General features: G+C 49.5%; 1 protein-coding gene across 1 annotated transcript; it reads right to left on the bottom strand.

Annotated features, from left to right (window-relative positions):
* Positions 1-23945: 23945 nt before the first annotated feature.
* On the bottom strand, positions 23946-71634 carry DYNC2I1 (dynein 2 intermediate chain 1). The gene is made up of 25 exons (XM_055591405.1): positions 71343-71634; positions 68816-68869; positions 67319-67721; positions 65018-65109; positions 63221-63529; positions 59649-59704; positions 58300-58354; positions 53781-53846; positions 52903-52980; positions 52148-52367; positions 51050-51152; positions 49934-50063; positions 47336-47447; positions 38935-39023; positions 38129-38258; positions 36371-36543; positions 35479-35641; positions 32704-32817; positions 32549-32610; positions 32133-32184; positions 30184-30244; positions 28750-28849; positions 28457-28588; positions 26164-26387; positions 23946-24426 (listed from the first exon to the last, which is right to left on the bottom strand). The coding sequence occupies exons 1-25, from the start codon at positions 71355-71357 to the stop codon at positions 24252-24254; spliced, it is 3168 nt and encodes a 1055-aa protein (XP_055447380.1). The 5' UTR covers positions 71358-71634; the 3' UTR covers positions 23946-24251.
* Between the last annotated feature and the right edge of the window lie 455 nt (positions 71635-72089).

The following is a 72089-nucleotide window of genomic DNA, read 5'->3' as shown; positions in this document are numbered from 1 at the left end:
AGGACTTGCTGCTCTCAAACACGATCCATCAGTAAACCAGATCAGATCAGTGTTTGGGGACGGGAATCCCACAGATCATGCCAAGGGTTAGGAGTTGGTCAGTCAGCGTTACGGTCCAGAGGACTTCATCAGCCGGTAAGGGGAGGAGGCTGGCAGGACGCAGGGTGTCAGAGCAGGAAGAAGCCCTGTTCGAAGGCCCAAACGGGAGGCCAGGGTGCTGGGTAGAGGTGCTCAGGGTGCTGGGGAAGAAGCTCCGGGACAGGGCGGAAAACAGCCGCTCTGTGTCCTGGTCACTGGGCAGCGGCCACAGCGCGTCACTGAGGAGGGGGTCTGGTTCCCAGGTCTCGTCGTCGGCCGTCAGGCCCTGTGCGTTCTGGCTGGTTTGTCCCCGTGGCGCCAAGTCAGTACCACAGACGCCACCTTCTCTTTCAGGAACAGAAGGCAAAGGGTAGTTTAGAACCAGGGTGACTGAAGGCAGGGGCATGAGGAAGCCAGCCTTCAATCAGGGCTGAAGCTTCTTGAGTTTCTTTTGTCCAAATACTAGGTTAGGTCTGATCAGCCTTCAGGAGGGAGTACAGAGCTGGGCCATGGCAGAAAAATCTGGGTCCAGTCTCCACAGAACCCTGGCCATCCTGAGAGCCTCTCAGTTGGCTCTTTGCTTTGGGGTGAGGAAATGTTAGGAGACCCTCAGTTTTATGTGGATCCAATAGCAGCCATGTTCAGTAATTAACTGGCCTGAACATCTGATTTTAGGTTTACAAAACTGGAGTTTTTCTCTTTGACACTTCATGTCCCCTTTCTGCAAGTTCTCAGAGAAAATGGAGGCTACCCTCCAAGAGTGCTTCTGCCAAAGGAGGGTGGGGAATATTGTCCACATGCTGCAAAGGGGAAGAATTTGGAGGGAAGGTGACTTCGATCTTAAAATTCTGCTTAAAAACACTGGGCTTTCAGTGTAGCCCCGAGGCATACCAGTCCATGTGAACTGTTGATTTTCCACATGCAGGCAAACACATTTTGACTCTCAGGCCAGCAGGGGTGCTGAAGAAAACACTACAGAGTCGACCACAGTAAAGGGTGGGCCCTCAGGGCTGTGGCTCAAAGAGGGGAGGGGCATTCGGCCCAATTGGTGTCAGGGTGCAGTGATGTTGCTAAATGCTCTTAAGTCTTGGACAGACGTCCAACTTCTTCCAAGTGGTTTCCAAAGAGGGAGCATGGAGTACTGCAGGGGCCTTTCCGCGGAACAATCAACCACATTTAACACGTTCTTCAGTTACACGCTAGATTGCTTCAACAGCCTCTGCTTTCAGTGGATACCAATGAACGCTTGGCAGAGGTTTTCTTTTACCCAGCTGAATCTTCATGCGTGGCACAGAGTGACTCATAGACCAAGGTTTATCAGGGATGGTGTCTAAAAGACGGTTAGGCTCGACCGTGGAGGGTTAGGGTCAAAAAAGTAGAATGGCAATAGATGAGTCTCCTGGAGAATCTTGAGGCTTAGGGTCTCCTTGGAGACATAAAAATATTTCCACCTTTGGAGAGAAGGAAAGATGGATTTTATAAGCTTCTAGGAAATCTCTCCCTAATGGGTGGCTAGGGCAGAAGGAAGTGGATGAGTGTCTTGAATCAGTCATAATAAAAAGGGACTGGAAGAGATTGGATGGATGGTGGATGGATGGATGGAAAGAAAGATAGGTGGATGGTGGATGAATGGATGATGGATGGATGGTGGATAAAATAATCCTCCTGTTCCTTTCCTCTATGAAAGTCAACTAATTATATCTCTAAGCTGCCTTTTATACCAAAGGCAGCTTTCCCCAATCACTATCCAAATAATTTCTCAAAGTATTACTAGCAGTCAAACAGTTTTGACCTGCCTTCTTCTATGTTTATACTTAGTTGAACCACTTAACAAAGACCATTGCTCAAGTACAATTATATTTCTTCTTGAGAAATGATGCCACTAAACTCAATAGATATTTGTTGAATAAATATCAAGATGTACTTTCTGAAACAGCTGAAGCCATTGAGTGGCAAATTAAAAAATGTTAAATGTGGCCCTAAACTCTGAATAACCTGCTTTACATCTCTCGGAGGGAAAGCTGATTGTACCAGAGCATGAAATTTTGAGCAGTGGGTCCCCAAATGCTTTAAGAACTTTTCTAATTGCACGTTCATTATGAACACAGTTAAATTCACAGCATTCATGTTTAACAAGGGAGCACGTGGAGATTGCAGCTGCCTGGGAATCCATGTGGACTTACGCCCTGAGTCGTTCAAGCCCAGAGACTGCTTCAGAGGACATGCAGTCCAAGCGCTGCCATGATGCACGGGGCACAGGACGTCCTGGGAGGGGGGCTGCCAGCAGGGAAGTGAGGAGGCCCACCTCCTACCCGGGACCCGGGAGCCGCTCCAGGTGAGGCCGGCCCTCCCCACTTTTCTGCACAAGCCTGTCTTCTGTCTGGGGCCAAACACTGTGTGTTCACAGTTTCTAGCTCCAGCGTCAGCACCTTGGTGAGACAGAGTTAAAAGTGTTCTAAGAGCTGCCACACAGGGGAAGATACAGCAAAGAAGACGCTGGGCAGTGAGCCTCTTCCTGGGCTCGGGGGCTCTGGGGTGTGGAGACCATGTTAGCAAATCTGGACACTGTGTATTTTTCCTCCCCCTGGATCGGTGGGAAGACCTGGCCATCTGACCCCTACAGTTGAATGGGCTTGGATCAGTCATGTGTCCCGGGGCACAGAAGCTGGTGTGACAAGCTTGAGAGAGGAAGCCAGCTCCCTCCAGGGGTGCCAGCCTCTGGGGCCCCTTCTCAGCCCGTGATTCCAGGAGGGTGATGTGACAATTCAGGGATTGAGGCAGAGGAGTTGCAACGGGAGGGGCACTGGCCGCTGCCCCGCACCCCCCCATGTCGGTCCCTTTTATCTTTGCAGCTTCAGGCTTTGGGTATTCAACACGATTCTCCATGCAGAGACATCGCCATCATCTGTGGTACATACTGAGCATCTCTCCAGATGTGTCAGTAAACAGACAAACGAAAAGACCCTCATCCTTGAAGAGTCTACAGGGTAGGTCACAGTGCCTGCCTCGTGTGCCCCAGGAGGATCCCAGGAGAATTTATTTTACTCAGTCCTTAGTATGCGGACTCTCAGATTCTTCACAGCTTTCCATTATTGTAAACAAGAAAGCCATCAGTATCCTGGTGTGGAACTTTGGGAGCAGAAAGTAGCCTAATCTAGGGCAGCTGCACAGCTGTTGGCTTGCCCCTTGGGCTCATCAGCTTCCCACTTTGATGCCCTTTCTCTTAGAAGCACGATCAGGACTCTGGAAGGAAGGTCCTGGCCAAATACTCCCCCTCATGGTTTCCATTTGAACTTGCAAACACTTCTGGCGTCATCCTTGGATGATATCCAAATGAGCATGTAAGAGGTAATTGGAAGTAAACACAATTGTTCTTTCTGGTGTTTGGCATCCAGCAGCCCTTCCAGAAAAATTCTGCACAGTGTGATCTGAGACCCCCGAGTTGGTCCTGGGGGCTGAGGTGGGGGGCGGGGGTTGCTGTGTAGGGAAGGCCCCCACAGGGCCCTGGGAAAAGCACTTCCTTCGCTCCCCACGCTGTGGGACGCAGGGCAGGGGGCCAGGCCTCAGCGCACTGGAACCTGGTCTTCCCGTGCACCTGGGGTGGCCTGCCCTTCTGGCTGCCCTCCAGCCTCGTCAGCCCTTTGTCCTGAGAGCGAAGCCACATGCTGACCCTTTGCCAGTGGGTCCTAATTCTTCACTGAACGGCCGCCACTTCGATGAAATTCATTTGTCTTTATCGCTGTGGGGTTCTCCTGATAATCTCCCAGATTATCAACTAGACCATGCTGTGTTGCCATCCATGGCACTATCCTGCCCTCGCCTGGGGTCGGCCCTTCACAACGTGCTTTGGTATGTTCAAGGGTCCCCACGATGCATGCACGTGCTTCTCCATGGTGCTGCTTGGCCCCAAAAGCACTGAAACCAGTTTTACAGTCTTCTGTTATAAATGCTGTGTCGTTGTAAAAGATGAATTCAGGTTAATGAACCTCAAAGTGTTGGTTAAGCCATCAAGGGGGGACAGGCTTTACCCTTGCTGTGACCATACCAGAAACAGCAGCATCTGGTTATTTAGTGCCCAGAACCAGAGAGACACATTGAACCATAAAAATAAGACTTCAGGCATGTGTAACGTACTCCTGCAACTCAACAACCAAATTCAAAAATGTGCACTGTGCACTTCGTCACTCAGTCGTGTCCGACTTTTTGTGACCCCGTGGACTGGGGCCCACCAGGTTCCTCTGTCCATAGGATTCTCCAGGCAAGAATTCTGGAGTGGGTTGCCATGTCCTTCTCCAGGAGATGTTCCCAACCCAGGAGTCAAACCAGGGTCTCCTGCATTGCAGGCAGATTCATTACCATCTAAGCTACAATTCAAAAACAGCAAAGGACTTGAGTAGACATTTCTCCAAGTAAGGTAAGCAGACAGCCAATGGCCCATGGAGAGTCTCAGCACTGGTCACTAGAGCAACACAAATCTAAACCACAATGAGACACCACCTCACACTCATTAGGGCGACCCTTGTCCAGGGAAAGACAGAAAACAACAAGTGTTGGGAAGGATGTGAAAAGGCTGCAACCCTGGTGCACTGCTGTGGGATTGTAAAATGGTGCAGCCCTGCTACAGGACATGGTATGCTGGTTTCTCCAAAATTAAATGTTAAGTTACCCAGATACTAAAAGCAGGGTCTCAAAGAGATATTGATACACTCCTGTTCATAGCAGCATCATGCATCATTCATCGCAGCTAAAACATAAGAAGCACTGCAAATGTCCACAACAGATGACGGGTCAGCAAAACATGACCTTGACACGTGGCGGAATATCATCTGGCCTGCAAGGGGGAGCAGATCCTGACACCCGCTACAACACAGATGAAGCTTGAGGACGTTGTGCTCACTGAGATAAGCCAGACTCAAAGAGACAGACCCTGTGTGCTTCTGTTCATGTGAGGTCCCTAGAGGAGCCAGACAGAGACAGGAGGCTGGGGGAGGGGAGGGAGCTAGTGTTGGATGGGGACAGAGTTTCTGTTTGGGCCGGTGAGAGAGTTCTGGAGAGAAGGTGTAAAGGGTTGCCCACCAATGTGCTGAATGCCACTGAGCTGTGCCTTTGAAACTGGTTAAGGTGGTGATTTTTTGTTGTGCATATGACGGGCTCAGGACCACAATGTCACCCGGTTTGGGGCAGGCAGGAAGGAGCGGGGTCAGGGAAGCAGATCCAGCCCTGGACCGGATAGCAGCAGCGGGTGCCGCCTGGAGTCCACGTGTCAGTGAGAGAGCCACGCCCTGAGACCCCTCCTCTCCACCGGCTCAGTGAGGGAGCCACGCCCTGGGACCCCGGTCCCTCCTCGGTCTCCATCTCTCACTCCAGAGTCAGGGGGTTTGGAGGGGCCAGGGTCGGGGCATCAGGAGGCCCTGGCCTGGGAGGAGTGAGGGGTTGGCATGGAGCTTCCGCATCCGTGGGGTTCTGGGGCATCTTCTCAGTTCGGCCACAGGAGCCCCCATCTGCCTTGAGCCCTCTGGCCCTGAACCAGTTAGTTAAAAAGACATAATTTAACTGAGCATCCTAAGAAAAGATGTAGAACACTCCCAGCTGAGCAGACTCTACAATTTAAAGATGTCAACTGGAACCTAATAAATCCAAGAGCGTGATTCCAAACAAAAAGCCGGACAGGTGCCCCCCTTGCCGGGGCTGAACGAAGCAAATCTGAGCCTCACCTGCCAGAACAATGGCATGAAAGACACAGATGCTGCTCCAGTTTGAAGACAAAGGAGGTGGAAAATCAAAGGGAGGCACTTAAGTTCACAGCGGTACTGCTCGAATGAAAGAAAAAAAGCTCCGTAGAGAAGCCTGGTTATATAATAAATGCTTTTCTTGCTGAGAGAGTCCGGTGTTGATGCTGAGTCCCCACGCTCCCCACACCGCGCATCAGACTTCAGTCAACCTCCCCAGCAGTCAGAGCCCCAGCCACCCCTCTCGGACCCGGGTCAGGCCCAGAACCCCAGGCTCCAGCCCCCCAGGCCTGCACCTCAAGCCTCCAGGCTCTGACCCACTTCCATGTCAGGCCCTTCCACGTTCCTTCCACCAGCACCTGTCAAGAGCCCACAGCATCCACGATATTTACAAATATGTCATTCTATAGAAAACAAAGAACTCTCTCACCCAAAGAAAAGAATGAACGTTAAGGTTGATTACACCCAGCTGCCAGCCAGTCCCAGACTCTGGCCGATCTCCGGAATTCCTTGCACCAGTCATTTAAAAGATAACTACTCCGAACAACCTTGGAGAAGAACAGGCCCCCTTAAGACAATAGCTTTCCACATATATGCCTGTATATACTTACTCTTTCCTTGGGTCAATGCGGCAGCTCACTAATCTGACTGCTGCCGCTTCTCGCCTCATTAAAAGTGATATGTTCCTGTAAAGCACCAGTCTTGTTCTTTCTCCAAACCTTGCTTTCTCTAATTCCCTTACCCTACCATCTCTACAGCACTTTACAAGGAACTTCTCTAAACTTTCAGTGACTTGCAGGCAGCCTGGAAAGCACACAGGTGCCAACACACCCATGTCCCTGGGCCTCAAGCCTGGCTGGCCCCTCCCTCCAGCCCCCCAGGGGTAGCCCAGGGTTTGGCCAGGTCAGGGGAGTGTGTGTTTGGGGGACCCTCTGCCCCCACCTCCAGCCGGCCCGCTGGGAGCCCACCCACTAAGTAAAGTGGCCTGTTTGCATCTAAGCAAAGTGCCAGGGACAGCGCTGTGCACGGCAGCCGCTGTTTCAGGAAAGGGCCTTCGGGAAAAGGCTGTTTCCAATAAGCCCATCCTGCTGCCACCCACCTTCGCCTTGGCTGACTCAGCCCTGTGACTCTGACGGGGACCCGGGGACACAGCCTGCTGCACACGATGCAAGCCGCTTCAGTGATGGGATCGCAGTTCAGAACTCACAGGAGAACAGCCATCGTCGCCCTTAAATGTGAACAAGATGATGCCCCGTGGCTGAGGGACATGACCACCCTCTGGGGGACTTTCAAGCCACCACGGGACCCACCTGCGTCTGCTCGGGACGCCGGTGAGAGATCACTGTGAGGCTGGAGGCTGGAAGGCCCGGCAGGCTCCGTGTCCAGGGGGAGCTCTTTCTGGATCACACACGTGGCCTCACGGAGGAGTTGGGGGGCCAGGGGCAGGGGCTCTCTGAGTCTTTACAGGGGAGCACTGACCTCACCCTGGGGGGGTCCACCCTCCCGACCCCATCACCTCCAGAGGGCCCACCTCCAGACACCATCCCCCGAGGTTTGGTTTCAGCAGGTGAATCTGGGGGACACAGGCCTTCAGCCCACGGCATGCAGAGCTGTGTGTAGAGCTGCTGACATCCAGAGCTGCCCTGTAGGGAGAGGGAAACAGAGCTCTGCTGTCGTGTGAAGACAGGTCAGTACACATGATCATAAAAGGTTGTGGCTGCGAGCCGTGAACTACGCTGGGATTCGTGGCCCCCAGGGGAGAGGAATTCGATCCAGGACCAGAGAGGAGGCTTGATCACTAGGAGGTTTGCGTGGCAGAATTTTATTAAAGTGCAAAAGAGATAGAGAAAGCTTCTGACAGAGACATCAGAAGGGGACAGAAAGCGTGCCCCCTTGCTAGTTTTTAGCAAGGTGTTTTATACCTGTTGGCAAGCTGCTAATCAGATAAAAGAAACACCTCAAGACAGAGAGTTGCACCAGGCACCTCTCCCACAACATGCATTTAGAGATAGAATGGCAGAAGGGTAGTCATCTCCGGCCAGAAAACACTTGTCATGAGTATTGAAGAAAGGCAGGTTTCCAAGCAAATACATAGTTTCATTGACATAGCTTAAGAAAATATTTCCATAAGAAAAGCACATTGGTTAGCTCAAGGTTTGAGATAAAGATAAGTTCCGGTGGAACCAGGTGTCGTCATGACAACACAGGATTAAAGCTGGCTCCTTTAATTTTGTGCAGTGAAGTAAAAAAAAGTCTGCGCCCTGGAATTTATTTCCTCCTGCCTCTTGAGGACCTCTGGCCTCCCTACCGAGCCTGTTAACCTTCTCAGCCGACCTGAGACGGTGAGAGTAGCTGTGCTGGACACAGCCAGACACCCCACCCGGCTGTGAACCCGCCGCCTTCAGGCCCCATCTCCCGAGGCCTCTACTCTTTGCTCTGCCATCCTAAACCTTCTGCATTTATGAGCATGAATTACTTTTATAACAGAAAACGGTAAACCATTTTTAAAATAAGTTACAATAGTCAAGAAAAAATCAGCTTCATAAAGTCTAGTTGTATAATCAAATGGTAGGTTTCTTGCCAAAAAAAGTCAGTTGGGGTTTTGTGCAAGAGATTCCCTTTCCAATGTTAATATTCTGAAATCCAAAAATACTTGATTTCCCATAATCAGAAGACTCCACGATCCTTACCAAACACTACTGTGCAAATTAGGATGATCATTTCTGGGCCATGGAAAAATTAACTGGGGACATCATTTTTTAACATTTGTTGTTGATCTGGGATATAAATGCCTTTAATTTGGGATTTCTCTTCCAGCAGCTAATTTTAGGTTAGCTGTTAGAGTGAACGCTTCCACATGGAGAGAGCTTATGTTTATACCAGCTGACAGGAAGCTTCATCTCAGAGCCAGGAGGGGCCAGAGCTAATGTAAACGTTTGGAGCCATTTTTCATACAGGAGTTTCTATTATTCTTAATAGAAAGGAGCATACTTCAAATAGTAAGAACAAAATCACCAGCATGAACATTTTCTCTTCGAGATTTGTGGCGTTTGTCTTGGCCTCTAAAGAAGGCCCTGACTTCCTCTTTCAAATTCCATTTCATTTCCCGCCTTTCCCCCCCACACTATTATGTTTTCAGAGTAAACTCTCAGACGTTTCTGGCCATGCAAGTGAAGAAACCAGCGTAACGGACTGGTCGTCCTTGAGAAATGTGTAGACCCAGCTTCCTGAACTGAGTCCCCAAATGCTGCATCTCTGAGATGTCCAAGGTAACATGAGGGGCAGTGACGGGGGTGGGCCTGTTAGGGAAGCACGCTGACTGAGACCACCCAGCCTGGCCAGGCACGACAGTAACCATTCGCAAGAGCTGTTTTAAGACAGGAACACGGAACTAATAAGCCACCACCCACCGGAAGAGTGCGGGAAAGGTCAAAAGGAGACACCACATGTCTGACCACCTCCCAGAATCCTCTCGGGCATCCATCTTGGCTGAACAGGGCGTGCACCACCAGGAAGGACTCTGAGTCAGAATGATTGGCTAAAGACAACTGGAAACTACTCCCATCACCATGAAACAGAGCAGTTCTGCTGGGCTCCCTTGCCCTCCTGCTCTCCCCCTGGGCACCCTTCCCAATAAAGCCTCTGACTTTGTCAGCACATGTTCTCCTTGGGCAATTCATTTCTGAGTGTCAGACAAGAGTCCAGTTTCGAGCCCTGGAAAGGATCCCCCTTCCTGCAACAGGGAGGGGTGGGGCAGGTCCTGTGGTTCAAGGACTTTTTCCTTGTTTCTTATTAACGGACCCTTCACACATGTGTCCCACATGCTGGTGTACGTACAGCTACGTGTTGCTTCATTATTTATTCCTTGACTCCCTGCTGGAGACTCACCCTCCACAGTCCCTCTCGGGAAGTCCACAGTCAACAAGCACTTTGTTTTTAGCCCAGTTTTTTCAAATGCACTGTATTCTGTTGACTCTAAGTAGCCATTGATTGAAAACATAATATGTTTGTGTACTAAGGAGGTAAAAGAGAAGTAAGTACTGTTAAGTAAACTACACCACCATGGCTCTGCGTTATAAGACACTGTTGCTGTTGTTGTGTTGTTCAGGCACCAAGTTGTGTCCGGTTCTTTACCACCCTATAGCCTTCAGCAGCCCAGGCCTCCCCGTCCTTCACCATCTCCCAGAGTTTGCTCAAATCCCTTGTGACTCAGCTGGTAAAGAATCCGCCCACAATGCGGGAGACCTGGGTTCAATCCCCGGGTTGGGAAGATACCCTGGAGAGGGGAAAGGCTACCTATTCCAGTATTCTGGCCTAGAGAATTCCAGGGACTATACAGTCCATGGGGTCACAAAGAGTCGGACACGACTCAGCGACTTTCACTGTCTCATGTCCGGGAGACATTGTGACTCTAAAAATGTTATGATGCTCTAATGACCGTATAAGGGTCTGGTAATCTGTTCCCTCTCCAGGCACATCGCTTACTTGCTGCCACCAGGCACACCCCCAAAAGTCAGTGGTGTGAACGGTCCTCTTTATTTGCTCAGACTCTGTAGCCTGCATTGTGGGCCGGGGTGGAGGGGGTTCCCTCGCCCACGCCAGGGCCCTTCTCTCAGCCACCAACACAGGCGGCCCATGAAGACCGTGCTCCCTCGTGCGTCGGCTGGGCTGCCTGGGGGAGGTGCACTCAGGGCCCTTCCCTGTGGTCTCAGGGCTCCAAGCCGTCAGATGATGGAGGCCTGGCCGTGCTGTGAGAGCCAGAATGAAAGGCACCACGTCTGAAGGATGTCCAGGGCCACTAGAGGTCAGGGCCCTGGAGGGAGAGCAGCTTGAGGAGTCCCCAGACCTGAGTCCAGCTCCTCAGCCCCTTGGTGACCCCTGAACTGCACTGAACTCCCCTGGAGGAGTCCAAGGGCAGGGGAGGAGGGATCCTGGAGACTGAAGGGCTGAGTGGACGGCCTCTGCCCTGGACCCTGGAGCGTAGTGCCTGAGTCTGTCCAGGCTCAAGGCTGGGCGCTGACTCCCCACTGAGATACTGGCAGAAACATGACTCACAGCCAAGAGCCAAGGGGAAACTGAAACAGATCCGTCCTAACCGGCAGTGGAGCCAGCCCCCACCAGCTCCAGACCCTCCAGCACACAGCCCAGCGCTTCTGAGGGCGCTGGGGAAGCCAGCTCCAGGAGGTGTCCGTCACAAGGCCAGGGACACAAGCAGAAACAGGAACACTGACTCACAGCTAAAGGTCAGTTGATAGGAGGAGACCCACCAATGAGTCAGAGCCTAACCAGTAAAGGGCGTTAGAATAGCTATGAAATACGTGTTAAAGAGTCTGCAGGTAAAGGATATACACAAGGAGCAGGAACTTTCAGAAGAGATTTAGAAACTTTTCTAGAAAGATATTCTAGACATGAAAAATATAGTATTTAAAGTAAAAAAAGTCATTGATTGAGATCAACATTAGATTAAACACATCAAACTAAAATATTTGTGAATTTGAAAACAGGTTAATAAAAAAAAAAAAAAAAGATTTATTAAAAAGTGAAGAAAACCCAAATGACCTATGGACAGGATCACATGGTTTACAGATGTGCAGTTAGAGTCCCAGAAAGAGACACAGCAAGAGGAGGGTGGTACATAAAATGTACTTAAAACAAGTGGTGAAAAAAAGGATGTTTAATGAAACTTGCTAACGATGGTGAGGGTCTGCCCAGAGGAGCGCAAAAGGACCCTCTTCAACGGACAGCTGCCCCTGCCCAGGAGGCCAGCAAGGAGCCTTTAAAGGGCATCTTTATCTTAGACTCCCCCATTTCTGGGCCTCTCTTGGCTACTCTGCTGCTGTGACAACAGCCGAACTCTGGATCCTTCTGCCTAACGAGCAGATCCCTCGTGCACAGCCCGAGTCAGGACACCGTGTATCCCCTCTTCCATTTTCCCACAGTAAGTCACTGTGCTTGGCCATCACTCACCTTCTGTCTAATGAGCAGCTCCCTCGTGCACAGCCCGAGTCAGGACACACAGTGCATCCCCTCTTCCATTTTCCCACAGTAAGTCACTGTGCTTGGCCATCACTCACCTTCTGTCTAATGAGCAGCTCCCTCGTGCACAGCCCGAGTCAGGACACACAGTGCATCCCCTCGTCCATTTTCCCACAGTAAGTCACTGTGCTTGGCCATCACTCACCTGTGTCACTCACCTGTCACTCAGCCATGCACACAGCTGTCCTTCAGAACTGACTCGGAACAAGGCTCACATGTATTCAGCTCTTACCCTGTGCCAGGAACTGTGCTGAATGCTCCACATGGAAGGTGAATGAATTCATTAAACCTGCCGGCCTTCCATGCACGGGTGTCATCACGGCCTCTGTGCCAAGGGGAAGGAGCCCAACCAGGCCAGGAGGGGCCCCTGGTCTAAACACCGTCTAAATCCATCCTTCCTGCAACATCCAAGTGCTGGAGCAAGACAGAAAACAGGCCAAAGCAACCGTGCCCCTAACTCCCCCAGGCCTGCTTCCCTTTAGGAAGGCGACAGGAGCGAGCTGTATGTCCATTGGCGTCAGAAAGACAGAAACATGGGACGGGGTCAGGGGCCACTGCACGAGGTGTTCTGTGGGGAGTCATGTGAGACGCCCCATCACAGAGGCACAACTGTGCACCCCGACCAGCAGCTGACCTTGGAGAAGACGCTTGAGGAGCCCCTCAGGGCCTTCTAGGAACCTGCTCCCCTGGCTTCCTGTCTCTTTTCCATTCCTTCTGTGTTTCAGGCTGTTTCTAAAACTCAAACAAATAAACAAAACTTCCAGGGTCTGAGAGTGTGAGGAAGGGCTCTGTGCCCACCCTTCCTGTGGTGAGCAGACCTGGGAGACGCCTCCCCTGGGGGACAAAGAGCACCCCGTGGAAAGCAGTGAAGGGTCAGTGGCTGAAATCAGGAGGAAAGGTGGCTTCAGAGACCAACACGCCAGAGAGGCCACGGGGGGACGAGCTCGGGGCAAGTTGGTTCCAATAAACCCTCCCTCCTCCCCCCGCCCCCAGCTGCCACCTCCAAGCTCTTCCTCCCACATCCTGGTTTCTGCAGGCAACTGCTCCACCCACGCCCCACTGGAGCCTCACAGGAACCTCTCTGTGAGATGGTTGCTTCTCCATCCTTTACATAATAGGAGGGGCTGGATTAAAAGTAAAATAATCGCCCCTTACAGGGCTGAAGAAGGATTTGACATCCCAAACAACAAGTGTAAAGGAAGTTTGGAATAATATCCACTCATAAATCCCAGATTATTTACATATAAATAAATGCACAATTAATTCAGAAGAAAAGAGGTTCTAATATTGATAGATAAAGAAAACTTCAGTCATCCAATTATTTATAACAGAACAGACAAGGTAGAAGGCCCTTTCAGAAGACATGGAAGCCGAGCCTGTGATGAGCCTGTGATGAGAGGAGGTTGTCCTATAACACTAAGAACGAAAATGAGGAAGACCGGCTTCTGATAAACAGTCGTTAATAGAGCCGAGTGACCTCAGAGATCACTCTCCCAGAGAAACTCACTGTCACCCAGACTTTGGGGAATTCCCAGGACGGCCCCCTAAGAGCCCATGGAGCAGAGACCAGCGCCTCTATAAATCCTGCAAGGGACAGAGAATGCACTCCCACACTCGTTACTGCAAAACAGCGGGAAGAGGCGGCTGCCTAAGCGGAAAGAGGGCTGCAGGGACGCCCTTGAGCCTGACTCCCACGGTCAGCGGGAAAGGAGGAGTTTTCCCTCCCTGCGCCCCCTTCCCACCCTCAGAAGTGCTGGGCGGGAGGGTGAGGTCATCACAGATCCGACACTGAGAACCCTGCAGTCAGTTTGGGACTGCTTTGCACCTAAATTGAGGCAATCTGGGCACAGAAGTCTCCACCTGGCCTGAGGGGCTGGTGAATGGGATTTGGGGAAAAAGCCTGCTGGTCAGGTTAGGGCGCCCTCCTCTAACTTTTGCTTTTCCTCTGATGCCCTCTTCAGGGTGTTTGTGAAAAGTGCCCCAAATCTAAGGCCTCTGGGTTAGCCGTGCTCAATCTCTGGGCTATTTACACAAAGCTGGGGCAGCTGCCAGACCTGGGGTGACGGGGGAGATGTGCACTGGCCGCCTCAGCCGGCCCAGAGCTGGGTCTTGGGGAACCATGGCCACCCCAGGGGACAGACAGGTCCTAGTGGGAGCCTGAGTCACCTGTGTGGTTTGCCTCCGTGGGGCACCACTGTGGATGAGCTTGCCGGAGCCCCTCCTTTAGGTTACGGGAAGGAAAGAGGCACCGTGTGTGTGCAGGTCCAGTGAGAGGCCCCTTGTGAGACCCAGGGCTCTGTGCTCATACCAGGAGAGGCCTGGCTCCCCGCCTGGCGGGACTGGTCAGTCACTGAGGGGCCCCCGGCCTCTGCCCAGGGCGGCCTGTGGTCCTGCGTGGGGAAGCCTGGCTGGACTTCCCTCGGGGGAAAGGGTTGAGCTCACCTTTCAGCAAGTCTCCCTCAAATCTCCGAGTGTCACACAGCACTCTGCTTGTCCTGGACCCACAGGACGCTGGTCTTGTGAGTCATCTAGACAGTCACCAACACAGGCTTTCAGAGTCAGAAGGAAGCTCGGCTCCCCTGCACTGCGTTCAGTGCCTCAGATTTCATACAGGGACAGTCGCTGAAGGCCAGGCCCACAGGATTCAGCAGGAAAGTCTCCGATGACCAGAACCAGCCCAGAGGAAGCGGGAGTAGTCCTCAGTGTGGCAAGAGTTGCCACACTTTACACACTTAATGTGTAAATGTTTGTATGCTTACACATTTTATGGGTAAACATGTGTATGTTTGCACATTTTATGGGTAAACGTTTTCACAAGAGGCAAGGGGACCTGTGGGGCTGGAAGTGGTTACTGAACAGGTTTTGGGGGCTGGGATTTGGATATGTACATGTCACCCAGCCCAGATTATCCTGCGCTTTCTGGGAAGGTTGGCCAAGGAGCTGATGGGAGCAGACAAGCCACATGGCTGTGTCTGAGCAACACGGTGCTCTGAGTGGGTGTCCTGGCCTTGCTCCCCGGACACCAGCAGCCACTGGAGGCAGTAGCCAGACTCTGACTGGGGGTCCTGGAGCCCCGGTGAGCAGGGAAGAACGGCTGTCTCTGGGTCTCCAGTTGGCAAGGGGTGAGGTGATGCCACTGAGTTCTCAGATGACAGGCACAGACGTGCCCCTGAGCCGCGGTGCTTGCTGTGCGGTGCTGTTTCTGGAATCAAGGTGCATCTCAGAACCAACACCAGAGGAAATTAAGCAGACATGTGCTCACACTCCTGGCCCAGCCCTGTGGCCTGGTGGGCTACAGCTCCCTGCCTCTGTCATACCACACACCACGAAACCATAACTTCAGTTTCAGTCCCTAATTATGACTTCAGATAGTTTCAAAACCTCTTCAGTCTGAAGCATTAAAATAAAAAGTTAGCGGGCATACCACTGACTGTGAGCTGACGGCCAAATAGCAGGGAAACCCAGAGCCCAGGTCTTCCCAGCCCACCATTCCCCTTCCCACCCCCTCATCTGCTCTGTGTACAAAGGCTAAGGAAGAAGATGGGACGTGTGCTTCTCTTGATGCCGAGAGCCTGATACTGGCTGGGCTGACGGTCCCAGGTAGGGCCGTGCCTCCCTGCACAGGGACAGGCCATCCCTGACCTGCAGCGGGCACACTTCTGGCTTGCTCATGGGCACAGCACACTTCTGAACGTAAGTGGATTGTAGGGCATGCCCTACGAGTACAGATTCACTTAGTTCTGTGAGAACTAAGGGAATATTGCCCTGCATCTGGACAGATTAGCCAGTTGTTAGTGGTTCTGTTTCTTGGCTGCAGACTGAAATCTTAGCAAAGGGCCAGCTGGCCTCCAAAGCACAGGATGGATCAGGGCAAACAGATTTGTGCAACCCACCAGAGCTTCTGAAAAACAGCTCAAAGGGCAGATAGTGCAGAGAACAGGCCAGGGGTTTCTTTTGTACATGATAGGGTTGAGCATTATGGGATGGGTCATATTCTTGTTTTTATTTAAGAATAATTATGCTTCATTAAGCCTTAAAGCTACCTCTAGATTATCTGATGCTCTATTTCTAATGAAAATAAGAGAACTGCAATTTCAATATTCCCCTTATGTGACTCATTTAAAAACCCAGACATTTGGAAACATCTTCAAATTTTACTTTGCATCCTCAAAGTTACCTCCTAAAATCACCCCCAAAAAAACACACCAAGAAGAACTCAGTGTCCACTAGAATGGAGCCCTTGGTGCAGAATGTCCCACGAGAATGGAGCCTTTGGGTAGAATATCCCACTAGAATGGAGCCCTTGGGATAGAATGTCCCACTAGAGTGGACCCTTGGAGTGAATGTCCCACTAGAATGGAGTCCTTGGAGCAGAATGTCCCACTACAATGGAGCCCATGTGTAGAATTTCCCCTAGAATGGAGCCCCTGGGTTAGAATGTCCCATTAGAATGGAGCTCTTGGTATAAAATGTCTCACTAGAATGGAGCCCTTGTGGTAGAATATCCCACAACAATGGATCCCTTGTGTAGAATGTCCCATTAGAATGGAGCTCTTGGGTAAGATGTCCCACTAGAATGGAGCCCTTGTTGTGGAATGTCCCACTAGAATGGAGCCCTTGGAGAAGAATTTCCTACTAGAATGCAGTCCTTGGAGTAGAATATCCCCATGAATGGAGCCCTAGGAGCAGAATGTCCCACTAGAATGGAGCTCTTGGGTAAAATGTCCCAATAGAGAGATCCCTTGGGGTAGAATATCCCACTAGATTGGAGCCCTTCTGGTTGAATGTCCCACTAGAATGGAGCCCTTGGAGAAGAATTTCCTACTAGAATGCAGTCCTTGGAGTAGAATATCCCCATGAATGGAGCCCTAGGAGCAGAATGTCCCACTAGAATGGAGCTCTTGGGTAAAATGTCCCAATAGAGAGATCCCTTGGGGGTAGAATATTACACTAGAATGGAGTCCTTGGGTAGAATTTCCCACTAGAATGGAGTCCTTGGGTAGAATGTCCCATTAGAATGGAGTCCTTGGGTAGAATTTCCCACTAGAATGGAGTCCTTGGGTAGAATTTCCCACTAGAATGGAGTCCTTGGGTAGAATGTCCCATTAGAATGGAGCCCTTGGGTAGAATTTCCCACTAGAATGGAGCCCTTGGGTAGAATGTCCCATTAGAATGGAGCCCTTGGGTAGAATTTCCCACTAGAATGGAGTCCTTGGGTAGAATGTCCCACTAGAATGGAACCCTTGGGTTAGAATATCCCACTAGATTGGCGCCCTTGGAGTAGAATGTCCCACTAGAATGGAGCTCTTGGGGTAGAATATCCCACAACAGTGGATCCTTGTGTAAAATGTCCCACTAGATGGAGCCCTTGGGGTAAAATGTCACACTATAATGGAGCCCTTGGGATAGAATGTCCCACTAGAATGGAGCTCTTGAAGTAGAATGTCCCATTAGAATGGAGTCCTTGGAGTAGAATGTCCCACTAGGATGGAGCCCTGGGAGCAGAATGTCCCACTAGAATGGAGCCCTTGTAGTAGAGTGTCCCACTAGAATGGAGCCTTTGAGGTAGAATGTCCGACTAGAATAGAGCCCTTGACTTAGAATGTCCCACTAGAATGGAGCCATTGGGTTAGACTGTCCCACTGGAATGGAGCCATTGGGTTAGAATGTCCCACTAGAATGGAGCCATTGGGTTAGAATGTCCCAAAAAATGGAGCCCTTCGAGAGAATGTCTCACTAGACATGGAGCCCTTGGAGTAGAATGTCCACTAGAATGGTGATCTTGGAACAGAATATTCAGGTAGAATGGAGCCCTTGGTTAGAATGTCCCACTAGAAGGAAGCCCTTTGGGTTAGACTGTCACACTAGAATGGAGCCCTTAGGTTAGAATATCCCACTAGAATGGAGCCCTTTGGGTAGAATGTCCCACTCGAATGGAAACTTTGCATTAGAATGCCTCACTAAAATGAAGCTCTTGGAGTAGAATGTCACATTAGAATGAAGCCCTTGGGGTAGAATATGCCCCTAGATGGAGCCCTTGGGGTTGAAAGTCCCACTAGAATGGAGTCTTTGGGTATGATGTCCCACTAGAATGGAGCCCTTGGATTAGAATGTCCCACTAGAAGGAAGCCCTTGGGGTAGAATATCCCACTAGAATGGAGCCCTTGGATCAGAATGTCCCACTAGACTGGAGCCCTTGGGTAGAATGTTCCACTAGAATGGAGCCCTTGGGTTAGAATATCCCACTAGAATGGAGTCTTTGGGGTAGAACGTCCCACTAGAATGAAGCCCTTGGGGTAGAATGTCACACTAGAATGGAGCCCTTAGAGTAGAATGTCCCACTAGAATTAAGCTCTTGGAGTGGAATGTTCCACTAGAATGGAGCCCTTGGGTTAGAATGTCCCACTAGATGGAGCCCTTGGGGTAGAATGTCCCACTAAAATGGAGCCCTTGGAGCAGAATATCCCACTAGAATGGTTCCCTTGGCGCAGGATGTCCAAGTAGAATGGAGCCCTTGGGTAGAATTTCCCACTAGAATGGGGCTCCTGGGTTAGAATGTCCCACTAGAATAGAGCCCTTGGGGTAGAATGTCCCACTAGAATGGAGCCCTTGGGTAGAATGTCCCACTAGAATGAGCTTTTGGGGTAGAATGTCACAGTAGAATGAGCTTTGGGGGTAGAATGTCACACTAGAATGGAGCCCTTGGGTAGAATGTCACACTGGAATGAGCTTTTGGGGTAGAATGTCCCACTAGAATGGAGCCCTTGGGTAGAATGTCCCACTAGAATGGAGCCCTTGGGTAGAATGTCCCACTAGAATGGAGCCCTTGGAGTAGAATATCCCACTAGAATGGAGCCCTTGGGTAGAATGTCCCACTAGAATGAGCTTTTGGGGTAGAATGTCACAGTAGAATGAGCTTTGGGGGTAGAATGTCACACTAGAATGGAGCCCTTGGAGTAGAGTGTCCCACTAGAATGGAGCCCTTGGAGTAGAATATCCCACTAAAATGGAGCCCTTGGGTAGAATGTCACACTGGAATGAGCTTTTGGGGTAGAATGTCCCACTAGAATGGAGCCCTTGGGTAGAATGTCCCACTAGAATGGAGGCCTTTGTGCAGCAACACAGAGCTAGTAACCTAGTTGTTAGTTCTTGCAGAGCAGGGTGTGGGCCTAAAACGTGGCAGGAAGGCAGGCACTGTCTCTGGGTCTTGCAGGAAAGGTTGGCCAGGCTCAGCGCTACTGAGGAGGCTGACCCTCTCCATGGATAGACCAAACATGTCTTTAGGACAACAAGGAAGCGTAGCAAGGGGCAGAATGTTCATCCTGACTGAGTATAAATATCTCATAAAAAAGACAATGGTATAGTCACATGCAAAAGAATGATATTGGGAACCTATCTACTTCACACTATGTACAAAAATTAATGTAGAATGTGAGAGGGTAACAGGCAGGAAGGCCAGGGGTCTCCAAATGGAGAAAATAGCCTGCAAGTGTCAGACATTTTTCTCTCTCTTAAGCGGCAGGAGGAAACAAACTAGCAATATTTTTTTCCTTCTCTATACAGATTTAAAGAGAGGTTTCTCTTAAAATACTGTGTTGCCATAACGACACCTGGTTTCACCTGAAGTTAGCTATTCTTGAGCCTAGAGATAACCAATGCCTTTTTCTTATGGAAATGTTTGTCTTAAGCTATGCTAATGTGCTACGCCTTTACCCCAAACTCGGTCTCCAAGTCGGTTCCGCCTCTTGGCCCAAAACCTACTTGACAAACCAGTATGTTATACTCAGATATTGTTCCCCTAATCTATGTAAATGAAACTATTTGTATGGTGGTCTGCCCTTCTTTAAGATTCAAGTTAATTATTTTATGGCCCAAGATAAACCATTTGGTGCCAAGATTATCCCAAAATGCATCTTATGGGTGAGGGGCCTGGTGCTATTCTGAATTATAAGACATTCCTTTCTTTCATTAACAGACTGCTAGTGACTATATAACATCCAGCTGAAGACTAGCAGGGGGGTACTCTTTCTGCCCCCTTCTGATGCCTATGTCAGAAGCTTTCTCTATCTTCTTTATACTTTAATAAAACTTTATTACACAAAAGCTCTGAGCGATCAAGCCTCATCTCTGGCCCCGGATTGAATTCTTCTCCTCCGGGGGCCAAGAATCCCGGTGTATTCGCGTGATTCAACAACAACCTTTCAGAATGGATCAAAGAACTAAATCTAAGAGCTAAAACTAGAATATGCTTAAAAAGCATACAGTAAGTCTTTGCAATTTCTTGTTAGGCAAAGCCTCTTAGACATAACACCAAAAGCAGAAGCAACAAAAGGAAAAAAAAATTGGATATCATCAAGATTAGAAAATTGTGTTACAAAGTAAACCATCAAGAAAGTGAAAAGACAACCAACAAAATTAGAGGAAATATTTGTAAATCATATATTTGATAAGAGACATACCTAAAAATATGAAAAACACTAGTCAACAATTTCAAAGATAAATTGCCCAATTTAAAAATGGTGAAACAATCTGCATAAACTTTTCTGTAAAGGGCCAATATGTATGAATGGCTGATAAGCACATGAGAAAATGCTCAACATCACTGGTCTTTCAGTTCGGTTCAGTCACTCAGTCATGTCCGACTCTTTGTGACCCCATGAACTGCAACACGCCAGGCCTCCCTGTCCATCACCAACTTCCACACTGAGACATCAATGCACACACGGGTTATAATCAGAACGTCAGATGGTGAGTGTTGGCAAGGATTCCACTCCAAGATGTGTACCCAAGTAAGATGAAAACACACAAAAACTAGTACACAAATACTCCCAGTAGCCAACAGCCCCAAACTGGAAACAATTCGAATGTCCAGATGATGAATAAATAAAATGTGGTAGATCCATACAATTGAATAAAAAGAAATGGAGTACTGATACATGGAAGAATCTTGTGAACATCATTATGTAAGTGAAAGAATCCAGTCATAAAAGGCCACATATTATATGTGATTCCACTTGTCTGAAATATCCAGAATGGACAAATCTACAGAGACATGAAGTAGTTCAGTGTCCATCCTGGGCTGGTGGGACTAGGGACCATGGGGAGAGACTGCTATTGGACAACTGGGCACGAGATTTCTTTCTGCAGATACAGAAATGTCCTAAAGCTGGGTTTACAGCACACTCGCCCTGTGCTGTGTTGGGCCTGTGGCACAGGGGCTCTTCACTGTGCTGCACGGACTCTCTACTTGTGGAGGGCGGCCTCAGGAGCTCTGCGGCATGTGGGGTCTCAGTTCTCAGGTGGGGGATGGTACCCTCCTCCCCTGCACTGGAAGGTGGAGTTTTAACACTAGACCACCAGGCAAGTCCCAATCCTGTGGTTTTAATACCAAAGCCATTGAACTGCACACTGTAAATGGGTGAATTGTATGTGGATTGCATCTCAGTAAAGTTGCTTAAAAAGTGAGGGAAAAAAAGACACAGGAAAGAAATCCAGTAATATTGAAGATATTTGCCTCTGGATGGTCCAAATACAATTATCTTTTTCTTACTTATTTAGTTTATTTCTAAATCTTTATTATTTTTTTAACTACAGAACAGTGTGAGATTATTTATTTGTTGAAAAACTGGATATATATCTCCAGCTCTTGGTGAGTCCTTGATGTGTGATAGTTTATATCTTCATCCAAGTAAAACTGTGAGCAAGAACCAGTAATACTCTACTGTGTTGAGTCCAAGCTCACTCTGTTCACTGCACGACAGGCCCATGAATCCAAGAGACGAAGTGTTGAGGCAGGGAAGAGACTTTAGTCGGGGAGTTGGTAGACCAACAGGATAGCAGGCTAGAGCCTCAAAATAACCATCTTATTGGGGTCTGGATGCCAGGTTCTTTTATAGATCAGAGAGAAAAGAGCAATGAGAAACTAAAGTCAAAAGGCAGAATAGAGAGGGAGATGCAGTGGGGAAGTAAAGTAAAAGGGTCTTTCAGTTCAGTTCAGTTGCTCAGTCGTGTCCGACTCTTTGTGACCATAGACTGCAGCATGCCAGGCCTCCCTGTCCATCACCAGCTCCAGGAGTTTGCTCAAACTCATGTCCATTGAGTCGATGATGCCATCCAACCATCTCATCCTCTGTCATCCCCTTCTCTTCCTGCCTTCAATCTTTCCCAGCATCAGGGTTTTTTCAAATGAGTCAGTTCTTCGCATCAGGTGGCCAAAGGGTCTTTAGTCTTGCAAAATGTCTCCAAGGGAATGTCCAGCCTTTGGAAGGGGTCTGTTAACCTCTTCTATTCACAAGTGGGCAGGGATGAACTATCTCTCCTTGAGCTCAACAAGGCACTTTAGTTTACAGTCGAACAGGGGGGCAGGGTCCTGCAGGCAAGCCATTGAGTATGATTGTAATAATATAAACAAGCCAAATAAACAGTTTCCAACATGGAGTCAGAACTGGCTTCCTCCTTGCAACAACCATGACACCACCATATTTAAGAGAATTCTTCTCTTCTAACCACTGTAAACAAATGAAAGAATCCTGACAGATTTACAGCTTCAGCTCGGCCCTGCTCACACAGCCCTGAGGACCTGGCTCTGCTGGGAGGTGGCTGCTGACCCAGCGGGTGGAGCCACTCCAGGGCTTACGGAGGTGCAAGGGGCGGTTCCACAAACATTTGCAAATGTTGGGTGTAGGGTGAGGGGTAGACACAGGGCTCGGAGCAGCTCTCTGCTCTGCTTTGCTCTGTCATTTCAGACCTGTCACTTCCTGGGTATTGACACCACACCACACAACACACTGTTTCCCCAGACCGACCACACGGAAGGAACAAAACCCTCAGCAGGTGCAGGCGACTGTCCAGAGGACAGAACCCAAACCCACTGACCAGACCCTGGACCAGTCTTATTTACTGTTTCCTATCTTGACTGCTTTTCCTCAAATCTCTTAAATGTAAAAAAGCAACACAAGATTACAAATAGCTAGATATTGAAGCCAAATTATGTTCAGGTACTTTAGTCCATTCAGGAAAAAAGGATGAATGGAGGGCTGAACACTTTCAAAGTGAAGTTTTCGCACTGAAGCAGCGATGCTGATAAAGTTCTTTCTGCAAGAGATTCCTTCAGCGGCTCCTCCAGGAAACCCTCATGGAGCTGGGCTAAGTCAGACATTGGGGCTCTGACCACCAATGGGACAAGCATGCTCCCACTCCCTGGAGCTCATCTACAAGTGGGCAGAGACCCTGAGGCTGACACTTATGGAGCAGCCAGAGGGCAACGGAGGCTGAAGCTCCAATACTGTGGCCACCTGATGCGAAGAGCCAACTCACTGGAAAAGACCCTGATGCTGGGAAAGATTGAAGGCGGGAGGAGAAGGGGACAAACAGAGGATTAGATGGTTGGATAGCATCACCGACTCGATGGACCTGAGTTTGAGCACACTCCAGGAGCTGGTGAAGGACAGGGAAGCCTGGCATGCTGCAGTCCATGGGGTCGCAGAGAGTTAGAGATGACTGAGTGACTCAAAAGCAGCAGGAGACTTCCAGAAGCAGGATCAGGGGAGGCCTCGGAGAGGAAGTGGCTCTGAGCTAGCCACAGCAAGGGCCACACCAGCAGATGCAGCAGGGCACAGGGCTCTAAGAGGACCATGGGCAGCTGAGGGATTTACGAGAAACTCAGAGAACATCGGTCCGGGGGCCCTGGTAGCCTGTGTTCTCCGACAGCTCCCAGTTCTGGGTTTAACCCTCCTGTCGTTGGCACAAAGCAGCAGCTGCTTGTGGCCCAGAGAGAAGAACAAAGCCCTCCCCATGCTGGCTGCTCACCTGTCACCATGCCAGTGACACTGGGTGTGAGCAGAGACCATCAGCCCAGGGTTCTCCTGCCCCTAAACTGCTATGATAACTGTATAGATAAGAGAACTTATGTATTCACATCATATTTACACAAAGCTAATACACTAAAGCATAAAGCAAACGTGCCTAAGTAGACATTCCAATGTTTCCAGTAGAATAAGCCCAAGAAAGTCCAGGAACAGACAGTGGGAGGTCATTTCACTGGCGTCAGGTCTTTAATTTAAACCAGTGAATATATCATTTTATATAAGACTAAGAAAACTGTTCATTAAAATAAATTTTCATTTGGAGTGTTTAAAAATCTAATAATAAATTTTACAAAGCTGTTTTGAAAACGAGTAGAAATATCCTTGGAAAACAGTGTCCATATGGCTCTCTGTTGCCTTTGGAGTTTAGTATACACTAAAAGGTTTGCTATTTCCATTCAAAAATAGTGATTTATTTATGGTGTATTGAAGCAATAATTTTGAAAAATGAATTCTGTACAGACACACGCTTTCTATCTATACAAATGTACATGCATCTGATGTAAGCTTGGAGCCACCGCACTTCATCTCGTGGTCTCGCCACCTACAGGGCTTCCCGCAGCAGCAGCCGCAGCCTCTGCAGCTCGTCACTGGCCGGGGTTGCCCACTCCCGCCGCAGGTACTGGATGTCTATGCTGCCAGAGGCTCTGGCCAGCACCAGAGCCAGGAAGCCGCCACGGGTTTTCTCTGCTTCCCCCACAATGGTCATGGCCACCAACCTGAAATGAAGAAACACATGCTGTGTGATGCTGAGTCACCTGATTACCCACCTCCCCCGGGGGGAGCAGGAGGAACAGAAATGCTGAAAACACAGCAGGCAGCTCCCTGACATCAGTCTGGGGATGGTTTTCTGGATCTGACTCCAAAAGCAAACAGGTGGGATGACTAAGAGGGTAGAAGAAGCCAAAAACAAACAGGAAGGGCCACCTAGAGATGGAGAAGACATTTGCCAATCCTATGTCTGTTAAACGGTTAATATCTAAAATATATAAAGACTCATACAACTAAATAGCAAAAAAAAAAAAACCACAAGTAATCCAATTACAAAGTGGGCAGAAGACCTGAACGGACATGTTTCTAAAAAAGACACACAGATGGCAGACATGTGAAAAGATGCTGAACATCACTAATCAACAGGGAAATGCAAATAAAAACTACACTGAGATATCAACATCAGAATGCCCATCATCAAAAAGATACGAAATAACAAATGTTGGTGAGGACAAAGAGAGAGGGACGCCCTTGGTCACTGTAGATGGGAACGTAAATTGGTGAAGACACAATGAAAAACAGTATGGAGGCTTCTCAAGATTTAAAAATAGAACTAACATAGATCCAGCAAGTCCACTCCTGGGTATTTATCCAAAGAAAATGAAGTCAGTATCTCAAAGAGGTGCACATTCCCATCCCACATGGGGATGGGGTTCCACGTCCCCACGTCCACTGCAGCACTGCTCGCAACAGCAGGACGTGGAAACAACCTGAGTGTTGGGGCAAGCCCAGGGGCACAGGAGGATTCATACGGGGAAAAGGCTCCCTCACATGGGCCACAGCATCCTCAGCACCAGCCCTAGGCCCGAAACCAACAGGGCTCAGTGGTGAGCCAGTGTGCAGCCATGGGAGGGGGTCTGGCTCGTACAGCTTCTCCGTCAGCCATCGGTGACAACATGGATGGACCCTGAGGGCATCACTCGAAGTGAAATCAGTCAGAGGACAGATACTGTGTGATCTCACTCACACGTGAGCCTCCCCCATCTAAAACAAGCTCAGCTCACAGAGAACTGGCTGGTGGCCAAACGAAGGGGTGGGGGTGGGCCAAACAGGTGAAGGCATACAAGCTTCTAGTCATTAAACAGCATGTCATGGGAAGTAGTGTACATGAAAAATGTACTTAATAACACTACTGCAAATCTGAAAGTTGCTAAGAGAGTAAACATTAAAAGTTCTCATCACAAGAAAAAAGTTCTGAAACTATGTGAGGTGACAGATGTAATCCTTTGATAATATATGCAAATAGCAAATCATTATATTGTACACTTAAAACTAGCATATTTTATATCAATTATACCTCAATATAAATGAAAAACAATAGATAATAATTCTTTAATCCTGAGACTATTTTGGGCTATTATGAAATGAACCCATTTTAAAGTGGCTTTTTCAGAACTTAAATATAAAAATGATATTTAAATTTAAATATATAAATATAAGTAAATATAAAGTTGGAGAAGGAAACAGCAGCCTACTCCAGGATTCTTGCCTGGAGAACCCCATAGACAGAGAAGCCTGGTGGGCTACAGTCCGTGGGGTCGCAGAGTCAGACATGACTGAGAGATTAACACAACAACAACAGTAAAGTATGGTGGCCTTTTACATAAATCAAGATAGAAGACCATCAGTGATGCGTCTGAAGAAAGTCACCTGTGGCGTCTCACCCTGGGCTTTCCCAGACTCACCTGTCTGGACAGATGGGCTGCCTGGCCACAGGCCCCAGATCGCTCTCCAGGAGGTCCCACACATACACGCAGGATGTATCATCCTGCACCAGAAACACGGCCGGCCTCGTCAGGGACCACTGCAGGCCAGTGACGGCGCGGCCGCAGGTGCTGCGGTCCCACTGCAGGAGCGGGCCCGCTGCCGTCAGCTGATGCAGCCTGATGCTGCCGTCAGAACAGCCGGCCTGGGGAGGCAGGGAAAGCGCGTCACGGTTCTCTCTCTTTCACTCAAACCGAGCAGCCAAAGAAAATTCTCAGAACATTAGCTTTCACACTTACACAGCAAAAACATTTGGTTTATTCTTTTGTTTCCCCAAACATAAAATTGCAACATTCCATCTTGTTCTCACAAATTACAAAGGTGGGCATTTGGAGATCCTGACACACTCTGTACCTCCTCCCCTCCAAAGAGGGCTAATAATCAGTGAATTCAGTGAATATATAAATAGGTGTTTATTTTTTAACAAAGCTGAATATCATTGACTCAAACATAGGACATTAAGACTGGAAAGACTGACTTAAAAATAAAAACCCACATACATTTGTACCAATAATATGGTTTTATATTCCTTTTCAATTGAATTTCCCATAAAACAAAACTTAGCTGGTCTAGTAAAAGAATAAATTTTAGCCTACTAATTCCTTTTTACTCAATATATTTAATTTTTCACATATTTAATTTTTCCAAAAAAGCAGAGGCAACAGACAGCAATCACAAAAGGTTCTGTGAGTCCCAAAATGGAGGAAATAGACTTAGTACAGATAACAGGAACTGGGTTTGCACTGTTGGGAGGGCGGGGGGCCCCGAGACCAGCCTGCAACTGGGACGTGGGATAAGAGGACACCTTGACAATGTCCTGTACAACAAGCACTCTGACTGCCCAGGCCTGCTATCTAGGTGTCTTTCTCCTAACAGGAGCCAAGACTCCTTGGAGGAATGGCTGACCCCAAGGGTTCCTGTACCCGAAAGCAAGAGGCACTCACAGATCCAGTGCCCTTGCCCCAGGAGGACCATGTGAGAGCAGAGTAAACAGAGGCAGTGACTCTGAACCCACTGAGGACACTGAAAAGCCCTGTGTCCACGTTAAGAAAGAAAAATACACAAAGAGGAAAGGAAGTTTTCACATGGAGTAAACAACAGGGTGACAGAACCGCCCTGGGGACAGAACCTCCCTGGGGACAGAACTGCCCTGGGGACAGATCCACCCTGGGGACAGAACCTCCCTGGGCACAGAACTGCCTTGGGACAGAACCTCCCCAGGGACAGAATGGCCCTGGGGACACATCCACCTTGGGGACAGAACCTCCCTGGAGACAGATCCACCCTGGGACAGATCCGCCCTGGGGACAGATCCACCCTGGGGACAGAACCTCCCTGGGGACAGAACAGCCCTGGGGAGAGAACCTCCCTGGAGACAGATCCGCCCTGGGGACAGAACCTCCCTGGGGACAGAACAGCCCTGGGGAGAGAACCTCCCTGGAGACAGATCCGCCCTGGGGACAGAACCGCCCTGGGGACAGATCTGCCCTGGGGACAGAACCTCCCTGGGGACAGAACTGCCCTGGGACAGATCTGCCCTGGGGACAGAAACTCCCTGGGACAGATCTGCCCTGGGACAAAACCACCCTGGGGACAGAACCTCCCTGGGGACAGATCTGCCCTGGGAGCAGCAGGAGCTCAGTCCACACGTCTCCCGCCCGGCCCTGGCTGATCAGACTGGGAAAGAGGAGCCCACAGTCAGGACAAGGCCTGCCTCTAACCACGAGGAGACACCCCCAGCCTCGGGGCGTCGGGTGCCCAGGCCCTCTATGAGGTGCTGAGGCTGTTCCCAGGTGAGGGCAGTGAGGATGGGACACGGTAGGTGGACAGAACTCCTGACCGGGGCCACGATCCCGCTCACAAAGGACACTGGTGGGGCAGTCACGGGGCTGCAGTCAGACCTGCAGAGAGCAGGCCTGACAGACCGACCTGTGACCACAGGAGATGAACACGCAGCCCTGGGGCGCAGCACGCTGGCCACACAGGCCACTGCATGAGGAGTGCTCTGCACCAGCCTCGTCACGTCTCTACAAACTTACATTAGGTCAGAATGAAAAGTGTAAAGAAGATCCACACAACAGCGCAGTGGAACAAACTGTACTGACCACGCAGACGGGACTTCAGGAAGCCAGGAGGCAACGCATACAGACCCAAGTGCTGGAGACTCCAGCAGATGCTGCCAAGGCGTCAGTGCTTACAAACAGGTGTCCTTACCAGGAATACAGGCTCCTCAAATGGTGAGAAGTCAATCACGGTCACTTTCACAGGCCTCGGGCCCTGCTGCTGGGGCCGGAACAGCCTGGGAGACACTCTGACATCCCGTCTGCTGCCATGGCTGACGAGGCCCTGGATGTGGGGTGAGGGGGGTGGGAACCAGGTGGGGTGAGGCTCGTATTCTCGAAACTATTTAAACAACATTCTGATTAGAGCAAACAGGAAGCTAAGGTCCAGTGAAGATACTTATTAAGCCACTGTAGTTCCAGGAAAAGGTCTAGACGGTCACTCACCACGTCTGTGCCGACAACAAAGCGATCAGGGTCTGAAGGCAGAAATTTAACGCTCAGTGTCTGCACGGACCCCCAGGGTTCATAACCTTTATGAGAAAGGCTGGAGAAAAACAGCAAAGATTAATAGATGGGCAGTCTTGAAAGCGTCAGGGCAGAGGTGACACCACCACCTGCCATCTGCCACTGGACGCATCTTCAGTTCCGTTTTCTAGGCTCCAGACAGTCCCTTCACCCATCCCCTCACTCACTCACTCACTCGCCTACACTCCACGTGTCCCCTCCAGCACGTCCCGTGTGTGCCATGCCATGGGGACAAGGGGACAGGCCACCAGGACCCCTCAGCAGAGGCCCTGTGGCCCCAGGGTTACCCCCACCCCAGGGATGCTCACGTTCAGGGACTGATGGAGGGGGCTGAGGCTGGCAATGTGGCTCTGAGCTCCAGGGCTGGGCAGCTCCCTGTCCCCCTCCTACCAGATGCCAACCCTGTGGGCCACAGTGGCCACGGGTCGCTGGTCTGCACTTAGGGGCCCCTAAGGGAAGAGGCACCACGAAGCAGCTGATAGCACACTCCATGTGGCCAGTGTGTGGACGAGGCCTGAGTGGATGTTTGCTGCATCCGGACAGGGGGTGTGTGTTCTGCAGGGGAGACCCAACATCAGCTCCAGGTGACACTTTCTTTAAAGCAGGTGAAGATCAATGCAATGCAAGGCTCAAAGTGACAAGGCCGTAATGGAGACGAGAACAGTCTCACAGAAATTCCATGAGGGCCTGGGATTGGAGTCTGTAGTTTATCAGGTGGGTTTTTGCAAATGTTAACAGATTCTTTGTTATACTGAAAGCAATGGCAGGTAATGTCTAACCACAAAGCATGTATGGACTTGTTAACACAACCCAGGGGTGCTCCAACTGACGAACAGCAGGGAGGATAACATCAGGACTCTCCTGGTCAATCGCAGGCTGGGAGCCAGCCCAGCTGCAGTGAGTGACAGGAAGAGACAGCTTTGGGAAATAAGTTAACGTGAGATACATAAATATACACAATATTCATATAGCCAGCAAGGTTGTTACGTCACAGGAAGTTATTTGAGTAAAAACAGAAAACTAATTTCTGAATAAAACTTTCATGTCAGTGTTTCTAGTTTCTGAACCTCATCTATTTAATTTCAGGGTTGTATTAAAACTGGATGAAAAACAGTCAAATAGTACCAATTCATAAGACAGAAGATATTTTAATTCAAGAAAAAATGTTAGCTGTAACACCTGGCAATTGCATTTGTTACACTGATTCATTAATAGCAAACCAGTTAGCAAATAAACTACGTAGCAAAAATACAATGTGGGAAGCCAGGATTCTCTAGTGCCAGTCTGGCCATGATTTATTACCTAAGGCTGTTTCCTCCTGTGGGAAACAGGGCTTTGTGGGTACAGACCCACCTGTCACTCAGCTGGATCGCAGCGCTGTGTACCAGTTTTATCCGTCCTCCAGGAATTAAACCTACAAAGTAAACAGGGATAAAGGCACCTCTTAGCACAAGTTACACCAAAACCCAACTAATCAGGGATAAAGGCACCTCTTAGTACAAGTTACACCAAAACCCAAGTAATCAGGGATAAAGGCACCTCTTAGTACAAGTTACACCAAAACCCAAGCATTCTGGAATTCCTTTTCACCGTTTAAGGCCTGTGCGGGGAGGAACATCAAAGGCAGGGCAGTGAGCACTGCAGGGGAGGGCCCTGCAGGTGCCTCGGATGAATTGGGAGCTGGCAGCTGAGGGCCTGGCGGGAAGAGGGCTGCTGGAATCAAAAAGCCTTTCCATTTTTAGATTTGATTTTAAAAGGGAAATATACTTCTAAAAGCAAAAGGTCAATATTCAACAATCTTCCAGTTCCCCACGGAAACCCTCCTCTGGAAATCTCCTCCCACAGGTCTGGGTTACCTGTGCTGGCGGGGATGTCCCTCAAGCCCCATCCTGCCCTGATATCCCCCTCACGCAGCCCTGCTCACGGCCCAGGGAACAGAGTGGACTGCAGGAGAGGTAGAAAAAATGGGCCCTTGGGAGTGAAAGGTTGTTGCTGAGTCATGAAAGACACCAGGATTCTTGGCTGCCAGAGATGAGGCTTGATCGCTCAGAGCTTTTGTGTGATAAAGATTTATTAAAGTATAAAAGGGACAGAGACAGCTTCTGACACAGACATCAGAAGGGGGCAGAAAGAGTGCCCCCCACCACCCTGCTGGCCTTCAGCAGTATGTTATATTCCTATCAGCAGGCTGCTAAGTAGAGAAAGGCAATGTCTCAAAACTCAGAGTGGCACCAGGCCCCTCACCCACAACATGCATTTTGAGATAACATTGGTGCCAGGTTAAGTAGTCCCACGCGATAAAACCAGTGACATGAATCTTGAAGAAAGGCAGGTTTCCAAGCAAAGACATAGTCTCTTTAAAACATAGCTTAGGAGAACATTTGTGTGAGTAAAACATACTGGTTTGTCAAGTCAGTTCTGAGTCTCAGGCAGAACTGACTTGAAGACAGACAGAGTCTAGGGTAAATACATAGACATTAACATAGCTTAAGACAAACATTTCCGTAAGAAAAATGCACCGGGTAGCTCAAAGTTTGAGGAAAGTTAAGTTCGGGTGGAACCAGGTGTCATTATGGCAACACAGAATTTTAACAGAAACCTCTTTTTAAATTTGTATAGGAAGGGGAAAAATATAACACTAGTTTCCTCCTGCTGCTTAAGAGAGAGATGAAAACGTCTGCCATTTGCAGCCTGTTTCCTCCGTTTGGAGGCCCCTGGCCTCCCTGCCTGTTACCCTCTCAGGAGGGACCCCCGCAAGGCCCCGCAGCAGCACCGGGCTCCTAGCACGGGCCCCGCTTGCAGGAGACACCCCTCCTTCATTTCTAGAAGTCAGGGACAGTCAGAGTGGCTCCGGTCCTATTTTTTGGCCGCATCTACGGCAGCATCTGCAGCCTGGTCACTAAACAACTAATCGGGGCTCTGAGAAGTGCAGGCTGGGGCTCCTCAGTGCCCGAGCCCTGGGCGTCAGGGCAGCAGACTGCCAGCCAGCCCCTCACCACCGCCTAGGGGTGGGGCTGCGGTCTCAGAGACCTCGGGGTCACACCAAGGGCTCCTCAGACACTGGAGTCACAGGGACGCCTGGGGGATGAGAAGCAGATGCCACACAGGCACAAAGAGGACACATGTCCTCCTGCGATAAGGGCGTCAGGCCTGTGCAACAGCCGGCAGGTTATAAAATACACAACTTAATCTCCATTTTCCATGCAGCTAGTTACTGATTCTTCAAAGTGATTCTAAGTATCCCTAATCTTTATTGATTCTAGCAAATATTGACTAAAATTAGTTTTTTTATATTTAGTTACCTAAATCACTTATTGAACCTGCAACATCCGCCTTCTGTAATTCAACCACCACCTGAAACAGACCATCAGAGACGAGGGTCAGCACACAGGATGATTGGGAAGCAGTCCAAGCAAAGCACAGCTCTGATCAGGACAGCATGTCACACGACACGCTGAGGACACAGTCGCTCCAGAAGGAAGACTGACGTTTAACTGTTATAAATCCCTGACTTTGACCTTCTTCTTTCCACCCGTGACAGGCCCTGAAGCTGCCCCCTTCCATTCCTCGTTCCCTCATGAGTTCCCTGCAAGCTGCCTTGTCCTGGTTCCCTGGCTGAGAGCTCGGCCACCTCTCACATACACGCCGCCCCCTGCCCTTCCCCACCCCCGCACACATCACCTCCCGTCCCCCTCCCCTGATCACGCGCCTGACTCACCCACACATTGAGAAGCCCGCTTTCGTCCAAGGAAGCGATGTGGAAGGACAGGCCTGCCGTCTCTGGTGAGGGCACAAGTGGGGAAGGACTGGCTCGTAACCAGAAACCACGTCTCACCCCTGGAGCTCAGACTTACGGGAGTGAGGGTCACGTACCTTCTTGAGTAGAAAAGGGTGAAAGCACGCGGCTCTGCCTCCTGCAGACAGACGCTGTGACGGGCTCCACCGCCCGCAGGGGGCTGCAGTGGTTCACGGGCGTCAGGACGCCGTCTGGGGGCGGGGCAAGGCAGCGCGCGCGCGTGAGTCACGCAGCACAGCCGCCCGTGCGGGGCACACGCGCGTCCCTAGGCGCCCAGCCACACGCATCCCCGTGGAAGGGCGCGTGCCGTGGCTCTCAGCACGGCTGAGGAGCAGAGACCACAGACCACATCCACCTGGGAGGAGGCGGCGAGCGGAGCCCCTCGAGCCCCGTGTCTGCACAGCTGCAGGTGTGAGGACAGACTTGGGGGGCAAGGGCACTCTCCACAGGAGGAGGGGGTCCCAGAGCCAGCGGAAACTGCCTCCCAGGCCAGGGCCCCAGGGGCCCCCCAGCTTCAGGAGGAGACGGAGGCTCGCGGCCAGACCACAAGCACCTTCACAGCCTAACAGAACAGAGCTCCTCTAGCCTGGCAAACCCACCTACAAAATGCCCCCTAGCAGAGAAAGACAAACTGCACACAACGCTACCACAGAAACTAGATAGAAAACACAAATGAAAGCATTTCAACCCACGAAGGTTCTCCCTCCAAAAACGAGCATGAAACAGAAGACCAAAATCCAGCACCCACACGACATCACGTGTCACCAAAAAGCACTCAGAAATACATTTAACAAACAAAGAAAAACACTTGGAATCAGAAACCTAGAACAAAAATGGATTTAAATACATCAGAAAGAAAGTAAGAGTTAGGGTTGAAACTGAAGAAAAGACACAGTGCTCTTGGGAATGGAGAATGACAGGCTTCAGACTCAATGAACTGGAGGCCCCCTGAGGAGGGGTGTTCTCCAACTGAAAGTTACTAGAACTTTGAAGGTTTAGAGACAATGTTTAGATAGCAAAAAAAAAGAAGCATTTTAATGAAATATTAAGTTTCAAATCCTAAGCGTTTTGGTGTTTTTAACATAGTGGTGAATTCAAAGCTTCATTAGTAATAGCAGCAGCAGTTAAAAAATACAAGTTCTTAAAAGATACCTTTTCCAATGGCATCAGATCCATAGTGAAGTCGCTCAGTTGTGTCTGATTCTTTGCGACCTTGTGGACTGTAGCCCACCAGGCTTCTCTGTCCATGGGATTCTCCAGGCAAGAATACTGGAGTGGGTTGCCATTTCCTTCTCCAGGGGATCTTCCTGACCCAGGGATTGAACCCAGGTCTCCCGCATTGCGGGCAGATGCTTTAACCTCTGAGCCACCAGGGAAGCCCTTATCAGATCCATAAGGTACCTATAAACGCACACATTCTCAACAGTGGTAATTTCACCCCCAAAGGGGCAAAGATCAAGTTGCTGGGACACAAAAGAAATCTTGCCCTTTTATGCATAAAACACAGACAAACTCACAGTACGTAAACAGGCATGCAGTATATGCATGGAGTTCCCCAGAGCAGGGTCAGGAATGGAAAGTTGAGGGCTGGCCTAGTTGAGGGCTGGCCTGGTTAAGGGCTGGAGACAACCCAGACAAGTCTACACAGGATGGTCCTGAGAACACAAGGACTCTTAAAGCACAGCACTCAGAAGCAGCTTGTGTGCGCAAGGCCCGCACAGACACCCCGTTGAAGACAGACGCCCGGCACCCTGCGTGCTCAGGGACGCCTGCTGGAGCAGAGAGGCTGCCGGCCGCAGTGAGGCCCCGCGGCTGCGGTGCCTGCGGTGCCGACGCCCGTCCTGACTGCCGACAAGGGAACGACCAGCAGCAGCTGCCCGCTGCTGGGCGGGTAAAGCCCCGTGGCGCCCATGGGGGCCCTTGCCCGGTGGAGGAGTGGCGTCCTGACTCCGCACACCTGCAGGCACTTGTGAGAGAAGCAAAGCAGACTCCAGGGTCTGAACGCCACCGAGTCTGGACACCACAGAGTCTCGCCCTCACCATGGGAGAAGACAGAGACAACACCTCGTGCGGACGGAGAGGGCGGGGGATGCAAAGTCAGCTGGGGCGGGGTAGTGGGGGGGAGTACCATTCTGGGCAGGAACGTGAAAGTACTGGAGACGATCTGGGTGCTGGCCCCCTGCGTGGCCAGTGTGACCACGGATAAGCCTCCCATCTCCCTGAGCACCGGGAGGGACCCAGATGGGCCTGCGTGGGACACGTCCACACAACATAGGGAAAAAACCCCAGAACACGGTGCCTAGCAGGGGCAGGGGCGGGGGGTCATGCTTGTCCTTGTTTGCGGTTGTGGTTTCGGCTGTGACTGCAACCGTGGTTGGGCTTAGGTTGCAACCGGCTGTGGCTGTGACCGGCTGTGGCTGTGACCGGCTGTGGCTGAGACCCGCTACTGTCGTAATCGTGGTCGTGGTTGTGGTTGGTTGTGGCAGCAGCAGCCTGCCATGAGTTTGCACATGAGTCTAACTCGGGAACTCGGGGTCCTGATAGGCCCACTGGCTCTGGGTCCTTCCAGCCCCGAGGGGCACCACCTCTCCTGTCCTCCAGCCTGGGCCGTGGGAGCGCACAGACCAGTGGCCTCAGGCTGAGGCAAGCCCAGCACCCCTTCACTGAGGACCCGGAGCCCCAGAGCTGACAGGACAAGCAGCCCAGCACTGCCCAGAAACATGCTGCTCCCTGGCTGGCACAGGCTTCTTGTGCCCTTAGGTCAGGGCGTCCTCTGGGGCCACCTGCATGGAGGACGCAAAGGGGTCTCACAGCTGCTCCAGGGACCCGCACCGGTGGGCCGCGTCACTGACCGGTGGAGAAGGTGGGGGTCCTGAACGTCCAGGAGCACCCGCTCAGCGTCACACGGAGATGGATCCTGGGGTCCTCTCTCAGGTCCCACACGACCACCGAGCCATGCACGGTCCCCGCAAACAGCAGGCAGGCTTTCACAGGGCTGAAGCAGCAGCACGTGACCTAGACAGCCGCACAGAGAGCAGGGCTGGGGGTGGGGGGCGGTGAGGAGCCAGGGCGAGTGGAGGGGGGCGGGCTGGCTGGGGGCGGGGCTCAGTGGGGGGCGGGGACGGGGAGCACCAGCCCGTGGACTCTCCATCCGGACACAGCGGGGGTACCACAGCAAGCGGCTGGCGCCTCTAAGGGTGCCCTCCTCGGGATATGGGTGGGGGTGGTGGCCGCAGGGTGTCTGGCACAGCGGAGCCGCCCGTCATTCATAGTAAGCTATTTTCAAGCCCCCAGCACCAACAAGCAGTGGAATGGAAATCAAATGGTTCTGAAGTCAAGAACCACAAGACCAGAAACAGCTCTCCCCCGCACCCGTGCGGTCACCACACCACAGCCCCACTCACCAGGGGCCAGGAAACACACGCGCTAAGGACTCGGAAAATCCCAGGCACTGGAAGAAACCTCTAAAGCACCCGTGACCCAACTGAGCAAGCTGGGAAGCTCGCTTCCACGACCCCAAGGATGCCAGGCTGGTGCTTCCACTAACCCACAGCGGGATGACGCCCACCCTCGGGGCCCTGGGGACTGTGGCCACATGACCCCTCGGTCGACCTGGTCCTTCCTATAAAGAGCTCCTGCCCCTGTCACCCTGCACATGGCGGCTGGGATGGAAAGCCGTGACCCTGGACTCCCCTCCCTGGGGCCCACCCTCTCAAGTCACACCCACAGCCCCCCAAGCTGTACCTTCGACTCACACACCAGGACCTTCTGGGGCCCCGAGGGCTGCCGGACATCCCACACACAGAGCACGTGTCTGTGGTCCAGCAGGGGCACCGAGGCCTTCCCCGGCAGCCCATGCACGGATACCACAGTGCGCCTCTGAGCCTGACACGCGTGCAGGCAGGACACTCTCCGGTCTGAGGACAAGACAAGAAAAATGCTGCAGAACCCACATTACATTAACACACAGGACTACTCCAATATGTTTCAGCTTAATGACGAAGACATGGTCTTTCAAAGATACGCTTGCCCGAAATCGGGGTTTTGACGAGTGGCCAAGCTCAACTCGAAAACGTCCGGGTGGCCTCACTTGCAAGAAGCCACCCTCCCCCACAGGCGGCACAGCACGGCCCAGGACCCCACCATCCACCATCTACTCCCGCGGGCCGGGGGTGCAGAGGGGACCTGGGGGCGCAGGGGGTGGGGGCATCACATCCGCCCCATCAGCCGCCCCTTCTCCCCCTGCAGCGGGGCTCCAGCCGGCCTCCTCCCAACACCTGCCCTCGGACACACCGTCCAGTGCCCTTGTTCGTCCTGTGATGCGGGGTTTCTGTCCATCCACTGGGGCTCCAAGGCCCGGGACCTGCCCGTGTGCCTGAGTATCTGCAGGACCCACAGAAGGACAAGCAGGCGGCCGGTGCTGGACAGCCCGCTGACACTGAGAGGGCCCGCCACTCCCTCCAAGCTCAGGTCCAGGATGGGACCCGGGCTCAGGTCATGGGCACCTGCGTCCCAACTTCCCTCTTCACCTCAAAACTCACTTTACTAAAACAGACACAAGAAAAACCTCCACTCTGCACACAGGTGGAACTAAGGGGCGAGTCCCGGACAACACACCTGCATCGTCCTTCTCTGAGGAAGTGTTCTGGGGGGTGTGGCCTCCCCCCCCACCCCCTTTCCCCACCTCCCACCCCCCACACCACACCCCCACCAATCCCTGCCCCAGTCCAGGGCTCTTTGATCCCTCCTCAGCTGAGGAAAAGCACCTCTTAAACTCCTGCTTCCTGGGGTGCAGAGGGAGGTGGGTTTGTGGGCTTCTGTGTTTTCAATGCTACAATCTATTGCTTTTCTAATAGGATAACACAGCTTTAAAAAAAAAAAAACATGCTCAAATAACACGTGCTTGTTAACTTTATGCCATTGGTGCTAATGGTCAGTGCAGAGGGCTGGACGTGAATCTGAATCTCCGTAGAAACTTCTGGAACAAGTGGCAGCCACACACCAGGTCCCACTGGCCCAGAGGCGCCCTGGAAAGCCGACTGCAGGGCCAAGCACTGCCTGCCCTCCTGCACTCAGACCAGGACCCTGGCCCCACCCAAACCCTCAGCAGCCAGGAAGGCAGAGACTCACTGAAGAACTGAACACACGAAGTCTGTTCAGCTTATAATCACAGGCAGCTACACACCATATGTGAAGACACAGGCTTTACTGGGGTAGCATCTGTGCTGTGACCACAGATCAGCCCAAATCTCACCACACGACTCCCACCTGGACTGCCTGTGGCTCCCACTGCTCCTCTACCAAGAAACCAAAAGAAATTAAGAGACGCAGGACTGAAAACAAATGTTCCCTTAAATCACTGTATATCCCTCTCGTGAGGACCGTGACACACACGCTCGAGGCTACAGAAGCCAAACCTCTGCTCCGTTCAACAAACCCCTCCCAGGATGCGTCCGTGGGGATCCCGTCTCGGGGTCCACGCCCACCCTGAGGGCCGCTTACCCTGCAGGAAGGGCAGGCTGGTGCGCAGCCGTGCACAGCTCTCGCTGAAAGGCAGGGTGCAGCCCTGCGCCTGGGCCGCCCGGCCCGGCTCTGCAGCCGCCCGGTCCTCTTCAAGCAGAACTGCCATCACCTGCAGCAGACGCGGGCAGGCCTCCGTCAGCACTCTCAGATGGGCTCATTCTCAAAGAAAAGCAAAAACCGCAAAGCACCACCTAAATCCACCCATCCCTTAAGTTAACCAAGCCCCAGACTCATAGAAACGAACAGAAGGAAGCTATACTGTCCCTTCTGCACAGCAGTAGAGACTACCAAGTAAAGCCCCCCTCTGTCAACCCCAGAGCCACGAGGTAACACCGATGCTGTTTTTCACAGTGGACACATAGGAGGAGGGATGGGGCCCTCCACCTCCTCTAGAAGAAACGGGGGCACAAACACGTCACCCACAGCAACGCGGCCTGCCCGCTGGGCTGCAGTGAGGACCAGCCGAGTCCTGCCACTGCCCTTGTGGGTGGTGGGTCACACTCAGGACGACCACGGGGAGGGAAGGCAGTGGACACTGGGACCCTGAAGTACACAGGACCACATGCGCCCTCTGACCTTTGTATGGACTTCGAAAATTCCCATAACCAGTCTTCAAAGTCACGAGTTTACTAGTTTTAAAAACCCTAGACTTGTGCTCGCCTTGCCGATTTAGTTATGTCTGTTCTTCTGTCTATATTTATTCTAAAATGCAAGCAATCGGTATTATTGTTCAGAATCCAAACAGCATGTGCAGCACTGGGGTCCCTGCCCCCAACAGAGCGCACCTGGCAGGCCGCCCGCAGGAAGCCGGACAGACGGGGCGTGTCGACCTTCGGGACGATGGCAGTATCTCCAGGGCCACTCTGCTCACTCCCTGAAAAACAGGTCACATCGACCCCTGCTGAGGGGAAACTCACCGGGTGGGCTCCCAGTCAAGGCCGCACACCCGGAAGGGCGTGCCTGAGAACCAAGACCCCTAGAAGGAGAAGCCAGGTCACGTCTCTTTCTCCAGAGCTCAGCTCCTCCTCATTCCTCACAGGAAACTGTTCACAGAAAGTCTGTAAGCAGAGTCCTATGCAAAGCATCATTTTACCGTGGACGTGTTACGTTTAGGATCTTGGTTCATTCCCAAGGCAAACCATTCAACGTCACAGTAATCCAAGTCAATGCCCCATCCACCAATGCCACGTTGACCAGTTCTATGAGACCTACAACACCTTCTAGAAACAACACCAAAAAAAAGATGTCCTTTTCATCATAGGGGACTGGAATGCAAAAGTAGGAAGTCAAGAGATACTCAGAATAACAGGTAACTTTGGCCTTGGAGTACAGAATGAAGCAAGGCAAAAACTAGTTCTGCCAAGTTCTGCCAAGAGAACACACTGGTCATAACAAACAGCCTCTTCCAACAACAAAAGAGAAGATTCTACACATGGACATCACCAGATGATCAATACTGAAATCAGATTATACTCTTTGCAGCCAAAGATGGAGAAGCTCTATACAGTCAGCAAAAACAAGACCTGGAACTAACTGTGGCTCAGATAATGAACTCCTTATTACAAAATTCAGACTTACATTGAAGAAAGTACGGAAAACCACTAGGCCATTCAGGTATGACCTAAATCAAATCCCATACGATTATACAGTGGAGGTAACAAATAGATTCAAGGGACTGGATCCAGTAGATAGAGTGCCTGAAGAACTATGGACAGAGGTTTTTAACACTGTACAGGAGGCAGTGACCAAAACCACCCCAAAGAAAAAGAAATGCAAGAGGGAAAAATGGTTGTCTGAGGAGGCCTTACAAATAGTTGAGAAAAGAGAAGAAGCAAAAGGCAAAGGAGAAAAGGAAAGATATACCATTTGAATGCAGAGTTCCAGAGAACAGCAAAAATAGATAAGAAGGCCTTCTTGAGTGAATAATGCAAAGAAATAGAGGAAAACAATTCAGCACCACCAAACCAGCTCTTCAACAAACGCTAAAGGATCTTCTCTAGACAGGAAACACAGAAAAGATTTATAAACTTGAACCCAAAACAACAAAGTAAATGGCAATGGGATCATACTTATCAATAATTTCCTTAAATGTAAATGGGTTGAATGCCCCAACCAAAAGACAAAGACTGGCTGAATGGATACAAAAACAAGACCCCTATATATGTTGTCTACAAGAGACCCACCTCAAAACAAGCGACACATACAGACTGAAAGTGAAGGGCTGGAAAAAGATATTTCACACAAATGGAGACCAAAAGAAAGCAGGAATAGCAATACTCGTATCAGATAAAATAGACTTTGAAATAAAGGCTGTGAAAAGAGACAAAGAAGGACACTACATAATGATCAAAGGATCAATCCAAGAAGAAGATATCACAATCATAAATATATCAACACCCAACATAGGAGCACCGCAATATGTAAGGCAAATGCTAACAAGTATGAAAGGGGAAATTAACAGTAACACAGTAATAGTGGGAGACTTTAATACCCCACTCACACCTATGGAGAGATCAACTAAACAGAAAATTAGCAAGGAAGCACAAGCTCTAAATGATACAATGGGCCAGTTAGACCTAATTGATATCTGTAGGACATTTCACCCCAAAACAATGAATTTCACCTTTTTCTCAAGTGCACATGGAACATTCTCCAGGATAGATCACATCCTGGGCCATAAATCTAGCCTTGGTAAATTCAAAAAAACTGAAATCATTTCAAGCATCTTTTCTGATCACAATGCAGTTAGATTAGATGTCAACTACAGGAAAAAAAACTATTAAAAATATAAACATATAGAGGCTGAACAACATGCTTCTGAATAAACAACAAATCCCAGAAGAAATAAAAAAAGAAATCAAAATATGCATAAAAATGAATGAAAACACAATAACCCAAAACCTATGGGATTCAGTAAAAGTAGTGCTAAGGGGAAGGTTCATAGCAATACAAGCCTACCTCAAGAAACAAGAGAAAAATCAAATAAATAACCTAACTTTACACCTAAAGCAACTAGAAAAAGAAGAAATGAAGAATCCCAGGGTTAGTAGAAGGAAAGAAATCTTAAAAATTAGGGCAGAAATAAATGAAAAAGAAACAGAGACCATAGCAAAAATCAACAAAACTAAAAGCTGGTTCTTTGAGAAGATAAATAAAAGAGACAAACCATTAGCCAGACTCATCAAGAAAAAAAGGGAGAAGAATCAAATCAACAAAATTAGAAATGAAAATGGAGAAATCACAACAGACAATACAGAAATACAAAGTCATAAGAGACTATTATCAGCAACTATATGCCAATAAAATGGACAACTTGGAAGAAATGGACAAATTCTTAGAAAAGTATAACCTTCCAAAACTGAACCAGGAAGAAATAGAAAATCTTAATGGAAATCAAAACTGTAATCAAAAATCTTCCAAAAAACAAAAGCCCAGGACCAGATGGCTTCACAGGTGAATTCTACCAAAAATTTAGAGAAGAGCTAACACCTATCCTACTCAAACTCTTCCAGAAAATTGCAGAGGAAGGTAAACTTCCACACTAACTCCATGAGGCCACCACCACCCTAATACCAAAACCAGACAAAGATGCCACAAAAAAAGAAAACTACAGGCCAGTATCACTGATGAACATAGATGCAAAAACCCTTAACAAAATTCTAGCAAACAGAATCCTATGCTATGCTATGCTATGCTATGCTATGCTAAGTCACTTCAGTCGTGTCCGGCTCTGTGTGACCCCATAGACAGCAGCCACCAGGCTCCCCTGTCCCTGGGATTCTCCAGGCAAGAACACTGGAGTGGGTTGCCATTTCCTTCTCCAATGCATGAAAGTGAAAAGTGAAAGCGAAGTCACTCAGTTGTGTCCGACTCTTAGCGACCCCATGGACTGCAGCCTACCAGGCTCCTCCATCCATGGGATTTTCCAGGCAAGAGTGCTGGAGTGGGGTGCCATTGCCTTCTCCGAACAGAATCCTACAACATACTAAAAAGATCATACATCATGACCAAGTGGGCTTTATCCCAGGGATGCAAGGATTCTTCAATATTCACAAATCAATCAATGTGATACACCACATTAACAAATTGAAAGATAAAAACCATATGATTATCTGAATAGATGCAGAGAAAGCCTTTGACAAAATTCAACATCCATTTATGATAAAAACCCTCCAGAAAGCAGGCATAGAAGGAACATACCTCAACATAATAAAAGCCATATATGATAAACCCACAGCAAACATTATCCTCAATGGTGAAAAATTGAAAGCATTTCCCCTAAAATCAGGAACAAGACAAGGGTGCCCATTCTCACCACTATTATTCAACATAGTTTTGGAAGTTTTAGCCACAGCAATCAGTGAAGAAAAAGAAATAAAAGGAATCCGATTGGAAAAGAAGATGTAAAACTCTCACTATTTGCAGATGACATGATCCTCTACATAGAAAACCCTAAAGACACCACAAGAAAATTACTACAGCTAATCAATGAATATAGTAAAGTGGCAGGATATAAAATTAACACGCAGAAATTCCTTGCATTCCTATACACTAACAATGAGAAAACAGAAAGAGAAATTAAGGAAACAATTCCATTCACCATTGCAACAAAAAGAATAAAATACTTAGGAATAAATATACCTAAAGAAACGAAAGACCTATATATAGAAAACTATAAAACACTGATGAAAGAAATCAAAGATGACACATATAGATGGAGAAATATACCACATTCATGGATCAGAAGAATCAAAATAGCAAAAATGAGTATATGCCAAAGCAACCTATAGATTCAATGCAATCCCAATCAAGCTACCAACGGTATTTTTCAGAGAACTAGAACAAATAATGTCACAATTTCTATGGAAATACAAAAAACCTCGAACAGCCAAAGCAATCTTGAGAAAGAAGAATGAAACTGGAGGAATCAACCTGCTTGACCTCAGACAATACTACAAAGCTACAGTCATCAAGACAGTATGGTACTGGCACAAAGACAGAAATATAGATCAATGGAACAAAATAGAAAGCCCAGATATAAATCCACGCACCTATTTCAGAGAAGGCAATGGCACCCCATTCCAGGACTCTTGCCTGGAAAATTCCATGGACCAAGGAGCCTGGTAGACTGCAGTCCATGGGGCTGCTGAGGGTCGGACATGACTGAGTGACTTCACTTTCACTTTTCACTTTCATGCATTGGAAAAGGAAATGGCAACACACTCCAGTGTTCTTGCCTGGAGAATCCCAGGGACAGGGGAGCCTGGCAGGCTGCCGTCTATGGAATCGCAGAGTCGGACACGACTGAAGCAACTTAGCAGCAGCAGCAGCAGCATGGACACTTTATCTTTGACAAAGGAGGCAAGGATATACAATGGAGAAAAAACAATCTCTTTAACAAGTGGTGCTGGGAAAACTGGTCAACCACTTGTAAAAGAATGAAACTAGAACACTTTCTAACACCATACACAAAAATAAACTCAAAATGGATTAAAGATCTAAACGTAAGAACAGAAACTATAAAACCCCTAGAGGAAAACATAGGCAAAACACTCTCTGACATACATCACAGCAGGATCCTCTATGACCCACCTCCCAGAGTAACGGAAATAAAAACAAAAATAAACAAATGCGACCTAATTAAAATTAAAAGCTTTTGCACAATGAATAAAACTGTGCAAGGTGAAAAGACAGCCTTCAGAATGGGAGAAAATAATAGCAAATGAAGCAACTGACAAAGAATTAATCTCAAAAATATACAAGCAGCTCATGCAGCTCAACTGCAGAAAAATGAATGACCCAATCAAAAAATGGGCCAAAGAACTAAACAGACATTTCTCCAAAAAAGACATATAAATGGCTAACAAACACATGAAAAGATGCTCAACATCACTCATTATCAGAGAAATGCAAATCAAAACCACAATGAGGTAACCATCTCATACCAGTCAGAATGGCTACTATCAAAAAGTCTACAAACAATAAATGCTGGAGAGGGTGTGGAGAAAAGGGAACCCTCTTACACTGTTGGTGGGAATGCAAACTAGTACAGCCACTAATGGAGAACAGTGTGAAGATTTCTCAAAAAAACTGGAAATAGAACTGCCATATGACCCTGCAATCCCACTGCTGGGCATACACACCGAGGAAACCAGAACTGAAAGAGACACGTGTACTCCAATGTTCATCGCAGCACTGTTTCTAATAGCCAGGACATGGAAGCAACCTACATGTCCATCAGCAGATGAATGGATAAGAAAGCTGTGGTACATATACACAATGGAATATTACTCAGCTATTAAAAAAGAATGCATTTGAATCAGTTCTAATGAGGTGGATGAAACTGAAGCCTATTACACAGAGTGAAGTAAGTCAGAAAGAAAAACACCAATATAGTATATTAACTCATATATATGGAATTTAGAAAGATGGTGACGATGACCCTATATGTGAGACAGCAAAAGAGACAGAGATGTATAGAACAGTCTTTTGGACTCTATGGGAGAAGGCAAGGGTGGGATGATTTGAGAGAATACCATTGAAACACGTATATTACTATATGTGAAACAGATCGCCAGTCCAGGTTCAATGTATGAGACAGGGTGCTCAGGGCCGGTGCACTGGGATGATCCTGAGGGATGGGATGGGGAGGGTGGAGGGAGGGGCGTTCAAGATTGGGACACATGTACACCCAGGGCTGATTCATGTCAATGTATGGAAAAACCACTACAATATTGTAAAGTAATTAGCCTCCAATTTAAAAAAAATTTTTAATAAAAAAATGATAAAACTTTTAAAATACTAAAAAAAAAATCTTGGCAACATCTTAAATAAAAACAATAAATCTTATGGTGTAAGAATATATATAAAAAAAGATAGATTCCTCTCAGCCTTCCACCTATTAACATATATAAACTTTCCTTATTATGTAGCCTGTTTTTAAATTACTAGCATATTTTCCCTATGCAATAATTTTGTCATTTTCTGCTTTTTTGACCAATAAACAGTTTTAAACCAAAATAAAAAAGAAATAGAGGAAAACAATAGAATGGGAAAGACCAGAGATCGCTTCAAGAAAATTGGAGATACTCAAGGGAACATTTCACACAAGGATGGGCATGATAAAAAAAACAGAAACAGTAAGGACCTAACAGAAGCAGAAGACAATAAGAACAGGTGGAAAGAATACACAGAAAAGCTATACCAAAAAACTATTAATGACCAGAATAACCATGATGGTGTGATCACTCACCTAAAGCCAGACATCTGGGAGTGTGAAGTCAAGTGGGCTTTGGGAAGCATCACTACGAACAAAGCTAGTGGAGGTAATAGAATTGCAGCTGAAATATTTAAAATCGTAAAAGATGCTGCTGCTACAGTGCTACATTCAATATGCCAGCAAATCTGGAAAACTCAGCAGTGGCCACAGGACTGGAAAAGGTCAGTTTTCATTCCAATCCCTAAGAAAGGCAATGCAAGGAATGTTCAAACTGCTAGCAAGATTATGGTCAGAATCTTTCAAGCTAGGCTTCAGCAGTACGTGAACCGAGAACTTCCAGATGTACAGGCTGGATTTAGAAAAGGCAGAGGAACCAGAGATCATATTACAGACATTCACTGGATCAGAGAGAAAGCAAGGAAATTCCAGAAAAACATGTTTCACTGACTACACTAAAGTCTTTGACTGTGTGGATCACAGCAAACTGTGGAAAATTCTTAAAGAGATGGGAATACCCGACCACTTTACCCGTCTCCTGAGAAACGTGTATACAGGACAAAAAGCAATAGTTAGAACTAGACATGGAACAACAGACTGGTTCCAAACTGGAAAAGGAGTACGTCAAGGCTGCGTATTGTTACACTGCTTATTTAACTTACACGCAGAGTACATCACGTGAAATGCCAGGCTGGATGAATCACAAACTGGAATCAAGATTGCTGGAAGAAATAACAATCTCAGATATGCAGATGATACCACTCTAATGGAAGAAAGTGAAGAGGAATAAAAGAGCCTCTTGATAAGTGTGAAAGAGGACAGTAAAAAAGCTGGCCTAAAATTCAATATTCAAAAAACTAAGATCATGACATCCAGGCAAATCACTTCATGGCAAACAGAAGGGGAAACTGACAGATTTTATTTTGGGGGGCTCCAAAATCACTGTGGATGGTGACTTCAGTCATGAAAATAAAAGACACTTGCTCCTTGGTAGGAAAGCTATGACAACCTAGACAGCGTATTAAAAAGCAAAGATATCACTTCACTGACAAAGATCTGTATAGTCAAACCCATGGTTTTTCCAGTAGTCATGTATGGATGTGTAAGTTGGACCATAAAAAAGGCTAGGCACCAAAGAATTGAGGCTTTTGAACTGTAGTGTTGGAGAAGACTCTTGAGAGTCCCTTGGACTGCAAGATCACACCAGTCAATCCTAAAGGAAATCAATCCTGAATATTCATTGGAAGGACTGATGCTGAAGCTGAAACTCCAATACTTTGGCCACCTGATGTGAAGAACTGACTCATTTGAAAAGACCCTGATGCTGACAAAGACTGAAGGTGGGAGAAGGGGACAACAGAGGATGAGATGGTTGGATGGCATCACCAACTCAATGGACATGGGTTTGAGCACACGCCAGGAGATAATGAAGGACAGGGAGGCCTGGCGTGCTGCAGTCCACAGGGTCATGAAGAGCTGGACGTGACTGAGCAACTAAACAACAGTGTTTAGGTGTGTTACTTCTTAGGATCAGGCTTCCCTGAGGAACGGGAGTGACAGGTCATTCCTCAGAGCAAACAATCATCCAGTAAAGTAACATTTAGCACATAAGCAACTGATAAGAACCAGCGGGAGCAGAACTCGGCATCGTCCAGGGCCTTCCACCTGTCTCGATGTGACACACCTGGAGAACGTACTTAGAGAAGAAAATTCTCTAAGAATGTGAACCACTGAAGAGCACGGAGTCTCTGAACAGCGCCTCTGCAGGTGTGTTTGGAGTCGGGCTCTTTCCTCTGTTCAGGAACGAGTGTCACGAGCCCCGATCAGGGCCCAGACCAGGCCTCCAGGCCGGGGTGGCATCTGCAAACTCACTGGTATTTCCACAGTCAGCTCACACGCAAGCACACACGAGAGTGAGGAAAGAACAAAAGAGGGGACGAACACAGCCACCAAGGCCGAGAGGCCGTTACCCCCGGACACGGCAGTGCCTTCCCCCGGGTGCTGGGTCCACACTTCCTGCGTCTCTACTTCCTCGGTCTGGATGTCCCGGTCCACGCTGTCTTCATTACACTGAATGTAGGCCTGAGAAGGAAGGCAGGCTGAGTTAGCCGTGGGTCTCCACCTCAGACCCATTTCTCATCAGTGAAAAGAAAACAACTAAATTTTTTAAGTTAAGGATGACACTGTTCTTGCTTCCGTCAAAATTAAGTATCATGGCATAAATAACAATCATGCAAAGACTGCTTATGTCTTAAACGTTTGAAAAACATGGGCCTAAATTTCAGAAGTGTTCTCAAAAGTCACAGCAAACAGTTCAGCTACAGTTTGAAAATACTATGACCTAGAGACTTCCCTCACGGTCCAGACGTTGGGAATCTGCCTTCCAGTGCAAGGGACATGGGTTCCATCCCTGGTCAAGGAGCTACGATCCCACCTGCCTCAGGACCACCAAGCCTGCACACTGCATCTGCTGGGCCCAACTACTGAGCCCAGGCGCTCTGGAGCCCGTGCACCACAACTAGAGAGGAGCCCACACACCACAGCTAGGACCCGGTGCAGCCAAAAGTAAATAAATAAACAAAACCTTTAGAAGTTTAAAAACTCTTATGACCTAGTCTGCCAATACCCTAGTCTCTTACAACATAGCAGCTCTGCAAAACCGGACACACATTTGTTTCAAAAAGGTACGTGCTTCAGTTTTGATACTAACTAACAGCTTTGAAAAATTGATGCTTTTGAACTGTGGTGTTGGAGAAGACTCTTGAGAGTCCCTTGGACTGCAAGGAGATCCTAAAGGAAATCAGTCCTGAATATTCACTGCAAGGACTGATGCTGAAGCTGAATCTCCAATACTTTGGCCACCTGATGTGAAGAACTGACTCATTGGAAAAGACCCTGATGCTGTGAAAGATTGAAGGCAGGAGGAAAAGGGGCCGACAGAGGATGAGATGGTTGGATGGCATCACTGACTCGATGGACATGAGTTTGAGCAAACTTCAGGAGATGCTAAAAGACACGGAAGCCTGGGTGTGCTGCAATCCATGAGGTCACAAAGAGTTGGACACGACTGAGTGACTGAACAATAACAACAAAAAGCTTTGAGATGAGGAAAATAAGCAAAGAAGTTAAAGAGTCTACTCAAGGTCAGAGTGGGTCAGCTGCAAAGCCAGGGTTAATCTGTCAGCTTCTTAAATGTCTGGCTGTGACCCTCTTCCTGTTAAAAGATTACTGACAGACACACCCAAGAGCATGTTGAGGGATGGCTCCATGGGGACAGGAGAGAAATACTGGAGGGACTGCTGACTTCAGGACCTCACCACCCTGGAAGGCCAGCCAGCTTCACAGTCAGTGGCGGAAGTGAGACGGGGAAGGGCAGAGTGGTGTGGGGCGGACTGAGCAACGCTGGGGTCAGAGGGCGTGCAGGGACGGATCACCTAGTTCCCCTGGAGGACAGGCAGTGAACACAGAGAGACAGATAAGGGACGAGGTGTGGCCAGCACAGGCCAGGAAACGGAGAAAGCCAGGCAGATGACCAAGGGGCCTGCAAGGGGGTGCAGGGGGAAGTGAGGGGGTCCAGGGATGGGTAGGGGGAAACTGGTCAGGTGAGGGGGTTCAGGGGCAGGTGGGGGGAGCCTGGTCAGGTAGGGGGGTCCAGGGGTATGTGATGGAGGAGCCTGATAAGGTGAAGGGGGCCGAGGGGCAGATGGGGGGAGCCTGGTCACATGAGGGGGTCCAGGGGCAGGTGATGAGGGAGCCTGGTCAGGTGGGGGTGGTCCAGGGGCAGGTGATGGGGGAGCCTGGTCAGGTGGGAGGGTCCAGGGGCAGGTTGGGGGAGCCTGGTCAGGTGGGGGGATCCAGGGGCAGGTGGGGGGGGCCTGGTCACATGAGGGGATCCAGGGGCAGGTGATGGGGGAGACTGGTCAGGTGGGGGGTCCAGGGGCAGGTGGGGGGGGGTCCATGGGCAGGTGATGGAGGAGCCTGATAAGGTGAGGGGGGATGCAGGGGCAGGTGGGGGGAGCCTGGTCACATGAGGGGGTCCAGGGGCAGGTGATGGGGAGACTGGTCAGATGAGGGGGTCCAGGGGCAGGTGGAGGGAGCCTGGGCAGGTGGGGGGTCCAGGGGCAGGTAGAGGGGGTCCAAGGGCATTTACCAGAGGGCCTGGCCAGGGCTGCTTTTTCCCGAGTAAGGGCGAGTGGAATGGAACAGGCAGGAGGGACCCTGAGGTGAGTCCAGAAGCTTGGGACCTCAGGGAGAGGTGGGCAGGGGGGCACTCCAGCCCCAATCTTGGAGCCTCTGCACCTAGGGTCACACACACAAGACGCTGCAGCCCCATGAGGATGGGAGCAGGTGACCCCAGGTGACACCCGGTGACTTTCAATAAAGCCTCCCTTCCCAGGCTGTCCTCAGAGCCTGCGAGTGAGCCACGTCCACGGCCAGGTGCCCCCAGAGCACAGGCTCCGGGTGTTGAGAGTGCCCTGGCCACCCCCACTCTGATATCGGGACTGCATGCGTCACACCTCAGGTTGCCACCGCACTGGACAGGCCCCTGGCGGGCGCGCGGCACTCACCTGCTTGGTGTTCTTCTTCCCGAAGTTCCGGATGTACATGTCGTACTCATTCACGGGCGGGAGGTCGAGGAGAGAGAAGGTGAAGGAGAAGTCCATGTCGATTAGCCGGAGCAGCTTTGCGCTGCGCATCCTGGAGGGAAAAGCACAGACGTGAACCGGGGGCGGGGGTGGTGTGGGCAGAACGGAGGCCGGGGCCTGCGGGTAGCAGGCCATCCACGCTCAGTCACCATGCTGGGACCCCCTGTGGACACCGAGGCTGCAGGGCCGAACCCCCACCTCCCACTGCTGTGGGTCCCCGCCCACCCCGCTCCGGAGGTGCATCCAGCGGGTGAGCCCCTGCCAACCTCACCCTGGCTCCCTCTGCTACAGAGGGCAGGTACTCTTGGGGGAGGTGGGGTGGGGGAAGGCTGCTTCCTGCCAGCACAGCTCCCTGGCTGACCAGATACTCTCCTAAGTCCACTGCGTCCAGCCCGACCTGGTGGACTCCGACATCTATCCCCAGACTGCACTGGGCTCGGTACCGCAGACGTGGGCTGAGAGTCTGTCCTTCACTTTCATGAGCTTCTGGGTTCACAGCTGTCAAGCCCGGACTCTGACCCCGCTGGCCCTGGCTCTTCACCCTCATCTCCACCCTTGCTGGGCTGACCTGGGCCTGCACAGGCGGCCTGTAGCCCACGGAGGACGCTGACACGGGGGCTCAGTGCCCGGGACACAGGACGGCTGGCCGACGTGGGGCTCCCTCGCTGAGACGAGGGGCGCCGGCTGCGAGAGCGCGGCCCACACGGCGGGAGGCACGGGGCACAGGCGGACCTGGCCCACTGTCTGCTCTAGCTCCCGCCGCCCACCTCCAGCCTCCAGAGCGCCTGTGACGCTGCCTGGCCTTGAGCCCCCCCGGGGGCTCCCGGGGCCCCCAGAACTGACACAGATGCCGGGCCGAGCTCGCCTACGGCACTGCACACCTACATCAGGAGCATGAGCCGGGACCTGGGACGCAGCACAAACACGACCACGGCCTGAGCACGGCAGTGACAACAAAATAAGCACTAATATTCACAGGTCCGTTGCAGTAAGTACAGAAACTCCTAATTCCTCCTGCAATTTTTCCAGTACACCTACTTTTGCTTAAGGGCCTGAGTCCGATTCTTTTGACGGTGTGAGGCTGTGGCAAAATCCACGAAAATTCCACACAGTGGGGTTTTGGAAAGGGAGCTGTTTGCATCTGCACATAAAAAAAAAAGCTACTTTTGTGAAACTGAAATATTTCTTTCAAGCAAAAGAAATCAAGAGTAAACCAATTAGATGCATATAAACCAATTATGTTCACTCAACTAATGACAAATGTCTTCTATGTGCACTTAGGAACCACTTCTGCTCATTTCACCTAAAACCTGCAACAAAGCAAAATTTCCTCCATCTGTGCCACACTACTTCCAGAAATACTTAAGAACACATATAAGCGCGCTCAGTCCTCACTCCCACCCCACTCTCCCCTGCCCGCTCCAAAACCCGTGTTCTCAGGTAAGGGAGTTGAGGTGTGAATACACAGAGCAGCTGGAAAACAGACAGAGGCTGATGCATGCCGGACAAGCCACTCACTGCAGCAGAAGACGGAAGACGGGCGGACACGGGCGGGGGTTCGGCAGCTCACAGGGTGCAGGCTGGCCAGCCTGGTGGCGGGCGCGGCCGCCCGAAGCCCCCACAGGACAGACCACTCCACCCCCTCCCTCTGCGGGGTCCACCTCCGTGGCCTCGGCCGCAGGGCCCCCGTGCTCCGCGTTCAGACAGACCCACGTATTTCTCTACTCACTTATTCTCACTCTGTCTTCTCGTTCCCCTTGGACTCAGGCAAAGAGCGCACCCTGTCCTGTCAGAGGCCGTGAGAAGGTGCTGACCAAGCACCTCCTGTTTCTCCTGCCTCAGAGCACCGTCACTGGGGACTGTCAGGAGCGTTCACGGAGAGCGCTCTCCTGCCCTGACAAGTAACCTTCGCACACCCAGGTGCCAAGAGCTTTGGAGCAAAACACATTCCCAGTTTCATAGAGAAAGTCACCAAGGCTGCCCCACCACGGCCGGCCTTCCTGACGATGCAGTCACTTTGTCTGAAGAAATGTAGCCGGGGCCTTGGACGCCGACTGAGCTCATGGCACGGGGCTGGCCCGCCCCGCCACAGCGCCCTCCCCAAGGAGGGCCTCAACCCGCGCTCCCATCACGTACCCGGGCCCGGCCCCCCAGCGCGCTCCGGGCAGCCGTGCTTCTCCAGCAGCTTCGAGGACAGCTCGCCGACCCGCTGGTTCTCCGCAAGGATGGCCTTCTGGATTTCCTGGATCTCCCTCCTCCTGGCCGGAGGCAGCTCCTCCGCCGCCTCTCCCTCTTTGGGCTCGTCCGCCCCGCAGTCGTCGGCCCCATCAAAGACCTCGAAGTCGTCCTCATAGTCCTGCGCGCAGAGCAGACACGCTGGCGGGCGGAGCACGCACAAAGCAGACACGCTCGCGGGCGGAGCACACAGCCAGCAGGATGCACAGACAGGGCCCCGTGTGCTCGGGCGCGCTGCAGCGCACAGCTTTCTGTGCAGACTGCTGTGCTGTCCCTCCGCGTCCGCACACGCCTACAGAGCTGTGCGCTCGGAGCTCTGAGCGAACAACAAAGTGCAAGCGCACCTGCGCCGAGAACGGGAGCGTGAGCACACGGAGACCTGTGTGCCCACGTGGACTTCATGTAGACACACACGCACATGCATGCACATAACACACACACACGTTTGACGGCAGTGCACTATCAACAGGCTACATTGAAAATTTTAATTACACCATACTGGTCAGCAATGATAGACATATGGCAAACTTTTTATAGGTACCAGATCTAAATCAAGTAGATAAGGAGTACTGAGAGCAGTAAGAGGAGACGAAAAAACAATTGTTTCTGGTTTTAGAACAAACTATCCTTAAGATGAGAAAATTTTAAATACCTACTTCAAAATCATCTTCAAAAATGGCTGTATACTCATCCGTTCCAGCATTTTCTAAATCAAGGTCTTCCTTTTCAATTTCCTACGGGCAGAAATCAAACGTATAATTAAAATATTCAATCCCAGGTTGATTCTTGCAAATAGGCTGGAAAATACATGTTTTCTGAGATTCCCTTCAGGTTGTTAATTTAGAAATTCAAATATTTATAAAATTAACATAACTTAATCGCAACTCTTAAAGAAATACCCTAACTTATAAGCATGACCAGAAAGAGAAAACAGTTAACAATCATATTCTTTTTGAGAAAACTCTAAATTCTGATGGCCAAAGAAAAAAGTGGGTCTCTGATTACTGAACAAATAAACCAGAAACCCAGCATCACAGGCTCACCACATCCTAACAGTTTATTGCTCGGCAAACACGCCATGAGCCCCCCAGCCGCCCGGGGTGCCTGCCAGGGACAGGAGGGAGGAAGGGGACAGGAGCGTGTCCCTGGCCTGCCGGGCCCGAGCTCAGGGCCCCCCGCTCTGCCCCGGTTTGGAAAGAACACCCCAGCACCACCAGCGGCTCCTGCAGGAGCTGGCTGCTCCTCCACCGCTGGCTCGGCATTTATTTCTGCAAACTTTCTGCTCCCTGGACCGTTCCTCACTGACAACACCCGAACTGTGTCTTTGTGAGGCCTCTGTTTACTTTCTTGCATTCTCCCCAAAGCTACTGAGTTTCGAGGCAGAGAAATGGCAAGAAGGCTGGGGACGTGTACAGTCCAAGTTCCTGGGAGCGTACACGGGGGGTGCAAGGCAAACGCGCGGCAGCCCCTGCGGCCCAGCGTCCTCAGGGCCCCAGGCAGACAGACAGCGCAGACGGACACGTCCTCTCCTCACCATGGCCTCTTCGCTGCCCTGCCTCTGCTCCAGCTTCCACATCGAGGGGCCCTCCTCGCGGCCATGCTGGGGGACAGAGCACAGCGGGTCAGCCGGAGGGCGGAGGCAAGGCCCACCCTCCTCCCGCGGGGACCAGGGGCCAGCGTGGAGTGGCACTGGCCGAGCAACGCCTCACAGGGAACTCGACCTCTCCGGGCCTCAGGGTCCTCCTCCGAGAAACGGGGAGACTGTGAACCTTCCCCCAGGTGCCAGTGAGGCGGGGCACCTGGCTGTCCCACTGGGGCCATGGCCCCAGGGAGGCACGGCTCTCAGACACCACCGCCAACAGCCATCCGATGCAAAGGCGTGGGGATAGCATGGCGCCCCCAAGAGGAGGGGAACACCTTTCCGCCTAGAAACTTAATCTGGCATAGTGTGGGCTCTCCGTGTAGTGCTGAGCAACCACACCAAGGTAACTCAGGGCTGATGCTACAAAACACGTGGCCAGTCATAAGCCAAACAGGCTGCCAGCTATCTTCAAGATCACTTCTGGGCTCTCACAGGGGAAAAACACCTCTCATATTTTGCTCCCTTAGTGAAAAAAGAATGTAAAATGTCTCATTTTGTATATTGGCTACATGTTGAAAGACTATTTCAGAAATGTTGGATTATATTTTATTAAAATTAATTTTATGTTTCTTTTTTAAGGTGACCACCAAAAAAATTAAAATTACAAATGTGGCTCACATTATAATTCTAGTGAACAGTGCTAACCCTTACCCAAAAAATTGAGAGACAGAAAGAAAATATTAAAAACTGTATATTTTCATTCAATAATTCCAGTTCAAGAAACTTACTCATGAGAAGTAGGAGGGAGATCTGAATCATTACAGCTAGAGGGGTTTCCACAGAGTCAGGGCAAACAGCACATGCTGCAGGTGTGAGCAAGACAGAAAAAAGGCATCGACCACCCTTCCCCCAACACAGACGTCAGAACAGCAGAGTGAAAGATTACACAGAAAAAAGACTACATGGGAAGAATCACCTATAAGGCTCACTTTTTACTAAGGCGTGGCTATACCTGGACAGGGAGGAATCCAACCACTGCCCAGACTGAACAAAACATGCTCACATCAACCAGCAAGCCGCACCACCTGACTTATCAGAAAACACTGTGCTCCTGGGTGTGTGCGTGGAATACAGACCCAGAAAAACAGGGCATTGGATGCTAAAGACACGGCTCTCATAGTCCACTGTTTCAGATAACTATCAGAGAAAGAAAAAGATAATTCTTCCCGGGAAACAAAAGAAAGTAGGTTAAACCATTAGGCCATTTAGCTATGACCTAAATCAAATCCTTTATAATTATACAAATTATAAAGGTGACAAATAGATTCAAGGGACTAGATCAGAGCTGGTAAACAGAAAGACTGAAGACCTATGGACAGAGGTTCATAACATGGTGCAGGAGGTGTGACCAAAACCATCCCAAAGAAAAAGAAATGCAAGAAGGCAAAGTGGTTGCCTGAGGAGGCCTTACAAATAGCTGAGAAAAGAAGAGAAGCAAAAGGCAAAGGAGAAAGGGAAAGATATACCCAACTGAATGCACAGCTCCAGAGAACAGCTAGGAGAGATAAGAAAGCCTTCTTAGGTGACCAATGCAAAGAAATAGAGGAAAACAAAAGAATGGGAAAGACTAGAGATCTCTTTAAGAAAATTGGAGATACCAAGGGAACATTTCATGCAAAGATGGGCACAAGAAAGGACAGAAACGGTGTGGATCTAACAGAAGCAAAAGATATTAAGAAGAGGTGGCAAGAATACACAGATCTATACAGAAAAGCTCTTCATGACCCAGATAACCACGATGGTGTGATCACTCACCTAGAGCCAGACATCCTGGAATGCAAAGTCAAGTGGGCTTGAGGAAGCATTACTATGAACAAGCTAGTGGAGGTGATGGAATGCCAGCTGAGCTCTTTCAAATCCTGAAAGATGACGCTGTTACAGTGCTGCACTCAATACGCCAGCAAATCTGGAAAACTCAGCAGGGGCCACAGGACTGGAAAAGGCCAGTTTTCATCCCAATCCCAAACAAAGGCAATGCCAAAGAATGCTCAAACTACTGTACAATTGCACTCATCTCACATGCCAGCAAGATTATGCTCAAAATCCTTCAAGCTAAGCTTCAGCAGTATGTGAACCAAGAACTTCCAGATGTACAAGCTGGATTTAGAAAGGCAGAGGAACCAGAGATAAAACTGCCAACATATACTAGATCATAGAAAAAGTAAGGGAATTCCAGAAAAAGTCTACTTTTGCTTCATTGACTACACTAAAGCCTTTGTGTGGATCACAACAAACTGTGGAAAATTCTTAATGAGATGGCAATACCAGATCACATTACTTGCCTCCTGAGAAACTTGTACGCAGGACAAAAGGCAACAGTTAGAACTGGACATGGAACTGGTTCCAAACTGAGCAAGGAGTACGTCAAGGCTGTGTATTGTCACCCAACTTATTTAACTTACATGCAGAGTACATCAGGGCTGAAATGCAGGGCTGCATGAAGCACAAGCTGGAATCAAGATTGCCAGGAGAAATATCAACAACCTCAGATATGTAGATGATACCACTTTAATGGCAGAAAGTGAAGAGGAACTAAAGCACCTCTTGATAAGTATGAAACATTTAAACATTCAAAAAATGAAGATAATGGCGTCCAGTTCCATCACTTCGTGGAAAGTGGAAGGGGAAAAAGTGGAAACAGTGTGGGATTTCATTTTCTTGGGCTCTGAGATCACTGTAGACAGTGACTGCAGCCACGAAATTAAAAGACGCCTGCTCCTGGGAAGAACAGCCGTGACAAACCTAGACAGTGTATTACAAAGCAGAGATATCACTTTGCTGACAAAGGTCCATCTAGTCAAGGCTATGGTTTTTCCAGTGGTCATGTATGGATGTGAGAATTGGACTGTAAAGAAAGCTGAGCACCAAAGAATTGATGCTTTTGAACTGTGGTGTTGGAGAAGACTCTTGAGAGTCCCTTGGATAGCAAACCAGTCCATCCCAAAGGAAATCAACCCTGATTACTCATTGTAAGGACTGGTGCTGAAACTGAAGCTCCAATACTTTGGCCACCTGATGCAAAGAGCCAACTCACTGGAAAAGACCATGATGCTGGGAAAAATTGAAGGGAGGAGGAGAGGGGGACAACAGAGCATGAGATGGCTGGATGGCATCACTGACTCAACTGACTTGAGTTTAAGCAAGCTCTGGGAGTTGGTGATGGGACAGGGAGGCCAGGGGTGCTGCAGTGCACGGGGTCTCAAAGAGTCAGACACAACTTAGCTACTGAACAACAACAACAGGAGCCAAAATCTGCTTGCCACATTACCAATAACAGAACAAAAACCTAGGAAATGGTAGGATAATAATTTTAACACCACAGTATACAATTCTAAAGATACTAAATAATCATTATGAAGATTCTTCTGGTGATAATTATAAAGATGGCATAAAAATGAAGACTAGGATTGTGGTGTCTGAATGATACCGTATCACTGACCTGTGCTTCTCACGTGTACACATGCACGCATAACCCAGAACGTAAAACTATTACACCTTATGACTTGCGTGTGCTTCTCACGTACACATACACACACGTGTGCACACACTTAATCCAGCATATGAAGTAACTGTGAAAGGAGTGGAGCCATGAAGGCATCAGTGTTAATAACAAACGTGTGATAGACTCTGCCAGTCACCCAAGCCTGTGCTGCTTTGTGGAAAGATTTTCAACACTAACACAACTTTTTTACTAAGTTGGTCACTCAGTCGGTAAAGACTCTGCCTGCAATGCAGGAGATCTGAGTTCGATCCCTGGGTTGGGAAGATCTCCTGGAGAAGGAAATGCCTACCCACTCCAGGATTCTTGCCTGGAGAATTCTATGAACGGGGGAGCCTCGTGGGCTGCAGTCCATGGGGTTGCAAAGAGTAGGACACAGCTGAGTGACAGTGTGTATACATACACCCTCAGACTTTCTATTTCTTCTCGAGGCAACGTCACTAACGTCGTTATTCCAGGAATTTCCCTTTTATCTAAATCGTCTAATATGTTAGCAGGAAATGCTGTCATTCTATTTGTGAAAATGGGAGCTGAAGTCCCAGTCTCTATTGACTTTTCTGTTTCTCCCTCTAATTCTGCCCGCCTCTACTTCTTGTATTCTGGGGATCTCTTCTGAGCAGCATGTTCATTTACACTTGTCATGTCTTCCTTGCAAGCGACCTCTCTTATTCCTGTGATGTGCTCTCAGGCCTCTGGTCCAGCCACCCAAGCTCCACTACAACTGTTGTTTGGTGGCCACCTTGTCCATCTTTTCACTTTAATCCATTTGAGTCTTTTAATCTAAAATGTATCTTTTAACCTAAAATGTATCTCGTGGAATCACCACTCAAGTAAACCCATGAAAAAAGGCCTGCCAGGCTCTGCTCTCTGAGTCTCAGGACCGCACCACAGAATCCCCGGGAAGGGTCTCACCTTCCTTCTTGAGTCTCTGTCCTTCCCGTTAGGTCTCACTAAGTTCTCTGCATGCCTAGAAAGCAAATATGATCAAAGTCAAATTAATTTTAAACAAAGACTTGAAAATTAAAGCATTTTCGTCTCAGTGAAGGCTGCTGTCAGCTTTTGATATGATTAAGAATGGCTGTAGGTTGGCATATTTGCAAAGCACACTTTATTAGGATGATTATTAGAACTTTATTAAAACTAAGGCCTTTTTAAAACTATTTTTTAAACTATAGTTTAAACCTTTTTAAACTATTTTTACTGTCTTAGCAGTAGTACAGGATAGGAAATATCTTCAGTAGAGAGAAGAAATTGTGTTTTAACAAACTTATGTTTAGGTATAAACCCATATCTTTTAAGAGTTCTAGAAAATTCCTATAATTTTATTAGAGAACCCATCCCAAATGTTTTAGGTTTAATATAATATTTATATTTCCAAAAGATTTATCTTGAACTATGTTCTATTTTTATAGAACATATTTTGTATGTTTACTTTGGACCTAAAATCAAGGTTTTCAAAATTACAACCTGATTCTCAATATTTGGAACTTAACATTCATACCAATTCAATACAGTGTATGTTTAAAATCATACAGAACCAAGCAAAAGCTTCACTGCATTTCTAGCAGATCTGCAATACGAAATCTAGGAATCTGCACCCCAGGCTTAAGTATAACCTTGTACAAACTTGTAAGATTTAGGGCAAGGTGTTTAACCTGAATCTCCCTAATCTGTGAAAAAGAATCACCAAATATCGCTGCTGAAAAGAATAAATTATAATCTGGAGCTCACATACAAAAGGAGGATTTACAGGCAAATTCTAACCTTAGTCTTCACAAAACCCACAAAATTGGCCTCATCCAAGCTTCACCAATAAAGACAGGCTCTGAAAGGCCAGCCACCCCCAGGAAGGGCGGACGCAGCGGGTGCCTGGCCTGCAGCCACGGGGCAGCGGGTCTGCTGGGCACGTCTGTGCTCAGCGTCCAGGGGTCGTGAACCGGAAGCCCAGAGCCACTGCGGGTGCCCTCCCCCCCAGAGCGGAGACTCCCGGGGACCGGTGCCCGGGGAGGCTGGCGTCCTGAGGCCACACCAGCAAGTGTGCACAAGGCCAAGCAGGACTCATAACCCGTAACAAGCTCCCAGCCCCGGAGGACCCCGAAGACACAACTTGGAGGGATCGTGTCTGGAGAACCTGAAGTCTAGCTGTAGCGTGCTCTCATCTCCTGGCCATAATCAGGCCCAAGAGGAAAAGTCCATTTTGACGCTTTCTGGGAGAACTGAGCTATAAACACAGCAATCGGCCGAAGGACACATTCACTCACCGGCTGCCCGTGCCATCTTTCCTCAGACTCGTTCCTCGATGTCTGTGCTCCCCATCCTGTCAGGAAATCCCACACCCGTTAATGAGTACAGCATAACGCATTCACAATTACTAGGCTCTGAAAAAGGACTCACGGGCTCAAAATCTAACAACTGCATCTATGCTACAGGCACCTCTTAAAATGACCTGTCTTAGTAAATAAGGTGCTTGACGTAAGGGAGATGAATAAGGTACACTAAAAGGTGGCTACCCATCATCTCAGTAATATTACCTAAGTAAAAGAAACTTATACTTACCAATTCTACATAATTTTCAGAAAATCTGACTAGATCCTTACACTGTTTAAAACGATAAAACTTTTAAACATACGGAATATGGCTGTTTCACAAATCTGCACACCTATGGAGAAAATTTAAATGCTCTTCTCTTAAATTAAGTGAATTTTAAAAACAGAATGTAAATCAACACGTGAAGGCAGGCTGTTTAAAGGAGAGCCATCTGTTGAGTGGGCACTGCCCGGAAGCACGTGGGAAAGGAGGGGCAGTAGGCTGTTCCCTGAGGAGGGCCTGGGCCAGAGGGGCTCCAGACCTTGAGGGCCGGAGGGGACGGGGAGCCGGGGGGAGAGAGCCAGAAAAAGCACAGAGCGGAAAGAAGCTTGGCGTGCAGGGCAATACACAGCAAGTAGCAAACGCCTAATAAAAGTTAACATTATTCAGACACTGTCTCTGACCAATAAATTCTACCGACCTGCGTGTCCAATATTAGGTCACTTGTAAACAAATGAGGTTACGACCATGACAGAATAGCAGGCAGCTAGTTAATGTCACACTGTTAAAAAAGCAATTCCCAGAATAAAAGAAAAGCATAATTCCAATTCTGCATTTTTAGAAAGCTCATTTAAGCTCATTATACAGAAACAGGCCTGCAAGTAAATACACCTTGCTGCTGCTGTTTAGTTGCTCAGTCGTGTCTGACTCTTTGCGGCTCCAGGTACCATAGCCCACTCCACTCCTCAGTCCATGGGATTTTCCAGACAAGAATGCTGGAGTGGGTTGCCATTTCCTTCTCTGAACATATATTACAAAATGGATTAGCTCACGTTTAGGATTCCAGGTAACTGTTGTTTTATTATTATCTTCTTCCTAATTTAAAAATCTTTCCAAAATCAATTAGAAAAAGCATAATTAACATGTTTAACAGGAAGAACAGTCTGGCATCCGTCTATATAATAGACTGGAAAAGAAGAAACAGAATGAAATCAGTAGTGCTAGGTAGGAAAACATTATGATTTAATGGCTATCTAGGTATAAAGAATTATAAGGAAATAAGTCCTGAATACTCATTGGAAGAGCTGATGCTAAAGCTGAAACTCCAATACTTTGGCCACCTGACGCAAAGAGCTAACTCACTCGAAAAGACCCTGATGCTGGGAAAGACTGAAGGCAGGAGGAGAGGGGGATGACCAAGGATGAGATGGTTGGATGGCATCACTGACTCGATGGACATGAGTTTGGGTAAGCTACGGGAGTTGGTGATGGAGAGGCCTAGCGTGCTGCAGTCCATGGGGTTGCAGCGAGTCAGACAAGAATGAGTGACTGAACTGATCTGAACTGATAGAAACACAAAAAACCTCGAACAGCCAAAGCAATCTTGAGAAAACAGATGGAGCTGGAGGAATCAACCTGTCTGACTTCAGACTCCACTACAAAGCTAGTATAGTCATCAAGACAGTATACTGGCACAAAGACAGAAATATAGATCAATGGAACAAAACAGAAAGCCCAGAGATAAAATCCATGCACCTATGGACACCTTATCTTTGACAAAGCAGGCAAAAATGTACAATGGAGAAAAGAGGATCTTTTTAACAAGTGGTGCTGGGAAATCTGGTCAACCACTTGTAAAAGAATGAAACTAGAACACTTTCTAACACCATACACAAAAATAAACTCAAAATGGATTAAAGATCTAAATGTAAGACCAGAAACTATAAAACTCTTACAAGAAAACATAGGCAGAACATTCTCTGACATAAATCACAGCAAAATCCTCTATGACCCACTTCCCAGAGAAATGGAAATAAAAACAAAAATACGCAAATGGGACCTAATTAAACTTAAATGCTGTTGCACACCAAAGGAAACTATAAGCAAGGTGAAAAGGCAGCCTTCAGAATGGGAGAAAATAATAGCAAATGAGGCAACTGACAAAGAATTAATCTCAAAAATATACAAGCAGCTCATATAGCTCAATACCAGAAAAATAAATGACCCGATCAAAAAGTGGGCCAAAGAACTAAACAGACATTTCTCCAAAGAAGACATACCGATGGCTCACAAACACATGAAAAGATGCTCAACATCACTCATTATCAGAGAAATGCAAACCAAAATGCACAATGAGGTACCATCTCACACTGATCAGAATGGCTGCGATCCAAAAGTCGACAAGCAATAAATGGAGAGGGTGTGGAGAAAAGGGAACCCTCTTACACTGTTGGTGGGAATGCAAACTAGTACAGCCACTAATGGAGAACTGTGTGGAGATTCCTTTAAAAACTGGAAATAGAACTGCCTTATGACCCAGCAATCCCACTGCTGGGTATACACACCGAGGAAACAGAATTGAAAGAGACACGTGTACTCCAATGTTCATCGCAGCACTGTTTACAATAGCTAGGACGTGGAAGCAACCTAGATGCCCATCAGCAGACGAATGGCTAAGAAAGCTGTGGTATATATACACAATGCAATATTACTCAGCCATTAAAAAGAATGCATTTGAATCAGTTCTAATTAGGTGGATGAAACTGGAGCCTATTATACACAGTGAAGTTAAGTCAAAAAGAAACACACCAATACAGTATACTAACACATATATATGGAATTTAGAAAGATGGTAACAATGACCTCTATATTCGAGACAGCAAAAGAGACACAGATGTAAAGAACAGACTTTTGGACTCTGTGGGAGAAGGTGAGATTGGGATGATTTGAGAGAATAGCACTGAAACGTGTATTACCATACGTGAAGTAGACCGTCAGTCCAGGTTCAATGCATGAGACAGGGTGCTCAGGGCCAGAGCACTGGGATGACCCTGAGGGATGGGGTGGGGAGGGAGGTGGGAGGGGGGTTCAGAATGGGGGACAATGTACCCTCATGGCTGATTCATGTCAATGTATGGCAAAAACCACTACAATATTGTAAAGTAATTAGCCTCCAATTAAATTAAAATACATTAAAAAAAAAACCAGCTTCCTTTTTAATGTTAAATTTCAAAATGTTATGATAAATTTATGAATATAAGGTAAAAGTTCATTCCACTTCACGTCTGCTGGGAGATCAGCCACGTGAGTACACTGGTCACGTGATGCTGCCCTGACTCCCGTCTACACCGAGGTCACCTTTGGGAAGCAGCCTCTCCCTGTGGGAGCCGGTCCCAGCAGCTGGGAGGCAGGGTGCGCAGGGGTGGGGATGCGGGGCGCGGGGGGGAGGGGGGGGCGGCGGGGGAGGGGGGAGGGGGGCGGCGGGGGAGGAGGGGGGGCGGCGGGGGAGGGGGGGAGGGGGCGATACCTTCGGCTCCCTCCTCCTGTGCTCCTCCTTGCGAGACCGCTCTTTCCTCTCCGCGTGGCCCCGCGGCCTCTCCTCGCCCGCGGGGAAGCCCTCTTTATGGCGCCTCTCTTTATGTCTCTCTTCCCCTTCCTTGTCGGAGAACGAACTGCCTTTTTCTTTTGAATTCTTCTCTCTCTTCTCCCTCGTGCTGCTCTTTTCCCGGTGCTTCTTTTCCCGGTCTGGTTCCTTCTGCTTCCTGTGTCGCCTTTCGCCCTCTTCTTTGTACAGCCAGTATTTGAGGGGGTTGTCCTTGCTGTCACCGTACTGCAGCTGTGAATGGACCGGTGACAGACACGTAAGCGTGTGTAAGCGGCACGCGCCGTCACGCGTTCACACCCCGCAGAGGTGGGAGGCGCAGGCCTCCGGCGCGGCCACCCTCCCCGATGCGCGTGACAGCCAAGGCAGGAGACGGCAGGGACGCCCCGCCAGCACGCACACTCACGCAGCCTGGCCCTCGGGGGGCCATCGCCCCCGTTCCTCCGCGGGGCGAACCCTCCTGACCCAGCTGCTGTCCCCTCCCCGGCTCCCCGCGTCCCGAGCACCCGGCCCGCCAGGCCCCCCGACAGCGCCGTGTGAGGCGTCCGGGGACAGCACACGGCGCCTCTCCTCCCAGCACGGGTCTGCCCCCACCCGCAGGGAGACCGCTCCTCACCCCTGGGTCCCTCAAGACCCCAGGGGTGCCCGGTGACCCCGGGGGCGGGCACCACGAGGCAGTGAGCGGCTGCAAACGAATATGGCGGATCGTGAGCGTTACCACGACGTCTTAATGGAACACAAACCACACCATCCTTTCCCTTCACTCAGGGCCTCCTCCGTCTCTGCACCCTGAGGGTCCATCTCCGCCACCCCTCTGGGGACAATCCCACTGCCCCATCCACTCTGCTCACAGCACTGACATATGTAACTATCAGACAGTCCTCTTCAAAGCACCCTTATTCCCCGCATCAGACCAGTAGGCAGACATGCACAGGTAGTAACAAGTAAAAGGGCAACAGACCCTTGCACAGAATGCCTTTTGCTTCTGAGTCGAATGAGCAAACATTACAAACTGGGATAATGCCCAGGCACTGCTTAGGACGGGGGACTCACACTCGGACGATGGGAACAACTACGCTCGGTGTGAAGTGAGCAGGTGAGACGGCACAATGTAATCGAGCAAGTCCACTTTCAGAAACTGATCATTAGGAAACAATTATGAGTAAACGCAAGAAGTCTACACCTCGGATGTCCTCACAATAAAAAAATTTAGAATCAAAGTAAATATCCAAGGAAGCAGATGTGTCAAGAAAACTATGACGTGTCAATATCACTGAATAATGTATTATGCAGCCATTAAAATACTACAGACAGGTGTGATAGCTTAGAAAAAATGCTCAAAATGTATTCAGTTTAAGCAGCTATAAAACAGCAAAGATCCAACTTAAAACGAACTTTCTTTGTACATATCCAAACACATACATATATATGAATATATGGACATAAACCTACAGGACATATATATTTAACATTATCAATGATTATCTCTAGGTGGGCACCTACCTTTAATTTTCTTATTATTTATTTGTATTTTGTAAATTTTCCAGAATAGCCAATGTTGACTCTTGGAATTGGAGAAACACATTTGCCTAAAGGATCTCAGTGCCTGACAAGAGTCTCGTCTTGGACTCTGTTTTACGCTCTTCACCAGAAAAGCTCCCACAGTGCCCACCCGGGTGTCCTGGGCCCTGCAGCCGAGGCTCGGGGCCGTGCCCTGCATACCTTTCTCTCTCGGTACCTTCTCTCCCGATCCTCATCTCCTCGTTCAGAGTCTTCATCTCTCTGCTCCCTCTCTTCAATTCTTGCTTTACTTCCTACAAAAATGAAACATATTTTTAACATGCCCAAACTTTAACGTCCTGCAGCAGTCTCTACAGTACATGTCACACAGTATCACATGTGTAAACATGTTCTTTAATTAAGAAACATTCTCCAATCTCAAGAATGGAAAGTTCTAGAATCTAAACTTAAAATGGAATAAAGAAGGAGAAAACCTGGAAAGTGTGTCAGAGGAGCCCCAGACAGGCACCAGCCCAAACACAGGCCTTCAGAGCTCCAGTCGCTGGCAGAGACTCAGGGAAGCAAAGTCCAGTCCAGCTGGGCAGGCATTCCCTCCCCATGCTCAGCCACGGGGAAAAGCCGCCTCGGACAAACTGGGGGACTGCCCCCTCCTGCCCCTAGGCCCCCTGGAGCCCTGCCACCGAGGGCACACGAGTGCAGGAGGCCCTGTGATGCAGGGGGCAAGGACGGCCCACTCCACTGGCCCCGGGCGGAGGCTCCACCCTGTGATCTCTCCCTGCCATGGGGACCCAATACAACCACCTCAATCACCGGTGACACCCACAGCCCAGTCCAGGAGCGAAAAACCAGACTTTCACTTTTGAATCTGCACAATACTTATTAGGCTTAAAACTACCAAAGCCCACATTTTTAAAGGTGAGGACAAAACTCAACATACAGAGATCACTGAAAACAGATTTCATTCACCACGAAAGTATTCACCAAACCTGACCACTTTCTAAAAGTCTTGGACAAACGAGAACAGGGGCTTCCCTGGTGGCTCAGATGGGAAAGAATCTGCCTGCAACGTGGGAGACCTGGGTTTGATTCCTGGGCTGGGAAGATCCCCTAGAGTAGGGCATGGCAACCCACTGGAGTATTCTTACCTGGAGAACTCCATGGACAGAGGAGCCTGGCAGGCCACAGTCCACGCGGTCACAAACAGTCAGACACGACTGAGCAACTAAGCATGCCCATAAGAGATCAAAACACACAGTGGGTCCCCTGGTGGGGGCGACAGGAGTGCAGAGAAGGGCTAGGCTCTGATACAGAGTGGTGATCAGGGTGCTTCCCAGGGTTTGTGACGTAAGGAAGGAAGGGAGGGTCTGGGGACCCAAGGGAGACATGGAGGAGACAAGGGAAGGGGTAAGAAAATGGCCAGGGGGAGGAGGAAGGCCCATCAGAGTCAGGGTGCACAGACTCTGCACAGACTCCTGAACAACCAGCACAACGCTGCACTGAGAAAACAAGACCATGCAGCAACCAGAGCGACCGGAAAACAAAAAAGACTTCATTACTAAAAACATAGCAAGAACATTAAAACGATAATCCTGAAAAGAGGCAATAGATGGTAAGGGAGTCACTGTTAAACTTGAGTAGAGATAGCCTACTTAACCTCACCCTGCCCAAACCGCGGGTCCTGGGGCCCAAGCCCCTACACAGGGCAACACATGACACCAGACCATGAACTGAGGTCCTGCTTCCATCACGATCACAGCCTGAGGATGCTGGAGCCATGATATGCTCTTCTAACATATTCCTTTTTAGTTTATGTTGGCTAGTTTGAATTTTTATAGGAAGAAGTTACCATTTGTATAATAAAAAACAATGAAGATACTTAATTCCATTTGGGAAGAAAAAAGTACTTACCTCTACCTTTAGAATCTCTAGGAATTTGAACAAATATTTAAATATGGCTAAAATAAATCTGATACTTTTGAGGAATTCTTTTTATCAAAGAGCATTATTTTTTTATTTAAAACGGGCTGTGAATTATGGAGGGAATAAATCTAAAGTATATTTCAATAGTAAAACTCCAGCCAATAATTAAGCTGCTATTCTTTCTGTTCACTGCTGCTGCTGCTGCTGCTGCTAAGTCGCTTCAGTCGTGTCTGACTCTGTGCAACCCCATAGACGGCAGCCCACCAGGCTCCCCTGTCCCTGGGATTCTCCAGGCAAGAACACTGGAGTGGGTTGCCATTGCCTTCTCCAATGCGTGAAAGTGAAAAGGGAATGGGGAGTCGCTCAGTTGTGTTAGACTCTTCCCGACCCCATGGACTACAGCCTACCAGGCTCCTCCGCCCATGGGATTTTCCAGGCAAGAGGACTGGAGTGGGGTGCCAAAAGAAAACAGTGCAAAGTGCGCACACAGGCGCACCGCAGGAGCTCTGACCCCACAGTCAGCCTTTAGAAAAAACACAGGAGAAGACCAGGGGGCGGGGTCGCCTGCAGGGAGACACAGACCTGCCCGCCTGCGCTCCGGCCTGTCCTGGTCCCGGTCCCGGTCGCGGTCTCGGTTCCGGTCTCGGTCCCGGGCCAGCAGGTTGTGGTGCGCGGCCGCCTGCCTCAGCTCCTCGCGGCGCGCCCGGTGCTCCTGGTCCCTCTCGCGCTCTTTCCCCCGGCCGTGCGGCCTCTCCGCGTCCAGCTCCCGGCGCCTCTCCTTCCGCCGGTCCCGCTCCCTGTCCACGCGGGGATGCTCCCGGGCGGCGTGGCCGTCCCGCTCGGCGGCCCGCTCTCTGTGCTTGGCCTCGCGGTCGGGGTCCCTGGGTCGGTGCTCTTTGCCGTCTGCCAGGTCCGCTTCCGACTCCCGCAGCGGTTTCCGGTCTCTGTGCTGCTTCTCCTCCTTGGGACCAGAGGACTGAGCCGCCTACACGAGGGAAGAAGAGCAAGGGTCTGCACCCCGGTCACACCCACCGAAGGGCCCTAGGCAGCACTGGCTTAAACGGTCGTGGCTCCCTGCACGCCTGCAGTCAGCTTTGCAGCCCCGTGACCCGCCAGGTGCTCACCTCCAGGGACATCAGAGGGTGCCGGCCAGTCAAACCTGCAGGGCCCCGTGAATCCGAAAGAAAGGAAGGGAGCTTGAGGCTGTGCCCGAAAGCCTCAGGACACTGGCCGCTGATGTCCCCCTCAGAGAACAAGGACCATCACCATAAACTCTCAGGAGGTGTTTTGTGTGTGTGTGACCTCGGAGATCCAACCAGCCCATTCTAAAGGAGATCAGTCCTGGGAGTTCATTGGAAGGACTGATGCTAAAGCTGAAGCTCCAGCACTTTGGCCACCTCATGCGAAGAGTTGACTCATTGGAAAAGACTCTGATGCTGGGAGGGATTGGGGGCAGGAGGAGAAGGGGACGACAGAGGATGAGATGGCTGGATGGCATCACCGACCCGATGGACACGAATTTGGGTGAACTCCAGGAGTTGGTGATGGACAGGGAGGCCTGGAATGCTGTAATTCATGGGGTCGCAAAGAGTTGGACATGACTGAGCGATTGAACTGACTGACTGGCTGACCTCGCAGCATGGTATGCGGGATCTCAGTTCCCAACCAGCGATGGAACACATGCCCCTTGCGGTGGAAGCGTGGAGTCTTAACCACTGGACCACCAGGAAGTCCCTTCTCAGGACGTCTTGATTGCAACCCTTCAGCTCCCCACATATACACACACAGACCACACACACACACACACACACACACACACAAGGCCCCAGTTATGAACCCCAACAGGAACCCCACTGGTGGGATACTGGGCTGAAATGGGCCACAAAACTGCAGCCAGGACGGTTCCTGAGCAACTAACCACGTGGCTTTATCTCTGCGTCAAAACGCCTCTGAAATGAGCCACATGTAAGCAAAGCCGTCCAGAGCTGAGAACCAGGTAACACTATCCAAGATTACCATCCAGGGTCCACACAGACCCAAACTCAAAATTTTTTTCCCCAAATCTTTAAAATATACTACCCAAAGGTGTTTTCGGAGGTCATCTGCTTTCCAAGTATCATCTTTGGTTCTTCTCTAAAAAGAAAAGTATAGTTAGAATTTAATTTTAGAGTTTAAAACATCTAATTTTTTATGCTCCAGTGAGCTGCTTTTTCATTAGACCATTTTAGTCAATGGCAATCCTTGATATGCCAGAAATTATTGTCTGTCTATAAGAATAAAAGGTATCATAAACAGATTTTTTAAAGTTACCCATAAACGATCACAGGCTACCCTGTATTCCTGCTGCTCCAAGGCTCGCGCCCAGTGCAGACACCCAGCCCCACTTCCCCAGGCAGACCCACAGTGGGCCCCTCAGTGGGAGGTTTGCTGGGCAGATGCCTCTTCAGGTGCTGACAGCAACAAGTCCACAACACAGGACCCCAGCTGTGAGCCCTGGGTGACGACACATACCAGTCAAGGATGGTTTCCTATAGAGAACAAGATAAACCTATCCCAACTACGTCATTTGCCTTTGAGAAACTCTGCCTTAAGAGCATAAATACAGGAGGACCTGGTGTGTTTCGAATTTAAAGCAAATGGAGTGCAAATAAAAAACAAAAACACATTCATGGACCAGCCACCAAAAATCATCCTGGTGATGTGTAAATGAAGAAAGCAGGGGGAAAATTCACAACAGCTCATAACACTCTAAGGAGAAATAAATAAAAAGCAACAAGGTCAAGAATCTGCCAAAGTCCTAAGCAGAAAGGGCATCATTCTCTGCTCTCAGTGGAACACGCGCTCCTTTCTGATAAATTGGTCGATTTAACAAAAGGAGTGCACAGTAAAACATGGTGAGGATGGTGAGCAACAGTTAGCATCGAGACAACCTGCAGCTGCTGAACTTTAAAACATTCTCTCTCAAGTTAACTGCTCTTTAGAGAGGCTTAATACATGATCGTTTCCAAACGAACGGCCCAGAGCCGACAGTGCGTGCTGCTGGTGGAGCAGGCAGTGGAGAGTCCAAGACCTCTACCCACAGGAGGCGTCTGCAGGAATGTGAGCCAATGTGGAAAACCCACTGAATCAGGGCTCTTAATGGTTATAATTATATTACCTACGCCAATAAAATTTAAAAAAAGAAAAAAAAGAACAAGGCAACAGATCAACAGGGACCCCAGGATTTTCTAGCTGCCTCTTACATTTTCACCAACAAAAACCTGGCTTCGGGCCTTACTTCATCCTGAAGCTTTTCTTCCTTTCCTTTTTAAATTTCTCCTTTAAATTCTTTAAACTGTAAAATGATACAGAGCTCCTTATGCCCATCACAACCCCAGGCATCACCCTACATAGGCTTGGCCACTGTGCTTCAGACCAGGAGCCCCTGCCTCCTGCCCTCTGCTCCGCCAGGGTCCCATCCTGTGAGGCAGATAAAGGCAAATAAATTAAAACTGAGGCTCCAGGTAGGGAGGCAGTGTTTTCCCCCTTGAGAGGAATAAACCGCAGCCTGAAGACAAAGGAAAACTCCAGAAGAGAAGCCTAAACAGCAGAACCTCCAACCTCCTTATGCAAATGAAACTTATACAAACCAACCCGCCCTACTTACATATATTTAGGTATATACATGCCCACATGGCTCTTTGAGCAGCAAGACTGCACTCTCACCCTTGGTCCAAGCACACAACTTAGCTCTGCAGTGAACTCTGCTTATATGACAACTGACGACAGATATTATAATGGAGTGACCCCAGTTCAGGCAAACAAAAGGGGTGACCACTGAGGATCCGGTCTCAGACACTGCCCCACAGCACTGAGAAACTGAACTGTCTCTGAACAGCACCACGCCCAAGATCACCACCAGCGATCAGAACAGCACCGAGCAGCTGCAAGGACCCCAAGCAAGCCCTGATCTGCTTCCAGCTCCAGTGATAATTCTTGACAAACACTCAAGCAGCTAAAAGTAACATTGTAAATTCTTGCCTTTATAAGCCTCTCCCATTTTGCAACCGGGAAACACAGTTCAAGAGTTTTAATCTGTGTCTCCCAAGCTGCAGTCGTACCATACGCCAAATAAACACCTTTTAACCTCAATCAAGTCTCCTTTTCTAGAGTTTTGGTTAACACAACTTTTAAAACTTCCTATAAACAAATCAGAGAAAACAAGTGACAGAATAACTTATGAAAATGTAAAGAACCGGTGCAGAAGACGACAGAAGTCAGGAAGTTGATGCTCTAACTCCTAATCGATATTACTAACATTATAAAAGTGAATGACAGAAGACAAAAAAAGGGAGGGAAATGCATGCAAAGTAACTCCTCATCTTTTACGGGAATCCACAGACAAGCAGAACGAGACAGCTCAGTTACTGAGTTAGTTAGTTACTGAGCACTTTAACGTTTAGAACCTCATCCAGCCCTACTCGTACTGCCCCGATGTATCCATTGGGAAATAAGACACGTCGGTAGGTTTCCTAAGGTCCCACAGCGCGGCCCCGGGGCGCCTCCCGCCCCAAGGAGGAGGCGGCCCCGGCGAACACGGGCTTGCTCGCTTGGCGTCCGCACCCACCTTCCCGGGCTCCATCGCTGCGCGCAGGCCCCGGAGGCCGCGTTGCCCTCCGGCCTGTCAGGCCAGAGAAGAGACGCTCGGCCTCCCGCGCCCCCAACCGGCGTCCCGCCTCCTAGCAACCTGCAGGCGGGGTAGCCGAGCACCGAGCGACCGCCAGTCCGGCCTGCCCCTCGTCCGCCCCCAGCGCGCCTGCGCTTCTCCTCCTCCTAGCAACTGGTATACGGCGCCGCGGCGCGGCCTCTCCTAACGCGCTTGCGCCGCCCTTCCTCCTAGCAACCGACAGCCTGGGCAGTAGAGCACCGAGCGACCGCCGGCCCGGCGTGCCCCGCGGCCGCCCCAGCGCGCCTGCGCCCTCCTGTCTCCTAGCAACCCACCGGCAGGCCCGCGAAGCCCTGAGCTACTGCTGGGCCGGGATTCCCGTGGGGCCGAGGGGAAATGGGTGCGGAGCAGGGCAGAGCGCGGCCGGAGCTCGGCCCGGCGGCTCTCTGGGCGGGGACGCAGCCGGGCAGAACAGGAGCTGCTGCAGGGAAACGGGCAAACCGCCTTTTGAAGCGGAGCGGAACCCAGCCTCGGTCCGGGCGGGCGGCGGAGGGCGCTCTCCTTCCGCGGAGGCGCGCACTGCTCGAGTTCCTCTGCCCGTGGTTGCCGTTTGACTCCGTGCGGGATTGGTAGGAATCACAAAATGTCTGAAAAAGTAATTGTTGAAAATTTCAACTTTTACACAAAACGGGAGACAAGGGGACTGAG

Source organism: Bubalus kerabau, chromosome 8 (genome assembly GCF_029407905.1).
Source record: "Bubalus kerabau isolate K-KA32 ecotype Philippines breed swamp buffalo chromosome 8, PCC_UOA_SB_1v2, whole genome shotgun sequence".
NCBI lineage: Eukaryota > Metazoa > Chordata > Mammalia > Artiodactyla > Bovidae > Bubalus > Bubalus kerabau.
Note: the sequence above shows the minus strand (reverse complement) of the source record. Positions and strands in the feature narration are given on the sequence as shown.

Excerpts from the sequence above, each read along its gene's own strand:
- DYNC2I1 (XM_055591405.1), bottom strand. Across the intron at positions 52,368-52,902 it reads TTTTTGAAGATGATTTTGAA|GACTATGAGGACGACTTCGA; the intron begins GTAGGTATTTAA and ends CTCTGCGCGCAG. Across the intron at positions 30,245-32,132 it reads AGGTTCAATAAGTGATTTAG|GTTTAATTCCTGGAGGACGG; the intron begins GTAACTAAATAT and ends TTTACTTTGTAG.